The 72,089-nt window shown below is 43.5% G+C and overlaps 1 protein-coding gene across 1 annotated transcript; it reads left to right on the top strand.

Moving 5' to 3' along the window:
- The first annotated feature begins 7,424 nt into the window (after positions 1–7,424).
- On the top strand, positions 7,425–53,852 carry SMO (smoothened, frizzled class receptor). Its single transcript, XM_077264401.1, has 12 exons — positions 7,425–8,031; positions 21,643–21,848; positions 23,898–24,107; positions 24,362–24,534; positions 26,568–26,787; positions 30,193–30,316; positions 32,610–32,702; positions 45,228–45,336; positions 45,456–45,641; positions 49,225–49,373; positions 52,000–52,134; positions 52,778–53,852. Exons 1-12 carry the CDS (start codon positions 7,782–7,784, stop codon positions 53,368–53,370), a joined length of 2,448 nt encoding a protein of 815 aa, XP_077120516.1. The 5' UTR covers positions 7,425–7,781; the 3' UTR covers positions 53,371–53,852.
- Positions 53,853–72,089: the final 18,237 nt, after the last annotated feature.

Genomic DNA, 72,089 nt, shown 5'->3' on the forward strand with positions numbered 1-72,089 from the left:
TGCCTGAACCTGTCTTGTCTAAACCCTGAGTCTGTTCCGTCTGATCATCCTGTTCTATACATAGAAAGCAACTGACAGCACTCACTATATTGGGGCACCCGTTCCAAGTCCAAGGAACCCTCCTGGACTGTCCAAGTAATCAAGCAAATAGATGAATATCGCTCCATCTAGGTGTATTGGTTAAAAAGAGAAATTTATTCTGCCGTAGTGAAGCAACGTTTCGACCACCAATAGGTCTTTGTCAAGCATACAATACAGTGTATAGGGCCAGCTTTAAATAGTGTGAATTGTTGTGAACTCTATTTTTGGGCTCCCTCTAGTGGTCACAAGCAGTACTGTGTAGTGTTGTCTTTCTGCAGGTTGGCTTCATCACCTGGTTCGTTATCCTTGGTTGGTTTCCTATTTAGCTCACCTGGATACTCAGTTCCTTTCCTGCTATCAATGTATTCAGTGCTCTTCAGATTCCTGGTGACTACCTTGCTCCCAGTCTCTCCAAGACAAGCTAAGTTTTTGTTTGTTCAGTTTCTGATTATCAGCGTTCATCATGTTTTTTGTCCAGCTTGTTAAAATGTGATTTCTTACTTGCTGGTTGCTCTAGGGGACTGAGTTTCTCCCCTCACACCGTTAGTTGGTGTGGGGGTTCTTGAAATCTCAGTGTGGATATTTTGTAAGGGTTTTTTACTGACCGCATAGACCCCTTTTCTATTTTCTGCTATCTAGAATTAGTGGGCCTCTTTTGCTGAATCTGCTTTCACCCCTGTGTATGTGCCTTCCTCTTACCTCACCGTTATTATCTGTTGGGGGCTTCTATATCTTTTGGGGATTATTTCTCTGGAGGCAAGAGAGGTCTTTCTTTCTCTCTAGGGGTAGTTAGTTCCTCAGGCTGGCTCGAGACGTCTAGGATTTTAGACACGTTCACCGGCTGCCTCTAGTGTGGTTGGATAGGTTCAGTTTTGCGGTCAGTCCAGTTTTCCACCTCCCTAGAGCTTGTCCTATGTTTAGTCACCTTGCTGGAGTAATTTGTGATCCTCAACCACTAAGGATCATAACAGTATAGCAGGCTAAAAAGTGTTTTATGCATCGCAGAAGTGGGATTAAAAGAAGACCTGAGTACATTTTTTTTTTTTTGTGCTGCAGTCTGTCTAGCTTCTTTCATCCCCTTGAACTCTGAGTGGTTTTGAGCTCAGCTGCAGACATGGATGTTCAGACTCTGACTTCTAGTGTGGATCATCTTGCTGCACGGGTACAAAGTATTCAGGATTTTGTTATTCATAGCCCTATGTCAGAACCAAAGATACCCATTCCTGAGTTGTTTTCTGGAGATAGATCTAGGTTTCAGAATTTTAAGAATAATTGTAAGTTATTTCTATCTCTGAGACCTCGTTCCTCTGGTGATTCCGCTCAGCAAGTAAAAATTGTTATCTCCTTGTTGCGTGGCGACCCGCAGGATTGGGCTTTCTCTCTGGCGCCAGGAGATCCTGCATTGCTTAATGTGGATGCGTTTTTTCTGGCTCTTGGATTGCTTTATGAGGAGCCTAATCTTGAGAATCAGGCAGAAAAAGCGTTGCTGGCCCTCTCTCAAGGGCAGGATGAAGCAGAGGTGTATTGTCAAAAATTTCGGAAATGGTCAGTGCTTACTCAATGGAATGAGTGTGCCCTGGCTGCAAATTTCAGAGAAGGTCTTTCTGAAGCCATTAAGGATGTTATGGTGGGGTTCCCCACCCCTACAAGTCTCAGTGATTCTATGGCTTTAGCCAATCAGGTTGATCGGCGTTTGCGGGAGCGCAAATCTGCTCATCCTTTGGCGGTATTTTCTGAACAGGGACCTGAGTCTATGCAATGTGATCGAACTCTGACCAGAATTGAGCGACAAAGTCAGACGTCAAAATGGGTTGTGCTTTTACTGTGGTGATTCTGCTCATGTTATCTCAGCATGCTCTAAACGCTTAAAAAAGGTTGCTAAACCTGTCACCATTGGTACTTTACAGCCTAAATTTATTTTGTCTGTTACTTTGATTTGTTCTTTGTCTTCCTACTCGGTTATGGCCTTTGTGGATTCGGGTGCTGCCCTGAATCTGATGGATTTGTCATTTGCCAGGCGCTGTGGTTTTGTCCTGGAGCCTTTGGAATTTCCTATTCCTCTGAGGGGAATTGATGCTACGCCATTGGCTGAGAATAAACCTCAGTATTGGAGTACGTGGTGGAGAAGATTTTGGATTCTCGTATCTCTAGACGGAGACTTCAGTATCTGGTTAAGTGGAAGGGCTATGGTCAGGAGGATAATTCCTGGGTTGTTGCCTCTGATGTTCATGCGGCCGATTTGGTTCGTGCCTTCCACGCAGCTCGTCCTGATCGCCCTGGGGGTCTTGATGAGGGTTCGGTGACTCCTCCTCAAGGGGGGGGGGTACTGTTGTGAACTCTATTTTTGGGCTCCCTCTAGTGGTCACAAGCGGTACTGTGTAGTGTTGTCTTTCTGCAGGTTGGCTTCATCACCTGGTTCGTTATCCTTGGTTGGTTTCCTATTTAGCTCACCTGGATACTCAGTTCCTTTCCTGCTATCAATGTATTCAGTGCTCTTCAGATTCCTGGTGACTACCTTGCTCCCAGTCTCTCCAAGACAAGCTAAGTTTTTGTTTGTTCAGTTTCTGATTATCAGCGTTCATCATGTTTTTTGTCCAGCTTGTTAAAATGTGATTTCTTACTTGCTGGTTGCTCTAGGGGACTGAGTTTCTCCCCTCACACCGTTAGTTGGTGTGGGGGTTCTTGAAATCTCAGTGTGGATATTTTGTAAGGGTTTTTTACTGACCGCATAGACCCCTTTTCTATTTTCTGCTATCTAGAATTAGTGGGCCTCTTTTGCTGAATCTGCTTTCACCCCTGTGTATGTGCCTTCCTCTTACCTCACCGTTATTATCTGTTGGGGGCTTCTATATCTTTTGGGGATTATTTCTCTGGAGGCAAGAGAGGTCTTTCTTTCTCTCTAGGGGTAGTTAGTTCCTCAGGCTGGCTCGAGACGTCTAGGATTTTAGACACGTTCACCGGCTGCCTCTAGTGTGGTTGGATAGGTTCAGTTTTGCGGTCAGTCCAGTTTTCCACCTCCCTAGAGCTTGTCCTATGTTTAGTCACATTGCTGGAGTAATTTGTGATCCTCAACCACTAAGGATCATAACAGTGAATGCAACACAATGCACCAATCACCACCAAGCCACAGCCCACAATAAAATACTCACAAATCGTAACATATAACAAACATCAGATGCATATACAATCAATGTCTTCCAACATATGTATATTTATCATATATATAACTCAAAAAATCCAACACATATCAAAAATCCACATTCTGTTTACTATTTGACAAATCAATTCAGTGCATCTTGGTTCCCATGGAGATCTTCAACCAATCTTCAGAGTCACATGTTAATTATTCTAAGGCGTCATATTGATAGAGCCAATAGGGTTTATTCCAGATAAAAGAGCCAAAAAATCAAAATACCTATCCATAGTCTTTTCTCAATAGGGCGCATACAAATTTACCAATAGAATTAGCCCTATCATATTATGATCATGCATACGTCACCTGAACGCGCCCTCCATTAAGGCACACAGTCGGGTCACAAGCCACGCTGGAGTCGCATCTCAAGTGTACAGGCGCACCGCATCCCGGAAGCGCCCCCGTCACATGATCAGGGCAGGGGCACGACCAGCGATACTACACGCCCACTCCACTCATCAGCAGCATCACGTGACCGCAGCCCGGCTGGATCACCTAGGAGACGCGACCAAGACACGCAGTCGGGAAAACCTCACAAAGAGAAATTAGTCATCGAAATGAAAATCCATCATCAATCGTCCTAAGGGTGAAAATGTTAGGCAAAGAAGAGATCACATTTCTTTGAATTTTGATCATCCTGTTCTGTCCAAACCTGATTCAGTACTGTCTGAACCGACTCCGATATCCATTGTACCCGTGATTCCAAATCCTGTTCAGCCAGGGACTTGGAGACTGTGCCTGCATTCCTGACCCTTGGGGTGAGCTTCTGCAGTACCAGGGACTGCCCTTGAGTGGTCCCTGGCTGTTAACTGCAGCTCAAGCCTAACCCCACCATCAGGGGCTCAAGTGAATACCAGTTAGCCGCTCAGCCACGCCAATCCAGAGTAAGCCCGGCTTGTAGTGCAGTGGGTCCACGATCCATCAGCATGACATTTCGTATTAAAACCTCAACTTGTGTCAAATGAGCTCAATGTAGATGGGGCTGAGCAGTACCAGGGTCTGACTGGTCAGGCATGAGAAGCTATGTAAATGAAATGCCTAGCTCAAAATAGGGGGCCACACCTCGGTTTGTAGAAAGTACAAGAAACTACAGCACAACCAAAGAAATGAGCCGCAGCACAAGGTGGTTTACATGCAATGTGTAAAAGCATGTTCTCTCTGTGACAATTTAACAAAATAAGCATATATCCTGCTGTAAGTAAATAGTAATATAATCATGGGCGGACATACCGCCCAGAGTCTCCGGGGGGGCCCTGCAGGGCGGCTATTAATGAGGGCAATCTGGCTAGTTTATCTGGCACCTGGCCATATTGCCCTCATGTGCGGCGGGCAGGGAGCAATCCGTGCGCAAAGATGAGGTGATGTGTGTGTGTAGAGAGGTGAATGGTGCTGTGTGTGTGTATGTGGAGGAGAGGGCAATGATGGGGGTGATGGGGCAGAAGGCAATGATTGGGTTGACAGAGAGGGCAATGATGGGGGAGAAATGAATGATGGGGTTGTGGAAAGGGCAATAATGGGGGTGGTGGGGGAGGAGGAAATTATGGAGGTGGTAAATGGGCAATAATGGGGGTGGTGAGGAGGAGGAAATGATGGAGGTGGTATAATGGGCAATGATGAGGGTGGTGGGAGGAAAGACAATGATGGTGGAAAGGGCAATGATGGGGATGGTGTGGGAGGAGGAAATGGCGGTCATGGAAAGGACAATTATGGGTTGGGGAGGAGGCAATGATGGAGGTGGTGGAATAGGTAATGATGGGGGTGGTGGGGAAGAAGACAATGATGATGGCGGTGGAAAGGGCAATGATGGGGTGGTGGGGGGGAGGAAATTATGGAGGTGGTGGAATGGGTAATGGGGTGGTGGGGGAGAAGGCAATGATGGTGGCAGTGGAAAGGACAATTATGGGGGTGGTAGGGAGGAGGCAATGATGGAGGTGGTGGAATGGGGTGGTGGGGAGAAAGCAATGATGGAGGTGGTGAAGAGGGCAATCATGGTGATGGGGAGAGCAATAATGGGATGCGGGGGGGGGATTGGGATGGGAGGAAGGGGGACTTAAAATGTATTTAGGAACGGGGAGGTGGAGGAAGACGTATCGATTATTATGTCTAACACAGTCCCTTAGTATAAAGTGTACTCGCTTATTATGTATAGCACAGTCCCTTAGTATATAGTGTACTTATGTATAGCACAGTCCCTTAGTGTATAGCGTACTCACTTATTATGTATAACACCATCCTTAGCTACATAGTTTCCTCTTTTGTTATGTATAACACCGTCCCTTATTACATACCATCCTCTCTAGTTATATATGGTGCAGTCCCTTATCATATAGCTTCCTCTGCTGTTATGTACAGCACTATCTCTTACATAGTGTATTCTTGTTGTTTTTGTTATTCACAGCTCGCTCTTTTATTACATAGTCCCCTCTCTTGTTAGATGTAAAATGACGGTTGATGGAGGAGCCGATGGCCAGATGACCAGTCCAGCAGCTCCTCCTTTAGAAAAGAAGCTTTCCCATGCTCCATCAGCCATCATTGCATTATACAGCTAACAAGAGAGGACGGTATGTAATAAAGAACATGGCTCTATAAAATCCAATATGTAAGGGACAATATTATTATTATTTATATTGGGGCAATATACATAATAAAGGAGACTGTGTAATATATACATGTATATGTGTGTGGCTATATATATATATAGCTTTGTCGCCTTAAAAGGAGGGGGGCTCAGACACATTTCCTGCACAGGGTCCCCAAGCTGTCTGTGTCTGCCCCTGAATATAATATGGACATAACATAGGATACTTAGTAAACACTGTTTATAATCAATTACGCGTGAATGCCATCTCACCACGACAAGGTGTACCCCAGTTGGGATGGTCTTATCCTCTAGTATTAAAACCTCACCTTGTGCCAGACGACCTTAATGTAGATGGGGGCAGAGCAGTAGCAGGATCCGACTGGTTAGATACCTAGCAATGGGAAACTAAATAAATGAAATGCCTACTTCAAAAAAGGGAGTTTGTACAAAGTACTCCTGGAAATACAACGGACCTTTCTCCGTGTGTTTTGCACCGACACACAGTCTATGAAAAAACAGACATGTGAATAGCGCCATAGGTTATAATGGGTACGTTTTGTATCTGTGAAAAATAGTGCACAAATACATTCAACATGGACGTCTGATTGAGGCGAAGGCTAAGTTCATACAGCTGTATTTTTGGTCCAAGTGCTGTTATTAAAAATGGACCTGTGATTCGATGGGGCAGTGCCGATGATCGATTTTTTTTTTTATTTTTTTTTTGTATGGAATAAATCTGCTCGTGAAAAAAAAAATCAGAGCATGCACTAATTTCCCCTGTGTCGGATAAGACTCACTCATTCAAGTCTATGGGGGCGCCAAAAAAATCGGATGTCTTATGGAGCCACAGTATAACATCCAATTATTACAGACAGATTGCAATTATTTCACACAGGATACTATACATGATTTTGTAAATTTTTAAATAATTGCTGCTGTATAAAAAGCGGATTGCGAACGAATGACAAAAAAAATCGTCTGGAATTTCTGGATGCCACTCGGGAGATTGTTTTTATACACTTGTGGGGCTAACTGCGTGTGCTGAACCTTCTCGGTGCATTTCAGCATGTTATTACTTGGGCATTGCACTACACCCCTTTGTGACTGAGAAGCTGATGTGAAGTAGTGTGGATGCAAACTTTGGAGGCAGAGACTGAAGGAGGAGAAATCCACAGCACAGCAATAGCCAGGATCAGATTACATTCTACTTCTTTCCCTACAAATCCCTTTCTTGCCCCAGAAATTTGTGTTAAGTATGCTAGATCTATGAATAATGACTATCTAGCCTTCAGAAGATTGGGGTAACTGAATCTTCAGGGTGATTGCTAACAAATGTATGCAGAAGACAATACTTGTAGAAGGGGCTGAGTACAGGAGAGTTCTAGCTTTAATCTAATCTAATCTAAATTGATGTTAATTGGAATGAGTGCAGATATCCTTCAAGATGAGACACAAAGCTGGAACATTCTTGCTGCCTTGGGTACTAGATCCTTTGTGGCATAGAAGACACTTTCCTAAAATGTGAGGCAGCCTGAGATGCAAAACTCAGAAGGCAGAGAGTGGAGGAGGAGGAGGAGGAGGAGGAATAGCTGGGATCAGATTACATTCTTTCACTCCTATCCTGCCCTTTCCTGCAAGTTTTCTGGATCAGGACTGGAGTGGGTTGTAGGATCTAAACAAGCCTCATGTTTCAGTGATTTGTGGGTCATTTTAGCTGGATGGAAGTTGTACTTCTAAAAGTTGTGCTTCGGGATTGTCTCCATTAAATGGGAGGAAAATGGAGGAGGGTAGGCTACAGGAGAGGGGGATAGAAGTGCACCCTTCCTGCTGAAGAGGAGACAAAGCCAGGCTGTACTGAATGCAACAGCCACACAGTCTGGAGAGTCTTAGAGTTTCCCATCCTCCCCCTTCTTCTCTCTTGTAAAGATGTCCTCCATGGTGCTCTGGATGTACTACATGATGGGGCTTTGGCTTTTCGGTTACATTTCTGGAACCCGAGAGGTTCAGTTCAATGAGTCTTTTTATATGGATAGATGCAAGAAGACCACCACTTGTGAATCCCTCAAGTATAATGTGTGTCTTGGATCTACTTTACCCTATGCATTGACGTCCACAATCCTGGCAGAAGACTCCTTGTCTCAAGAAGAAGTTCATGATAAACTTCTGCTTTGGTCTGGTAAGTACCATCATTTCCATACATTATCACCATAAACCTGCAGTACACTCGTTGACCATGGCCAGATGTTTGCTAAGTTAATTCTCAAGAAGAATTTCATGCTAAACTTCTATGCTCATCTAGTAAGTACCACAATTTCCATACGTTATTATCGTCACTACCATACATTGCACTGGTTGACCATGGCCAGATGTTTGTTAAATTAATTCTCAAGAAGAAGTTCATACTAAACTTCTACTCTCATCTAGTAAGTACTACCATTTCCATACATTAGTGATCGCCACTAAAGTACATTGCACTGGTTGACCATGGCCACATGTTTGCTAAGTTAATTGGCTGTAAGTTGTTAATTACTTGTGAGAATGGTTGAAGTCTCTCTATCCTTTTTTAATATACACTTGTAAGAGTAGACTGACTGATTTGGTGTTTATGTATAGGCTGATCCTGTTATGTCTGTGATTTTTGTTCTTTTTCTTTTGTGTGTGAGTGTATAATGATATAGTGAGTGAGGTACACTTATGCAATGACTGAGTAATTGTGCTTATCTTCTTCTTGTAAAATAGGATGATTCTCCACTTCCGGTGGTGGTGAAGGGGGCACTTTTGTTTACTATGCTGACATGCAGCAGTGCCTTAAAACCAGTGGCATAAGCGTAACTTGAAGCTCGTAGGCCCCAATGCAAAATCCTCAACAAAGTCCTTCAGCTATAATGAGTCTTTAATATTATTACATCTAAACCAAGATACATGAAACTGTTTTCTTCAATCACAATTATTATTTGAACGTAGCTCAGACCTACAATCCAATAAAGTGATATGTATACAAAACCGATTTCACGTAGGTGCGCACTGCTACCTTAATCCAACATTGCTGTAGGTCAATAGGAATAAATCCTGTGCATGCTGAGATGGTGCAGAGGAGGAATAAGATGCCCACACACCTGTGCAACATTTTGGGGTATCCTCTCTCTTCTTCAAACAAGGTTACACCCAAAACGTCACGCAGGCGTCTTATTCTTCCGCCGTAGCATCTTAGCATGCAGGATTTATTCCTATTGACCTTCAGCAATGTCGGTTTATAGGGAAAGCCCACTACTCAGGCAACTCCTTCTCAATCCATGTTTCCCCCTAGTAAAATAATACCTATAGTCCTGTTCCCTCGCCATTCCAGTGGTGTTGGCACTGTCTCTCCCAGGGCTGGCATGCCATTGTTATGTCACGCTACCTCTGCCACCAGTCAGCACTGGCTTCACTCTCCCTCTCCAGCGCCGACACTGCAGGAATGGCGCCGACATCGTAAGTGAGTATTAGGGTATGTGTCCACGTGTAGGAAACGCTGCGTGTTTGACGCTGCGCAGAGCCGCAGCGTCAAACACGCAGCGTCCAGATGTTACAGCATAGTGGAGGGGATTTTATCAAATCCCATCTCCACTATGCGTGGTAACACACACCCGGCGGCCCTGCGATTCCGGACATGCTGCGTGTCTTTTTAGATCGCAGCATGTCCGTATACCTTGCAGCGACGCTGCGCCACCGCGAGGTATAACACAGGGCCCTATGAGTGGAGTGCGATGATGCCGGATGTGTGCAATGAACACATCCAGCATCATCGCGTCACAGAAGGGGGCGGAGCGGGTTTGCCGCTCCGTCCAATCCTCCGGCCATCCTGAAGGTGGACACATACCCTAAGGCCATTTTCACTTACTGAATATTTCGTAAGTATTTTACCTCAGTATTTGTAAGCCAAAATCATGAGTGGGACAATCAGAGGAAAAGTATAATAGAAACACGTCACCTCTTCTGTATTTTTCACCCACTCCTGGTTTTGGCTTAGAAATACTGATGTAAAATACTGACCAAATACTGAGCGTGTGAACGTTTCCTAAGTGTTATTATATTACTAGGGGCAAACATAGGGGTTGTCCGAGCAGTGGACCCCTTTACTGCTCGCTTACACTGGCGTATAACTTGGACGAGTGCAATCTGATAACAAAAATCGGATTGCACTCAGCCCAATGTTATTCAATGAGGCAGTGCAGATCTGCGTATTTTTTTCTCAGCTGTGTTTGGCATGAGAAAAAAAATTGCAGCATGCTACGATTTGACTCCAAAATCGGTACAGTGTGAGGAAAATAAGGGATACCATACGGACCATCAGAGTGGCTTCTGATTTTTACTGTTGCTAGAATTCTTTAATAGTATTGTCATTATTTATTATTAGCCTTCTGATATGGGCCAAAGGACATTTTGGGCCCCCCAAGATCCAGGGCCCATATGTAACCTTTGCATCCGCTGTAATTACTCCCTTCCGGGTATACATTTTATTTTTAATTGCAATAAAAAAAATTGCCATTTTAAGCTGCTCTACCTTTTCGTTCATTCTGCCCATTGTTTGTAGATAATTAAAGGCTTTTCCTAATGTTCTATTTGATTTTGGCATTGTATGAAACTGGATTGGTGTTGGTGTTAGTTCTGTCTGCTGGGGGAGGTACAGGGGAGCAGGCCACACATGAACTTTCTCCATAGAATGAGTGGTTTATGGAAACTGCTGATCACAAGCACTTGGCAGTCTCTTTAGTATCTCCTCATCATAGCCAGCACGTCACTATGAAATGCTTATGACCATGTGTTTCCAGGGAGAAGAATTTTTAAGGCTCTGTTCACACTTGCATTGTGATTTATATGTATAATTGAAATGATTCCTAATTGCTGGATCTTTGTCAACACAGATGCCATTGCAACCCAACAAACAATATTCAGTCTTGATACACATCTGTGTTGGAAGGCTTCTTAAGGAACCTTTATCGCAAGTTTAATAAAAAAAGACCATCAGTATGATAGAACATATAGCTATTACTGATGAGTGAACATGCTCAGATAAGGTGTCATCTGAGCATGCTCGTGTGCCAACAGTGTCCTCATCGTGCTTGAAAAATATGTATGAGTCTCAGCTCCTGCATGTCTTGTGGTTGTTCAACAGCCGCAATACATGCAGGGATTGCCTATCAAACATGCAATCCCTGCATGTATTGCGGCTGTTGAATAGCTGCGAGACATGCAGGCATGGAGACTCAAGCATATTTTTCGAGTACGCCAAAGTCACTTGGTTAGCTCACGAGCATGCTCATACAATGCCTTATCTGAGCATGTTCACTCATCAGTAATAGCTATGCATTCCATTCTTCCGAACTATGAACATAAAAGCAATTTAAAAAACAAATGTGAACCAAAAAAAGACAATCAGGTTCAGCAGGGTCGGCTCCAGGTTTTCGTGGGTCCTGGTTGAAAGAGTCTTAGTGGGTCCCTTTAACACATACCACGATTCTTGATGCACAGATACGGCAGAGAAATATAAGTATATTACAATGCCAAAGATTTCACTAACTTCTTACATTATATGAGTGATATCATTAGCTCAAAAATTAGACAGTAAAGTCCTCCATACAGTATTATGGGCACCACATAGTGCTCCATACAGAATAATGAGCCCCATATATTGCTCCATACAGTATTATTGGCACCACAAAGTGTGCCACACAAAATAATGAGCCCCATATATTGCTCCATACAGAATAATGGACCCTATATAATGCTCTATACAGAATAATGAGCTCCACGTAATGCTCCATGCAGTATATTTAATGCTCCATACAGTATATGATGGGCACCATATAATGCTCCAGAATACGATTAGCCCCATAAACTGCTCCATATGTAATTCACCCCATAAGATGCGCCATACATAATTGGCCCTATAAGATGCTCCATATATAATGGGCCCCATATACTGCTCCATGTGTAATTGGCCCCATAAGATGCTCAAAACATAAAAAAACAAAGGAAATATTCCCCTCACTTCGCTGGCCGCTTGCTCTACTCCTCAGCGTCGTCGTCATCTGGCTTTCTGCACTGTGACTGTTCAGGCAGATGGCATACACTTGTGATGTCATCGTGCCCTCTGACCTGAACGTCACAGTCAGAGGACGCGGAAGACACCGCAGCATTGGAGCTGGATAGGCAAGTATCGCAAGTGCCGGGGCCCTGAGCACTGTCCTTGACGGTGAGTAGGCCCCCCCACCTGCTCAGGATCCCGGCACTTGCCCGGGTGCGCTGGGTGCTGACAATGGACCTGCGGTTCAGTGATGGTCTCGATCATGAATCATGCTAGTTACACGCCTCAACAATAAAATTGCAACCAAGAAGGAAATGTCGTAGAATTATGGAAATCACAATATTGATAAACATGTTAATAATATGCAAATTCCCCAAAAAATGGAAACAAAATCTTAAAAACAACTCAATTTATTCAGTGTTGAGTATGGTAGCACAGTTAAAGGGAACCTGTCATCAAGTCATATAAAGTATGGCCACCATCTTTAATAGAGAACCTATCAGGTCCCCCGTAGCCCCAGAACCACCTGCAGTTGTGTCTACCTATCTAAATACCCTGCCTAACATTCCTTTCACTACACTGGACACAAATAGATCTTTAGAAAAGTATTTCTAAAGTCCGTTTACGATATGTAAATTAACCCTTTTATTAGTTGATGGGCGTTAGTGTCGCCAGACTAGTTGGCCCACTTAGCATGTTATCACGCCCCTGTGGGCATGGCAACATGGCTTACAAGGGCCGGCGTTATCAGCAGTGCTATACTAATCTCGCACATGTGCGTGGCTTTGTCACATCATTGCGCCTCTGAAGCGCTGGACCGCTCCGTATGGAGGTATAATAAAAGGCCTTTTTTGTGCTTTGACACCTTATGCTTGCAATTTCATTTGCAATACAGAATGGATCAATTGTGGAATCAGTGGTCAACCTTTTCTTCAGGCTGCATGTTGCTCATTCTACTGAGCAGCCTGTGGGGCGTAAATGTGCTACCATGTCCTGCAGCTTCTCCAGACTTGTCTACCATCAAACACTTCTAGGATGCCATTGGTCAGCAATTGTAAAGGGAGCTGCCATTAGCGGATCTTCAGAATTTGCGTGCCCAAGTGTATTCAGCATGGCAGAACATTTCTCAGACACCATTAATAATCTCATTGATAGCATGACAAGGTGTGTACGTGCACATATTTCTGTATGTGGCACCTATGCTTAATACTGAATAAATTAAGATGTTTTCAAATTTTGTTTCTAATTTTTGTCATAGTTTGCATGTTCATTGATCGACTTTTCCCTTATGGTGTTGTAATATAAATGGTAAAGGGGTTGACAAGGTTTTTCACAAAACTTCGCAGTCAATGTATGTGACTGCAGACTTGTGAATTTCCACATCACGCACAGGACGTGCTGTAAAGATTCTCTGGTGGCGAGACTGAGCGGTCATGTGACTGTAAGTATGTGATACTCATATTCTTTCTAGACATGGGCAGCCTTGATCAACACAAGTGAATTGAGCGATGCCACGCATATCTAATTGGAATGTGACAGGGTGTATGCATATACAGATACTTACGGTCACATGACCACTCTGTCTCCGCTGGCACCCGACAATCCTCCCAGCCCTCAATGTGAGGATCTACAAGTATGCAGTCGCATAAGGTGACTGCAGACTTTTGTGAAAAACCTAGACAACTCCTTTAAGGAGTGTATTTACTATACGGTACTTATTTTTCTACAGGGTGGGCAATCTATATGGATACACCTGGGTGGGCCATTTATAATGTTGCATTAAAAAATGGCCAACTTCCAAATGGCCACCATGGTCACCACCCATCTTAAAAAGATTACCCCCTCCCATATACTAATGTGCCACAAACAGGAAGTTGATATCACCAACCATTCCCATTTTATTTAGGTGTATCCATATACGTGTATCCATATAAATGGCCCACCCTGTATTTGCATGGGGTTAAAATCCCTAGTTTGTTATGTCCATACTTTCAAATGGCGGTGTCATTGATTACTTTCTACAGGGTGGGCCATACGGTGAGACTCAGGAGGAGCAGTGCGTTATTTTTGCTCCTGGATTTTGACAATTTTGACTCCATGGGTGTTTTCCAGAAACAAGCAGCAGTGGATGTTGCTGAATGAACATTGCCATTGTAGCGCCCAGCACACCCTGGTCCTGATTGGACGGCTAGACTATCGCTTCAGATACTGACAGCTCAGCACACCTCAGCACCAGATTGGATACCTAGATTGGACAGCAGAACTGTCATTCACTGCACCCAGACACTCAGATAGGAGGAGTGGTGACAATTTAGATCGGACTCATTACTGGCCCTTCAGAACTCTTTAGTGCTTTGTTTCCATTTCTGGGACCTTGGGATTGGTTCAGTATGCCAACGTGGCCCTCTGACCAAACAATGTTGTGCATCCCTGAATTAAACTATAGGTAAAACGAAAAGCTGAACAGTAAGAGTTGGTGAAAGTTAAAAAAAATAAATTGCATATTACAATAAATGTATTTTTGTAATAAACCTTTTTAAATAAACATAACATACTGGTAATAGCGTAGACATATTTTGTATCCCTGGTATTGTGACAACTCGTACAATACAAACATGGTAAATGGCTTAAATGAAAACTGTAACAGGTTTTTTTTATACATTTAACACATAATAAAGGTTAATATAAATTTAAGGTTTAATTTTTCAAAAAGCAAGACATCACATACCGATGCTTAAGTGAAAATAAAAAAGGTATGGCTGTTATGGCTATGAGTGAGGGACGATGAAAACAAAAAAATTCTTATGGCTGTCTGAACAAGTGTATCACCAAAATTCCCATCAACAAAGAAGGATTCCATTACACGTTATGTGGCATATAGCTTGAGAAGAACGGCTGTACAGTATCGGCCGACTTCTATTGGGCACACACTTGTCCATCTTTCATATGTGTATCAGATTTAGATCAGGAAATTCCTTTTTTTGGAGGGGAGACAGGCAGACAAAAAATATTGATAGCTAGCTACTTTTTGCCACAAAAAGTTGTTGGTAAGGAAAAGTCCAACTTTGATTGATCATAAATCAGCTTAATAGATCATTGCAGATAAGAGAGAAAGTGGAGATCCCAGCCCACAAATGAGCTATGGCACTGTAATGGCATTACATATTATGAACATAGGAGGTTCAGACGCCAAACGAAACCTCATTATTGAAAAGATTCTTTTTATTCTCTCATTTTTTGAGAGTATGTGTAATGCAGCATGTATTACTTATTTATCTTAACCCCTTCACAACCTTGCCCTTTTCCGTTTTTCCGTTCTCGTTTTTCACTCCCCTCCTTCCCAGAGCCATAACTTTTTTATTTTTCCATCAATATGGCCATGTGACGGCTTGTTTTTTGTGGGACAAGTTGCACTTTTGAACGACATCATTGGTTTTAGCATGTCGTGTACTAGAAAATGGGAAAAAAATTTCAAGTGCGGTGAAATTGCAAAAAAAGTGCAATCCCACACTTGTTTTTTGTTTGTCTTTTTTGCTAGGTTCACTAAATGCTAAAACTGACCTGCCATTATGATTCTCCAGGTCATTTCGAGTTTATAGACACCAAACATGTCTAGGTGACGTTTTATCTAAGTCGTCAAAAAAAATTCCACACTTTGCTAAAGAAAAAAAATTGTGCCATTTTCCGATACCCGTAGCGTCTCCATTTTTCGTGATCTGGGGTCAAGTGAGGGCTTATTTTTTGTGTGCCGAGCTGACGTTTTTAATGATACCATTTTGGTCGCCCGTTATTGCATTTTAATGCAATGTCGCGGCGACCAAAAAAGCATAATTCTTGCGATTCTAATTTTTTTATCGCTACGCTGTTTAGCGATCAGGTTAATCCTTTGTTTTTATTGATAGATCGGGCGATTCTGAACGCGGCGATACAAAATATGTGTAGGTTTGATTTTTTTTATTGTTTTATTTTGAATGAGGCGAAAGGGGGGCGATTTAAACTTTTATTTATTCTTTTTTTTTTTTCATATTTTTTTTTACTTTTTTTTTTTTTACTTTTGCCATGCTTCAATAGCCTCCATGGGAGGCTAGAAGCAGGCACAGCCCGATCGGCTCAGCTACATGGGAGAGATCATCAGATCGCTGCTATGTAGCTGAATTGCAGGCTTGCTATGAGCGCTGACCACAGGGTGGCACTCATAGCAATCCGGCATCAGCAGCCATAGAGGTCTCAAGGACCTCTATGGTGACTATGAAGACGCATCGCTGACCACCGATCATGTGACGGGGGTCGGTGATGCGCTCATTTCCGGCCCGATGGCCGGAAGCGCCGGTTAAATGCCGCTGTCAGCATTTGACAACGGCATTTAACTAGTTAATAGTGTCGGGTGAATAGCAATTTCACCCGCTGCTATTGCGGGCACATGTCAGCTGTTCAAAACAGCTGACATGTCCCGGCTTTGAGGTGGGCTCAGCGCCAGAGCCCACATCAAAGCAGGGGATCCGACCTCCGCAGTAATAGTACTGATTCATTATTGGGTAAGGTGATACTATGGTGACCCCTTGATCTTTACTAGGCTTTTAATTCTAGCAAAGTGTCATGGCAAGGCTCATTAAGGGGTCAATAATAACTTTTAGGATTGCTACTTCCAGTAGGTGGCACTGGAGTTCAAGTTCTCTTCCTCACTAAAGAGGCAATTACTTAGAGGTAAGGCGAAACATTACCACTTAGATTCCTCTCACAATGTAACCCACGGCCATCTCCTGCAGTGAAGATCCCTGCTTAGCGCTCAATATGAACTCATCACCAGTGCACTGCTGCTGTTGTCCGTATGATACAGTGGCCAGAACCTACACTCAACCACCTTTCTTGACTGTCTACAGACAGACATTTTGTCCCAATGAAAGCCAACGCAGAGAATACCTGTCTCTGGGACTTCTTCCCTTTGAGAACACCTTTAGGTCAACTTAGGGTATGTTTCCACGGTCTGGAAGCTCTGCGCTTCAGATGCAGCGGATACCTCGCTCCGCCCAAAGCGGCACCCCCTGTTGTACGCGTGGTGATTCCGGATGTGTTCATTGAGCACATGCGGAATCACCGCATCATATTCATTGACTGTGGTATTTATCTTGCTGAGACAAAGCGTCTCCATAAGATAAATAGACATGCTGCGGTCTATAAAGACGTGCCACATGTCTGGTTACGAAGGGCCGCCGGATGCGGCCCTGAGCTTATAATGGAGATGAGATTTCATAATCTCCTCCTCTACGCTGTAACATCTGGACGTTGGGGATAGGACGATGCGGCTGTAAGCAGTGTCCAATCCCCAGCAAATCCTGATGTAATCCAGCACGTGGAAACATACCCTTAGAGAGCCACCTTGAAGGAGTTGTAGCTTCCTCTCCTGCTGTTGATTACCATGCGATTAGCGCTGTGGTCGTTGACCTTTGACTAGAAGCTTTCAGGCTTACTGCCGAGCAGGGAAGACTTTGTTTTGTATCACTGGCTGAATTGGTACCAGTCTTACTCCAAGTCATGATGAGGCTCATGGAATTTGTCATTTATTGAGCATACAATTCTTGAATACCATAAACACACAAGTATACCATAATTTGTTGATCCTTATAAATACATATAAAGTAATAATTCAACCAATTAGTTCAGTCTAATCTGGGAACAGTGCTGCACTTTCCTCTAGGTGGCATCATTGAATCAACAGTTGTTTCGTTCCCTGACGGTTCGGAGCTTTGGCTCCCTCAGGTCCTGCAGTGAACATTATTCACAACCCACAGGTGTGCTCCTCGGGGGAAGGACCATTGTTCTTCCAACTGTTGTTGCCTTTTCAAAGATCAGAGTTGATTCAGTATCTGAGTCAACTGTAAAGACAAATTCTTGAATTAATCTGTAAAATGTTGGGCTTTCTGTACAGTCTCTATACAGTAAATATGTATGATAAAATACAAATTCCACACAGAAGAAAAAAAATCCTGTTATCAAAAAAGGATTTGACCCCACCCCGGACACGCCTGTTCTATTCCTTGTTAAATAATATTCTTGCCAACAGTTAACCAGCAAGAACGCCCAGTTTTTAGTATAGTTTTACTGAGCCCCATACCTTTAGTGGTTTGATTTAACCCTAGAATGTGTGACGTGACAAATCTAAACTTTTACGTAACGGGGGCCTTTTAGGCCCCCATGCAAATCATATGGAGAAACTCACATAAGTAACTTTTACAAGTTTATTTCAAAATTGCAAAATAAGATAGGAATAATGCACAACATTTTAATTACAATTTTTTGCAGAAAACACCAAGAAAACATTTTATTTCCAAATTTCAAAAAAATATATGAAAACCGTATATAACTCTAGAGTAAACTAGCTGCAGCTACATTTCTTGTACTGCTGAGTACATGATAAAAATAGCAGGGGCCCAAAAGGCCCCCGTTCCGTACAGATGTGGTTTTCTCCAAAAAAGCATTGTTACACCAAAATGCCTATCAAAAAAATTATATGAACAACTGGATATTACCAACAATGACATACTTGAGGAATACCTAGAGTTTCAAAATTCTAACTAAAGTGATTTTGCAGATAATAGCAAAAAAGTAAGCATGGGGGCCTAAACGGCCCCGATACGCATTCTAGGGGGGACTGACTGGCAAAATCAGGACTCTTGGCAAATATGAAAATACATTTTTGGAGCATCTTAAAACTTTTTTCTTTGAACCATTTTTCTGTTATTCTTCATAGAAATGTATACATAAATTTACAACTGAATGTTAATATTCCTCTTTACAAAGGATTATATTCCTACATAGTCTTAGCTCTCAGTGACCTAATAACATTAATCAGCATTTGTAAGCCAAAACAAGCAGTGGTTCTTAAATGAAGAAAAAAGGTATCATGGAAAAATGTGCAGCTTTTTTGTGTTTTGGACTTATTCCTGCTATAGTAAAACATGGACTTCATCATGAACATATGTTTACTTAGGAAAATTGCATATAACGGCTCATATTTATAATATTTGTGAAGGTGTAGTTTGCACTAGTTCCCTTGAATTAAACGGTCATGTACAACAACCAGGCAGTGTTCACAACCTACAGTACTAGGTCACTATGGGATGTTAGGCTTCACGATAACTTCTTGGAACCCTTGATAAAACACTAAAAACCAAAATTCAAGATATGATAGGATAAATCTAGAAAATGAATGAAGTTCACATGCTTATTTATTGCAGTATCTGTCCCTTTTTCATGTTTACTGGCTTCATTTATCTGGGGTCTTTCATACCACAAATCAACTATTTTAAATTTAGGTTGTTAAATGACCTGCGCCCTTATACAGAATTCCTCTTGGCTAGCTATATAGGCCCTAGCACATTGTGGTTTGTGTGGAAATTGGCAATTTTATAATCCAGTAAAATATAATGATCCATAAACAATGTGCCCAAGTTTTTAAGTGGGCTAAGATGATTTCTCACTACAGCTATATCGTTGCTGATATGCCTCTTTGGTAGAACCCGGTTCCCACCCCTCCCACATCGGATCCATCCCTTCCTCATGTCACTGTATCCTCAGACTGGGGAATTATACATAATTATCTTTTGACTTTTGGAACATATATAATCCACCTGATGATCTGGTGCACCACACCCAAGGTTATTACAGATATATTTCTGGCATATATTCACACTTAATGCATACATAATCTCCATTACTTCTTTTCCTCGGAGTTGCAAGGCATTAAAGATGGCACAAATCAGGCTAGAATTCTGGGCACTCAGACCTGTTTTGATTACTAGTATTAATGAAGAGACCCCTGGAGTAAGATGCACATAATTCATTAAGAGGCACACACCATTATTGATCTACGGTAACTGCTTCTTACAACATGAATTTGCCTCTGTCAGAGCTGGAATAAATATCTCTGACTGGCATAAAAACACCGAAAGTCACAAAATTTTTATTTATTAATTTGTGGCATTTCAAAATGCTTATGTCAGAATCCTGGGAAATTAACTTTGATAAATTGGGCCCAATGTGTCACTAAATCAAGATGTTTTGTCCGTGGATGTATGCATGTATATATATAATATACTAGATGGAGGCCCAATGCGAGGGTGGTAATGTCACGATGAGGGCAGACATGCGGCGCTGTTGTTGCCTAATGGCATCTTGTGCTAATCTAATGACTTTTGCATCAGGTGACTCATGTGCTTGACGCCTATGCTTTTATGCATTGTTTTTGTCCCAGCGATGCTGCTGTTCTTCAAGAGTCTCATTTGCAATTTGTTGTCTTCGACGTTGTGCCTTTGCTGCTTTCCTTTCATTGTCATTGGCATACTTTTTATGAGGAGCCATGTTGGCATTGATATTGGCTTTTTAAAGGGGTTTTCCCACAAACAAAAGTTAAATTTTAAAATTGTCTGTGTCTGACTGTGTACAGAACATACCACACCTCCTGGGCAGGGGAGTAAGCAAAAGACAATACTGACATTACAGCAGGAGATCACGGAGGATACATTTTGTAAGGTAAAATATTTTTAAAAACAGCCAGTCAAATATTTTACCTCACAACATGAATCCACTGTGATCCCCTGCTGTAATGTCAGTATTGTCTTTTGCTTCCTCCCCTGCCCAGGAGCTGTGGTATGCTCCGTACACGGTCAGACACAGTCAATTTTTAAAATGAACTTTCGTTCGTGGGAAAACCCCTTTAATGTGACTGGCTTCCTCTGCCTGTAGACACGTCGCGCATCTGCCACCGGGATCAGCTGGATGATTTACAGCACCTGCGCTTAATTCGCGCAGGTGCAGTAAATCAGACCGCCGCCATCTTTGTGCACACAGATAGCGGCGGTCACATTAAAACTGCGCATGCACTCCTCCTGTACAAAGATTGCGGCAGTCAGTGAATCATTTGGCTGATCCCGGCGGCATGTTCGCAACGGTGTTCCACTGGTGGTACCGCGCAAGAGGCTGCGTGAGTGTGAATGTGTGAGTGTGTGAATGTGTGAGTGTGTGTGTATGTGTGGTGCGTACGGCGTATAGAGTGTGTGTGTGTGTGGTGCAACAGTGTTCCGCTGGTGGTACTGCACAATTGGTTGCCACCAGCAGCAGTTTTCATATTGAGACACCCATCACTTGGGTGTCCCAATATGGTGGTCGGTGAACTTCCTCAGCTTGGAATTCTGGGATACGGTGACATCTGGACAGAACAGGAAATGAAAACATTTCAAGCCAATTTACGTATACATACTGTATACATATGTATTTTTTTTTTCCATATATCACACCTTATATAACCCGTATTCTTATGTGTGTTACTATCCACAACTCTGCATCAGGTTTTGTTTGAGTGCTACTCCGTGCGTGGACATGAAGTCAGGATAATGCCTGTGTATGAAAGGTATATGCAATTCTTTGGTGGTACTGAGCTTTATATAAATGTGTATTACTTGTATACAGGAAAGGAGGTGTCGTCCAGCACTCAGATGAGTAAAACATAAGTGTTATTTTTAAATTAAAAGTATGTACAGAACTCACATGGACAGGAGCGATCCCAGTCTGACGCGTTTCAGACATACGTGGTACCCTTAGTTGTGGCCACCTGAGTGCTGGACACCTCCTCCTCTGCTGCAGACTCACGATGCTGTGGCGAGTCCGTGCAGAGGTCTTCAGTTGAAGCTTGCGAACCCCCTTCTTCCTATTACTTGTTTACAGGGTTACGGAATGCGCCTCGCTGCTGGGAGGCGATACAACCCCTGCTATGTGCTGTGTACATGCCGAAGTGTGAAGCGGGCAAAGTGGAGCTGCCAAGTCAAGGTCTGTGTCTTGCCACACGTGGACCTTGCGCTATTGTGGAACGTGAGAGAGGCTGGCCTGATTTTCTAAAGTGCTTCACTGATCGATTTCCTGAGGGATGTCCGGTAAGCAAATACTTATAAGCTGTTTAAAGGGAATCTGCCAGCAGATCTGAAAGCATCATGATGTAGGGGCTGAGACCCTGATTCCGGTGATGTGTCACTTACTAGGATGTGATGCTTGTCACAGATTACCTTTTATATTTGTTATGTATGTTTCCAAAAATCTTTCATTGCAGGAAAGCAATTTTAATAAAGTGCAAAGTGGAAAGAAAAATGAATGAAATATGTTTAAAGAGGACCTGTCATTTTCCATAAATGTAATTTTTTTACCTGGAGGAATTGGCACCTGAATCTGGCATTGTTTTCTTTTGTTCCTGAGCCTCTCCATTCCTGGAATATGGCCTCCTCTTACCTATATGTAAATCTCGTCTTGTTAAACAAGGGGCTGTGATCCTTGAAACGTCTTTGTGAGAATCTATTTGATGATCATGCCCTGTTGGCTAACTAGACACGATTTACATACAGAAAAGATGGAGCCATATCTCTGAGATGAGGCAAGAAAAATAAAAACAACAATGTCATATTCAGGAGAATCATGACATTTAGACTAGGTAAAGAAATGATATATTTCTGGCAAATGAAAGGTCCTCTCTACTGGCCAAATACAGAGTAATATAATCAGACTACAATGATAAATCTCCCAGGTGTCCACATCTCCCCCTGCATTTTGTGAAAACAATAGCATGTAGCACTGCTCCGGAAGGATGACCACTGTCTCCTAGAAGTGACCACTGCCACCCAGAAGTGACACCATGTAGGTTTATATCTGACCTGAAAAATTCATCAAATTCACACAACTGTGTCAATAGCGTTCTATTAAAGCCAAATACCAGAAAGTATTACAAGCAAAGCAGCTTCTTTTAAAAGATGGCAAACCAACAACAGACAGCAAAAAAGTTATAAAAACGCAATGAAAAAACCCATGTAACACAGCTTAGCTAATAGGTGCAAAGAACCTGCAACATCGAAAACTCGCCAAATACGCATTGTTGGAATGTAGCCTAAGGTTAAGTTCCAGGTCCCACGATGAAGTTTTGGGTGAGTTTTTGCCATGGTATATTTTTGATGCACAAAACTACATCTCCTTAGGGTGTGTGCTGACGATCAGGAACTGGCAGCGCTTTGGATGCAGAACATGTTCGCTGTGTCCAAAGTGCTACCATCTATTAAATGCAGGTGAATCTGCTTGTGTTCACTGAACCGTGTGGAATCACCGCGCCCAATACATTGTATGGGTGACTCGCGTCTCCGCAAGACAAATAGATGTTGCAGTCTGGAAAGACGTGCTGCATGTCTGTCTCTGCGGGTGTGCCGCGGACGTCTCTGGATGCATATTGGGCATGGGATTTCTTATAATCCTATCCAATCCACTATGCTGTAACATCTGGACACTGCAGAATTACGCAGCTTCCAACCCGCATGGTTTACTGATCGTCTGCACATACCCTCAGAGTTCCAGCGAAGTGGATGAGATTTATAGAAATCTAGTGCCCACTGTGTGAAAACATGACCATTTTCAGGATTAGGGTCTGCGTACACAGGCTGACCGCACTTCCCATGCACACAGAATGATTGGTATTAGATGTGCACAAAGACTGTCAGTGTTCTCCTCAACACTGGACGATGGTTACACAAGATGATGCACTGCCCAGGAGCATAAAAATCATTTCACCCAACAAACAAGTGTTTTGTTCATTTGTCAGGTGATTGATTATTGGGAAACAGCTATTCCTAGGAAAACTCATTCATGAAAATTGGCCAGTGTAAATTCAGCCTTCAACCAAAGTCATCAGTGTTTTGGATCACATTTTCATCAGCGTTTGGTCAGTGTTTGGTCAGTGTGTCAGTTTTTAGCATCAGTGTTTCATCAGTGATTTTCATTGATGAAAAAATAAATAAAATTACGAAAAATATGAAATAAAAAAAATAATTGTGATCCAAAACTTGGATCGCAGAGATGTTACTGTGACTTTTTGACTTTGTGACTCGTTCTGCAGAAAAACATGTATGTGCATCTGCTTGTTTTTAATGCCTTTGCTCCTTTGTTTGTAGAATGAGGTGCAGAACATCAAGTTCAACAGCTCAGGTCGTTGTGAGGCCCCACTGGTCCGCACAGACAACCCTAAAAGTTGGTACGAGGATGTGGAAGGCTGTGGCATTCAGTGTGAGAACCCACTGTTTACTCAGAAGGAGCATCGGGAGATGCACGTCTACATCGCCATATTCAGCTCCGTCACTATATTTTTCACCTTTTTCACTCTGGTAAGCTGATAGTCAGTAGAATTATAGCCACAAGACCTGAACCGACTGAAGTAAACTCCTACTGAACCAAGCTAGGTCAGCAAAAATGTGTGGACGGGAAGGGTGTTGTTTGCGGCCATAACGCAGATGCTAAACTATGGCCATATGACAGTTGTGTGAAATAGGCTTTATTCATACTTCAAATTAACAGTTTTCTGCAGTACTCATAATCGATTGAGAATAACAGTCCTAATGAATTTCTCTTATTTTGGCAGGCTACATTTCTGTCAGATTGGAAAAATTCCAACAGATATCCCGCCGTTATCTTATTTTATGTCAATGCCTGCTTCTTCATGGGCAGTATTGGATGGCTAGCACAATTCATGGATGGTGCCCGGAAAGAAATAGTTTGTCGTGGAGATGGAACCATGAGACTTGGAGAACCCACGTAAGATTGTTTTTTTTCTTTTTCTAAATTTTATAATTTAGCATACTTGTGATTGGAAAAGATAAATTGAAAACTGATTAAAGCAGTGTCCAGAACTTTGTATGGATGGCTTATCCTTAGCATAGATCATCAATATTAGATCGGTGTGGGTGTGAGACCTGGAACCCACCGATCAGCTATTATCAGTGCTGGCGGCTGGAGGTGATCAGTTAAAGATTGGAACAGCATAGGTCCATCAGTTGTATAGCGGCCGGGGACTGAACATCCAACCTTATTCGAATGAATAGTGGAGGATCTATAGCACCCTACTGCAGCCACTATACAGTCGACGGATCTATGCTGCTCTGCTTCACAACTGATCACACCTGGTCGCTACCGGCATCATGAACATTTGAGAATAATCTATCAATATAAAGTACTGGACATCGTTTGCACTTCAGTTTTGGATCAGTATTTTATAAGAAATATTGTATGCCATTACTGCGAGTAAAATATATAATGGAAACATTTATACCTGCATCTTTTTTTTTAATCCATTCCTTATTTTGTGTTCTGATCCATAAAATTAGGTGATAAATCGTTGATTCCCTGTGGCTTCACTGTTGGGTTCCAAATTAATCAGTATAGTCACAGAGTGACTGAAGAAGAATTAGTTGTTCTGTATCCTGCTGCTCCACTCAATGTCTTTTGGACTGAGACAGACATTTAGAACAGTGCTCGGAAGTCCCATAGACGTTTAATAGAGTGGCAGTGCCACTGCAGACCGTTTCCTTCAACTTCAACTGTTCTCTGACTGTACAAGGACTGGGGGCTCAGACCAGCCTGTCGTAGTGATTGGAGGGGCTGTCATCATTGGGGACCTCAGAAATCAGATTACGCTCTAACACGATCAAGTGATGGTTCACATATGTTCAAACTGAGAAGAAAATTCTTTCAAATGATAAATGCATATGTTTGGATAAAAAATAGCATTATAAATTTGGTACAATCCACTAAAAGTATTAGGTAAAGTGTTCAAAAGTATATACATCAAAGGTGTGTATAAGGCTCAATTTACCTAATGAAAGCAAAAAGTTGTAATTTGGCCTCTTTCAGGGTGGCATGTGACGGCCTAGTTTTATTTTCACCTTTTTAGATAGTGAGGGACAGATATCTCAGGACTCTATGGACGATGTATGCCCATGGTGTCATAATTTAGGTTGTAGTCCTAAAAAAACAGCTGGAGAGCAATATAATATTTTCTGGGTTAATGACCTTGTTTCTGTCACGGGGAGACTAGGTGGGCAAGAGCTAATAACCTGGGCCCCTGCAATTTCCCTCAGACTAGAGAAATCCTGACTGACCCTCTACCTAGAATTTACACTGATGGTGTGCATGTCTAGGCCTCGACCCTCGCCCTGTCTCCTGTTTCAACCCTAGGCTGAAACCACCGCCCACCACTCAGTGAAAAGATCATACACCAATACCCACAGTTAGAACAGACAAGGATAATGGAAAATATACACCACGCCGCAGTCACTCAGGAATACACTATAAATGCGCAGGGCAAAATAAATACAAATATAGGAAGGAGTAAATAAGACAAAGGGAAATACACCACCAGCAACGATACTCCAACTTCTAGCTCACCACTCCAGACCGAGATAACAAAGCACAAGACAGAAGCTATAATCGGCAACGCCCAATGTTCAGGAGAACCATTTAAAGGAAATGGGCATGGCCCAGCTTCCAATCCGAGCATCAGGTAAACTAACCCCGGACAAGCTAGATAAAATCTAGCCGACGCCAATGAGCACATAGTGGTCAAAAGCGGAATTACCGCTGTCTGTCGAACGACCTGGTCTGAACAGCGTCCGACATGACAGTTTCTTGGAGAACAAAAGTCACTGATGTTCGCATTGTCTATGTGGGTGTGTGTGATGCCATATTACTGTTCTAAAACTTAATCTTGCTGTGATATATTACATGAATGTGACTACAAAATGGAACAAGTGTAAAAATGTCACTCTTTGTCGTTTGTTTGTTTTTTTTAGATCGAATGAAACTCTGTCCTGTGTGATCATATTTGTCATTGTTTATTACTCCATGATGTCCGGGGTGATCTGGTTTGTCATGTTGACATACGCCTGGCATACATCTTTCAAAGCCCTGGGCACCACTCAGCAGCCACTCTCTGGCAGGACCTCATACTTCCATTTGATCACTTGGTCCATTCCCTTTGTGCTGACTGTGGCTATTCTAGCAGTAGCTCAGGTAAGAAGGCTAAATAATTAGCGCTGGGTTGTTCACGAACAACAACCCAGAACAAAGAACTCTCTCTGGGTCCCTGCACCCCAGTGACAGCCATTGCAGTTTCTAAATATTTTTTCTTAAATACATGCAATTGGGGCTAAAAATCATTTTAGCAATTGGGTTTCAGTAAACATTTTGCACCATTTGCCTCCTCTAGCCTCTGTATTACACTGCCTATTGCTGGCTGCAGAGTGAGATATCGGGGTCAGCCACATTATCTTCCCTTTATCAGATGCATTGGGGACATGATTTTGGGACATTACTGCTATACAGGTATAACAGGTTCTTCTGCTCTTGTTAGTCCTACTTTCCTCACAGAATGGCTGCTGGTGGAGGAACGTATGACCAGACCTGTGCGTCAGTCTCTTTCAATAGGAAAGCAGTTTTCTCTTGTGAGGATTTCAGTTGGACAAGACCGATGGACAGGTCTGGTCACATGGGAACAGCGGCACCAACATCGCTAGAATAGTGACACCGACATTGCTAAAACAGCAGCATCGAAATTGCTAGAACAGCGGCACCGACATCGCTAGAACAGCGGCACCGACATCGCTAGAACAGCGGCACCGACATCGCTAGAACAGCGGCACCGACATCGCTAGAACAGCGGCACCGACATCGCTAGAACAGCGGCACCGACATCGCTAGAACAGCGGCACCGACATCGCTAGAACAGCGGCACCGACATCGCTAGAACAGCGGCACCGACATCGCTAGAACAGCGGCACCGACATTGCTAGAACAGCGGCACCGACATTGCTAGAACAGCGGCACCGACATTGCTAGAACAGCGGCACCGACATCGCTAGAACAGCGGCACCGACATTGCTAGAACAGCGGCACCGACATTGCTAGAACAGCGGCACCGACATTGCTAGAACAGCGGCACCGACATCGCTAGAACAGCAGCACCGACATTGCTAGAACAGCGGCACCGACATCGCTAGAACAGCACCGCTGCAGGAGGTAAGTATCAGCTTTTCTCTTATGCAATAAACACCGCTGGTGGTTTCTCAAGCTTCTCCTAGCAAATCATGATAAAACAGACAGTACCCAGATGTATAAGAATGAAAAATAAATACATTCCCAAACGTCTCTCATCAATTAAACTGTAAAAAAATAAAAATTCCTTGGATGACACACAGAAAGAAGGTATCTGTGTGTTGTCGATTTCTTCACTCATTGACTTGAAAGGGCAAGTTTAATCAGTGACTTGGATCAAAAACAAACATGTCTCTGTTTTTGCTGATGCTCAGTCTCCAAACCAAAATACAACCCCATAGACTATGAAAGGTACATGTTCTATCCCTAAATGCCAAGTATAAAACACGGATGTCTGAATGGGGCCTGACATAGATTAAGTATACTCCAGTGGTCAGTGCAGGTTTCCAGTATGTTAGGGTACAGTCAAGGAAATGTTGCGTTCTAGTGGCTATGGTGCTTTGGGTTTTACTATTTTGGTGACCACTAATGTATTTCACAAAGTGTGAGATGACAATTTAAGGGAAATGCAAATTTTACAAGCATAAAAAATGTAGTGCAAACAAATAATACAAATTAATCAAATTATACTTTTCTCCGACATAAGACTGAAGCAAAATGCTTTATTCTTTTATAAGGACAACTCCATCCATTTTGGGTGCACTAGCTTTCTTAAAGGGAACCTGTCACCCCCCCAGGCATTTGTAACTAAAAGAGCCACCTTGTGCAGCACTAATGCTGCATTCTGACAAGGTGGCTCGTTTAGTTCTTGGTGCTGTAACTGCAGAAATAATCGATTTTGCAATTTGTCCAAAATACCTTGAAATAGTCCTGGGGGCAGGTCTTTCCCCCCCTAACGCAGACGCAGCACTGCCATCACTCATGCCCTCTTGTCGCCTGGCGCCGCCGCCTTAGCGTTATTTTCAACTGTCCCGACGCCTGCGCTGTTATCTTATGCCTTGGGCATGTGCAGTTAGCGCTGCCCGTCTTCTGACATCATTTGATGTCTTGCTGACTGCGCCTGTGCGGCCGCGCTGCCCGAGATCCCGCCCCGCAGTGTCTTCTGATTTATTCATACTGCTGGGCAGCTGACATGTGCCCGCAATAGCCGCGGGTGCAATCGTGATCCACCCGCTGCTATTAGCCTGTTAAATGCTGCTGTCAAACTCTGACAGCGGCATTTAACAAGCGCTTCCGTCAATTGCACAGGAAATACGCACACCGGTGACCTGCGTCACATGATCACGGGCCACTGGTGTGTTGGCATGACAACCTGAGGTTTCCTGGAGCAACCCAGTGGTCGGTGATAATAGCAAGTGAGTATTTCTGCTATATAGAAGCGATCTGAACTTCACCTCTATGTAGCAGAGCCGATCGGGTTGTGGCAGCTTATAGTCTCCTATGGAGACTACTGAAGCATGCCAAAAGTAAAATAAAACTGTTTTTAAAAATATAAAAAATATATAAAAGTTCAAATCACCCCCCTTTTGCCCCATTCAAAATAAAGCAATAAAAATAAGATCAAACCTACACATATTTGGTATCGCCATGTTCAGAATCGCCCGATCTATTAATAAAAAAAAGGATTAACCTGATCGCTAAACAGTGTAGTGAGAAAAAAAGTCAAAACATTGCATTAAAATACAATAACGGGCGATCAAAAGATCGTATCTATACCAAAATGGTATAATTAAAAATGTCAGCTCGGCATGCAAAAAATAAGCCCTCACCCAACCCCAGATCACAAAAAAATGGAGATGCTATGGGTATCGGAAAATGGTACAATTTTATTTTTTTATTTAACAAAGTTTGGAATTTTCTTTCACCACTTAGATAAAAAAAGAACCTAGACATGTTCAGTGTCTATGAACTCGTACTGACCTGGAGAATCATTGTGTCTGGCCAGTATTAGCATTTAGTGAACCTAGTAAAAAAGCCAAACAAAAAAGAAGTGTGGGATTGCATTATTTTTGCAATTTCACCGCACCTGGAATTTTTTTCCCATTTTCTAGTAAAAGACATGGTAAAACCAATGGTGTCGTTCAAAACTACAACTCGTCCCACAAAAAAATAAGCCCTCACATGGCCATATTGACAGAAAAATAAAAGAGTTATGGCTCTGGGAAGGAGGGGAGTGAAAAACGAAAACGCAAAACTGAAAAAATCTCCAGGGGTTAATTATGTGTGTGTATATAATATATATATATATATATATATATATATATATATATATATATATATATATATATATATATATATATATATATATATATATTATTTTTATACTAATATATATTATTTTTATACTATAGTAATAAAATGCTATAATTAAATAAAAAGTATCTGATGAAGACTCTTGGGATATTTGTGCTTGTGCCTTAACAGGTGGATGGTGACTCTGTGAGCGGTATTTGCTTTGTGGGATACAAAAACTATAGATATAGAGCTGGCTTTGTTTTGGCTCCAATTGGGATTGTCTTAATTGTCGGAGGTTACTTCCTTATCAGAGGTGAGAATACATGAAACAAAACACATGAAGCTGCAAGAAATCAATAATATGAACAATGAATAAGCAATAAAAAAAAATAAGGAAAAATAAGGAAACTAGTAGCAATATTGGTGGTTGATCATATTTAATGACTTGAGGACTTACATTTTCTGCTGATTTTTAAATGGAAATTGTGTATGTGTGTGTATACACACAGAGGGTATGGAAACTATTCAGACCCCCTTAAATTTTTCACTCTTTGTTTCATTGCAACCACTTGGTAAATTCAAAAAAGTTAATTTTTTTGTCATTAATGTACACTATCCACCCCAATGTGATATTTCAGTTTTTCTTTTACAATAAATTTGCAGAAATATCTACATTTCTGGGTTTTGTTCAGTGAAGATGGGGTGAAGAGTGTACATTAATGAGGAAAAAAATGAACTTTTTTGAATTTACCAAATGGCTGCAATGAAACAAAGCATGAAAAAATTAAAGGGGTATGAATACTTTCCGTACCCACGGTGTACATACACATACATACATACATACAGAGAGATATCTATATTTATACATAAAATATTTTATGTATACTTTCATATACCGTACTTATATACAGTGGAATGTAAAGGTTTGGGCACCCTTGGTGAAAAGTTACTGTGAGCAGTTAGGCAAGTTGAGGATGAAATGATCTCTAAAAGGCCTAAAGTTAAAGATGACACATTTCCTTTGTATTTTAGGCAAAATATATATATTTTCACCTTTTACATTTAAAAAATGACAAATAAGAAAAATGGGCCAATGCAAAAGTTTGGGCACCCTGCATGGCTAGTACTTAGTAGCACCCCATATCAAGTATCACAATTTCTAAACACTTTTGTAGCCAGCCAAGAGTCTTTCAATTCTTTGACAGATTTTCATCCATTCTTCCTTGGAAAATTCGTCCAGTTCTGTGAGATTCCTGGGTCATCTTGCATGCACTGCTATTTAGAGGGCTAGTCACAGATTTTCAATGATGTTCACATCAGGGAACTGTGAGAGCCATTGTAAAATCTTCAACTTGTAACTTTTGAGGTAGTCTATTGTGGATTTTGACGTGTGTTTAGGATCATTATCCATTTGTAGAAGCCATCCTATTTTCAACTTTGTTTTTTTTTTTACAGATGATGTTATGTTTGCATCCTAGAATTTGTTGAAATTTCATTTAATCCATTCTTCCCTCTATCCGTCAAATGTTCACCATGCCATTGGCTGCAACACAACCCCAAAGCTTGATTGATCCACCCCCCATACTTAATGGTTGGCGAGATGTTCATTTCCTGAAATTCTGTGCCCTTTTTTCTCCACATATACCTTTGATCATTGCGGCCAAAGAGTTCTATTTTAAACTCATCGGTCCACAGTACTTGTTTCCAAAATGCATCAGGCTTGTTTAGATGTTATTTTGCATACTTCTGATGCCGAATTTTATGATGAGGACGCAGGAGAGGTTTTCCTCTTATGACTCTTCCATGAAGGCCATATTTGTGGAGGTGTCTCTGAACAGTAGAACAATGCAGCACAACTCTGGAGTCTGCTAAATCTTTCTGAAGGTCTTTTACAGTTAAGCAGGGGTTCTGACTTGCCTCTCTAGCAATCCTACGAGCAGCTCACTGAAATTTTGCTTGCTCCGGACCTCATCTTGACCTCCACTGTTCCTGTTAACTGCCTTTTCTTAATTACATTAGAAATGTAGGGCAATTTGAAAATGCTTTGCTATCTTCTTATAGCCTTCTCCTGCTTTGTGGGCCTTCACTATTTTAGTTTTCAGAGTGCTAGGCAGCTGCATAGAAGAACCCATGGCTGCTGGTTTTTGGCACAAGGTTAGAGGAGGCTGGGTTTTTTATAAAGCTGGTAAATTTGCATCACCTGGCCTGGATGATAGTGAACAAGCCATAACCCTAACAGGCTAATTAAGGTCTGAAATCCTGGTCAAAGTTATCTGAGCACACACATCTCCAAGGGTGACCAAACTTTTGCATCGGCACATTTTCCTCTTTGCAATTTTTAAAATGTAAAAGTGACTATATAGAATTTTAATTTTTTTCCCCTAAAATACATAGGGAATGTGTCATCTTTAACTTTAGCTTTTTTAGAGATAATTTCATCTTCAACTTGCTAAACTGTTCACAATAATAGTAATTTTGACCAGGGGGTGCCCAAACTTTTACATCCCACTGTATGATATGTAATATAGCTTGTCTCTTAATAGACTGTAGAGATATACGTGTGATAATGGAGATTTTCTGTTTACTGGACATCCATTCTCTTATAGGTGTGATGACACTGTTTTCCATTAAGAGTAATCACCCTGGACTACTTAGTGAGAAAGCTGCCAGTAAAATCAATGAAACCATGTTGCGGCTAGGTAATGCTTTTCCTTTTAAATTCAATTAATATAAGGTCTGTTACAGTAAATTTTCATGTAGAGATGTGGTGTTGTGCAGAAAGTATGTGTTATGAGCACCCCATAATAAAAGGAACCTGTCCGCAAAAAAAAGTATGTACTTGTAGCCACAGTGGTAATCAGTAGGTAAATACAACTTAAAGAGGACCTGATAGGACCTGTTGCCAGGTGAAATGTGACCTGTTTTTGGTGATTATTCTTGCTGCACCCCTAAGGTCGGCGTTACACTTGCGAGTGCAATGCGAGAAACTCGCGCTAGTCTCTCACATCAATACCCGGCACTCGGGATTGGTTCGTTCAGCTGCATAGAAATACATGCAGCCGCACACTCCGGTCCCGAGTGCCGGCGGCAGTGCCGGGTATTGCTGCGAGAGACTCACGTGAGGCAGCAGAGACAGTGAGCTGCACACGTTAGCGCAGCTCAGTGCCTTGTGCTGACGTGAGAAAGTTGAGTGGAGTTTATACCCAATGAACTCTGTTCATCTCACTGACGTCAGCGCGAGCGTGAGAACTTTCCCACGGCTTTCGGTTCCAACACCACACCCATGCATACCTAGTAACTGTGATTTGGAGGTCCCTGACATATAGATGATTTATGATGCTATAAGTACAAGCACAGGAATGTTATCAAGGTTCCCCAGTTAATTCTTTACAAGGATTTTTTATACACAGTTGAAACTAGAAGCTTACATACACTATATAAAAAGACAAATGTGTGTTTTTCTCAATATCTGACATGAAATCAGAATAAACCTTTCCCGTTTTAGATAATTTAGTATGATGATTTAGTAATTAGGATTACCATAATTATTAATATTTGGCAAATGCCAGAATAATGACAGAGATAATGTTTTAAGACATTTTTATTACTTACTGCAAAGTTCAAAGTTTACATACACTAAGATTACTATAATTCTATGTGTCCACAAGGATAATTAATCGTTAGACACTTGGAATAATAAATATCAACAAAATGTCTGTTGTGGTACCATCGCCACCAGCCTAGAAGTGATTCCAGCAAAATAAATTGGTTTAAAAATCCAATATTTATTAATAATTAAAATAATGAAAGCAATTAAAGCAGACAGGGCCAAAAACTTCCATGAAGAGGGAGGGTTATAGATCAATATCAAAATGCAGCAGAATAGGGTATGCAGGACAATAACAAACATATAATAAAAGCAAAAATATACTGCTGTACTGATTGAAACAATTGTCATAGAACATAATACTAGAATATAGTGATAGAGATAATAAACAAACTGACCAAGAAATTACTGGAGAATCAACGTAATAAAAGTTATGTTAATGTATATATTAGTGATGAGCGAGTGTACTCGTTGCTCGGGTTTTCCCGAGCACGCTCTGATGACCTCTCCGAGTATTTGTTAGTGTTCAGAGATTAACCCCTTCATGACCCAGCCTATTTTGACCTTAATGACCTGGCCGTTTTTGCAATTCTGACCAGTGTCCTTTTATGAGGTAATAACTCAGGAACGCTTCAACGGATCCTAGCGGTTCTGAGATTGTTTTTTCGTGACATATTGGGCTTCATGTTAGTGGTAAATTTAGTCGATAATTTGTGTTTATTTGTGAAAAAAATTGAAATTTGGCAAAATTTTGAAAATTTCGCAATTTTCAAATTTTTTATTTTTATTCTGTTAAACGAGAGAGTTATGTGACACAGTTACATAGTTAATAAATAACATTACCCACATGTCTACCGTATTTTCCGGCGTATAAGACGACTGGGCGTATAAGACGACCCCTCAACTTTTCCAGTTAAAATATAAAATCTTCTTAAAAGTCGGGGGTCTTCTTATACGCCGTATGTCGTCTTATAGGGCCGGTGACTAATGTGCCTTTTGGGTGGGAGTGGTCCCGATGACGACGAGGGGGCGTCTCACAGGAAAGTGTGAGTGGACTATCCCCCATTACCTCATCGTAGCGCTGAAGCGTGGGGTCTCTGCTGGGAGCGGCGGCTGCTCTTTGTGCCGCGTGGGTGCTGTGGGGCGGCGGCTCCTCTTCTGCAGTGTGGGGCATCTGTGCTGTGGGGCGGCGGCGGCGTATTTTCATGCAGTCAGTCGGGGCTCCTCCGGCATCTTCTTAAAGCCCGGAGGCCCCGCCGGCAGCTCCATTGCTACGATGCGGTGGCCTCCGGGAAAATGGCCGCTGGGCGCGGTGCATGCTCAGATTCAGATCTCGTCCCGAGATCTCGGGAGACGAGATCTGAATCTGAGCAGCGGCCATTTTCCCGGAGGCCATCGCATCATAGCAATGGAGCTGCCAGTGAGGCTTTAAGGAGATGCCGGAGGAGCCCCGACTGACTGCATGAAAATACGCTGCCCCACAGCACAGAGGCCCCACACTGCAGAAGAGGAGCCGCCGCCCAACAGCACAGCACCCACGCGGCACAAAGAGGAGCATCAGCCGCCGCTCCCAGCACAGAGACCCCACGCTGCAGCGCTACGATGAGGTAATGGGGGATAGTCCACTCACACTTTCCTGTGAGACGCCCCCTCGTCGTCATCGGGACCACTCCCCCCCACCCACCCTATACACCCGGCGTACAAGACGGTACCCGGCGTATAAGAAGGGTTAAAAAGTCGTCTTATACGCCGGAAAATACGGTACTTTACATCAGCACAATTTTGGAAACAAAATTTTTTTTTGCTAGGAAGTTATAAGGGTTAAAATTTGACCAGCGATTTCTCATTTTTACAACAAAATTTACAAAACCATTTTTTTTAGGGACCACCTCACATTTGAAGTCAGTTTGAGGGGTCTATATGGCTGAAAATACCCAAAAGTGACACCATTCTAAAAACTGCACCCCTCAAGGTACTCAAAACCACATTCAAGAAGTTTATTAACCCTTCAGGTGCTTCACAGCAGCAGAAGCAACATGGAAGGAAAAAATGAACATTTAACTTTTTAGTCACAAAAATGATCTTTTAGCAACAATTTTATTATTTTCCCAAGGGTAAAAAGAGAAACTGGACCCCAAAAGTTATTGTACAATTTGTCCTGAGTACCAGGGCCGGCGTCAGCACCTGGCGCACCTGGGCAAGTGCCGGGGCCCTGGCGAGACAGGGGGGCCCACTCATGCTGTCTGGGATACAGTCAGGGCCGGCGTTAGGGGCCCCCCAGCCACTACAGCAGAAGCTCCACTGATAATCATAATCAGTGAAGCTTCCGATGTAGAGACTGGTTGAGGACCTGTAGTGACATCACGATCATGTGACCTGCCATGTGACCGTGATGTCACCACAGGCCATGTATTCATAGGCCAGTGCACTGTCCTCCTGTCCTCCTGCACGGAGCTTCTGAGGGGAGGGAGAGCTAAGACCCGCCGGGCCGGCACCTACATACCTGAGCTGTGATGTGAGGTACCATAAGTCTGCTGCAGCACCCTGTGTGTGTGCTGCTCCTGTGATGGCTCCTGTCAGCTCCTCCTGCTCTTGTCGGCAGTCCCAGCAGAGGAGAGGGCAGGGAGGTGTCTGCTGGGAGCAGGAGGGCTGCAGCTGATACTGTGCAACATCTCATTCCCTCCAGCATAAAGCAGTGTATGTGAGGTGTGTGTAATTGATGTGTGTATAGTGTGTGGTATGTGTAGTGTGTGCTGTCTGTGAGCTATGTGTATGTGTTTATATGAATCACATGTATCAAATGAGCATTTGTTGTGCAGCATGTGTCTGCCATGTATGTATGTGTGTGTGCCATGTATGTATGTGTGTCTGCCATGTATGTATGTATGTATGTGTGTCTGCCTGCCATGTATGTATGTATGTATGTGTCGTATGTGCCATGTATGTATGTGTCGTGTGTGCCATGTATGTGTGTGTCGTGTGTGCCATGTATGTGTGTGTGCCATGTATGTATGTGTATGCCATGTATGTGTGTGTGCCATGTACATGTGTGTTCCATATACGTATGTTCCATGTACTGTATGTACGTGTGTGCCATGTACATGTACTGTATGTATGTGTGTGTCATGTACATGTACTGTATGTATGTGTGTACCATGTACGTGTGTGTGCCATGTACATGTACTGTATGTATGTACCATGTATATGTGTGTACCATGTACGTGTGTGCGATATGTACATGTACTGTATGTATGTGTGTGCGCCGTGTATATGTACTGTATGTATGTGTGTGCCATGTACGTGTGTGTGCCATGTACATGTACTGTATGTATACATTTTTGCACATGTCACTTATTGGGGTCAGTCATCAGCACTACAAATCGACAGTGAATTCAAAACAATGGTACAACGAATACTGATGTGTTGTGATGCTGCAGCCTGCAACCCATTTTGCCCTTTTACAAATGTTCTACGTTAATACTTTCTAATGTTTACTTTAAGGCTGTGTGCACACATTCAGGATTTTTTGCTTTTTTTCCCGCGTTTTTTCTCTATAAAAACGCAAAAAAACGCATACATTAAGCATCCTATTATTAGAATGCAACCTGCAATTTTTGTGCACATACTGCGGTTTTTTTCCGCGGCGGAATCGCATTCTGGAAAAAAACGCAGCATGTTCATCCCTGCGATTCCGCACACATAGGAAAGCATTGATCCGCTTACTTTCCGCATGTGGCTATGCCCACCATGCGGGAAGAAAGCGGATCATGTGCGGTTGGTACCCAGGGTGGAGGAGAGGAGACTTTCCTCCAGGCCCTGGGAACCATATAATTGTTAGAAAAAAAAGAATTAAAATAAAAAATCATGATATTCTCACCTTCCGGCGTCCGCGACAGCCTTCCCGCTCCTCGCGATGCTTCCATTCCCAATAATGCATTGCGAAAATGACCGGTGATGACGTCGGTCTCGCGAGACTGCTACTTCATCTGGGGTCATTGCCGCAATGCATTATTGGGACCGGAGCATCGTGAGGAGCAGGAAGGCTGTCGGGGATAGGCAGCATAGGCAGCATCAATAGTAAAAAGTTGGTCACACTTGTCAAACAATGTTTGACAAGTGTGACCAACCTGTCAATCAGTTTACCAAGCGATGCTACAGATCGCTTGGAAAACGCTAGTGTTTAGCGGGAAAACGCATGCCCATTCCGCATACGATATACCCGCAGCAGGAGTTACGGAATTACCGTGGAAATTTCCACAGCAATTCTGCAACATGTACACATAGCCTAAAAAGTTTTCCACAAAAATTGGCATATAAGGGGTTGACTTATATAAAGCCCCTCTGCTGTATGGTATTGTAGAATTTACAATAGCCATCACGAATGTAAGAAGTGAATTCTGGCATTGGACTATACCTATATTTCTCTGCTGTATCTGTGATTCATGAATTGTGGTATGTGTTAAAGGGGGGGCCCAGTGAGACTCTTTCGCCCGGGGCCCTCAAACACCTGGAGCCGGCCCTGCTGAGTACGACGATACCCCATATGTGAGGGGGGACCACTGTTTGGGCGCACGACAGGGCTTGGAAGGGAAGGAGCGCCATTTGACTTTTTCAATGAAAATCTTTAGCGGACACCATGTCGCGTTTGGAGAGCCCCTGTGTGCCTAAACATTGGAGCTCCCCCACAAGTGACCCCATTTTGGAAACTAGACCCCCAAAGGAGCTTATCTAGATGCATAGTGAGCACTTTGAACCCCCAGGTGCTTCACAAATTGATCCGTAAAAATGAAAAAGTACTTTTTTTCACAAAAAATTTCTTTTATCCTCAATTTTTTCATTTTGACATGGGCAACAGGATAAAATGGATCCTAAAATTTGTTGGGCAATTTCTCCTGAGTACACCGATACCTCATATGTGGTCACAAACCACTGTTTGTGCACACGGCAAGGCTCGGAAGGGAAGGAGCGCCATTTGACTTTTGAATGAAAAATTAGCTCCAATCGTTAGTGGACACCATGTCGCGTTTGGAGAGCCCCTGTGTGCCTAAACATTGGAGCTCCCCCACATGTGGCCCCATTTTGGAAACTAGACCTCCCATGGAACTAATATAGATGTGCGGTGACCACTTTAAACCCCCAAGTGCTTCACAGAAGTTTACAACGCAGAGCCGTGAAAATAAAAAATCATTTTTCTTTCCTCAAAAATGAAGTTTTAGCAAGCAATTTTTTATTTTCACAAGGGTAACAGGAGAAATTGGACCCCAATAGTTGTTGCCCAGTTTGTCCTGAGTACACGGATACCCCATATGTGGGGGTAAACCACTGTTTGGGCACACGTCGGGGCTCGGAAGGGAAGTAGTGACTTTTGAAATGCAGACTTTGATGGAACGGTCTGCGGGCGTCATGTTGCGTTTGCAGAGCCCCTGATGTGCCTAAACAGTAGAAACCCCCCACAAGTGACCCCATTTTGAAAACTAGACCCCCATGGAACTTATCTAGATGTGTGGTGAGCACTTTGAACCCCCAAGTGCTTCACAGAAGTTTATAACGCAGAGCCATGAAAATAAAAAATAATTTTTGAGGAATGAAAAATTATGTTTTAGCAAACAATTTTTTATTTTCACAAGGGTAACAGGAAAAATTGGACCCCAATAATTGTTGCCCAGTTTGTCCGGAGTATGCTGGTACCCCATATGTGGGGGTAAACCACTGTTTGGGCGCACGTCGGGGCTCGGAAGGGAGGGAGCACCATTTGACTTTTTGAATGCAAGATTGGCTGGAATCAATGGTAGCGCCATGTTGCGTTTGGAGACCCCTGATGTGCCTAAACAGTGGAAACCCCTCAATTCTAACTCCAACACTAACCCCAACACACCTGTTCTGTCTTCATACACGTTGATACGGTGTGTGATCCGACATACGGCATAAACCACTTCTGTCTCCCAAATAAGCAGACTGTTCTCTGTAGTCTAACTTGTTTATTGGTAAACATGAGCGCGGTAAAACTATAAGAATACAAATGATATGGGTAAGTATTGGGCAAATAATAACACGACTGCAACTAACAGGGAAAGCATACAGTATGGTGCAACTTCTACATAACTACATACAGCAGGTCCCTGGTAATCACATTTCCTGTGTACTGGCTGCTATACAGTTAATCACACTCTGTACAACACTACATTGCAAGAACAGGGATAATGATCTTACCGGATAAACTTAACCAGGATGGCAACTAAGTGAGGTAGTTCCAGCATAGCAGAAGAACACGTGTGTCCAGGAACAACACAGAGGGAAAATGGAGGTTCTTCATCCCAAAATGCCTTGGTGCAACCCACAATGCAACACTCAAATTATTGCTAAAAAACACAGGTTATAAATTTAACCACCACTGGGTGGTGCTATAACACAACAAAACCAAAACACTAATGGTACTAAAACTTTAATGCATGATATGAACACCCTGTCCTTCATTAGAATGGGCAGAACAACACCCCTAACCCTAATCACAACCCTAACCCCAACACACCCCTAACCACAACCCTAATCCCAACCCTAATCCCAACCCTAACCACAACACACCCCTAACCCTAACCACAAGCCTAATCTTAACCCTATTTCCAACTCTAGCCCTAATTCCAACCCTAACCCTAAGGCTATGTGCCCACGTTGCGGATTCGTGTGAGATTTTTCCCCACCATTTTTGAAAAATCCGCAAGTAAAAGGCACTGCATTTTACCTGCGGAATAACCACGGATTTCCAGTGTTTTTTGTGTGGATTTCACCTGCGGATTTCTATTGAGGAACAGGTGTAAAACGCTGCGGAATCCGCACAAAGAATTGACATGCTGCGGAAAATACAACACAGCGTTTCCGCGTGGTATTTTCCGCACCATGAGCACAGCGGATTTGGTTTTCCATAGGTTTACATGGTACTGTAAACTGATGGAAAACTGCTGCGAATCCGCAGGGGCCAATCCGCTGCAGATCAGCAGCCAAATCCGCACCGTGTGCACATAGCCTAATTCTAACCCTAACCCTAGTTCTAACCCTAATTCTAACCCTAGCCCTTACCCTAATCCTAGCCCTAACCCTAGCCCTAACCCTAACCCTAGTGGGAAAAAAAATATTTTATTATTGTCCCTACCTATGGGGGTGATAAAGGGGGGGGGGGGGTCATTTACTAGATAGGTTTTATCACAGTGATCAAAATGTACCTGGAAGGAATCTGCCAGGCGGCAGATTCGGCGGGCGCACTGCGCATGCGCCCGCCATTTTGGAAGATGGCGGTGCCCATGGAGAAGACAGACAGACACCGGGAGGCTCGGTAAGTATGAGGGGGTGGGATCGGAGCACGGGGGGTGGATCAGAGCACGGGGGGTGGATCGGAGCACGGGGGGAGCGGACAGGAGATCGGGGGAGCGGACAGGAGGACGGAGGGGAGTACGGGACAGAACGGAGGACTGGGGAGGAGATCGGTGGTGGGGGTCATATCAGGGTTTCCAGCCATGGCCGATGATATTGCAGCATTGGCCATGGCTGGATTGTAATATTTCACCACTTTTCATAGGTGAAATATTACAAATTGCTCTGATTGGCTGTTTCACTTTCAACAGCCAATCAGAGCGATCGTAGCCACGGGGGGCGAAGCCACGTCCCCTGGGCTGAAGTACCACTCCCCTTGTCCCTGTAGGTCGGGTGAAGTTGGAGTTAACCCTTTCACCCGATCTGCAGGGACGCGATCATTCTGTGACACAGCATATGCGTCACAGGTCGGATTGGCACCGACTTTCATGACGCATACGCTGTGTCACAGGTCGGGAAGGGGTTAAGTTTTCATCGTGGCAGCTGAATGATTTACAGCTACTGGACAGCTTGATTACATGTGGGGATTCCCTAGCAACCAGGCAACCCCCACATGTACTCAGCCTGGCTAATAGCTGTAAATCATTCAGCTGAGGCGATGAAAACTTAATCTCCGAACACTAACAAATACTCGGAGGTCACCCGAGCGTGCTCGGGAAAACCCGAGCAACGAGTACGCTCGCTCATCACTAGTATACGGTATATATCCATGTGGTGTTTATCAGCATGAAGTCCAGTACATAAAGAAGATATTAAATAATCATAAGTATTGTGATAGTGAAGTGATAAGTTCGTGGAAAAATACTCATATAGAATTTCAGTCAGCATAATTGCAATGATATACCCCTATACTGCTCCATAAGTACAAACAAACAATCCGGAAGATACTGCAAGCTATAGCCAAGGATTACACTATCTATCTGCCTGTAAATAACCAAGAGTGCCGTTAAGGCTAAGCCTATTATAGGCTGTTTATTACCTTTTACGTTCATCCTATACCTGTAACCGTTTGTATCCTTGTTTGTTGCCTTCCCTACTCAGCTGTGTGTATCCTTGTGTCCACTCCTTCTGCTCTGCTCACCGCATCCTGCGGCTCTGTTCTGCTCGCCGCAAACTGCAGTTCTGCTCTGCTCGCCGCATCCTGCGGCTCGGCTCTGTTCTGGCCTGCTCTGCTCCTGTCCTGCAACCTGCGGCTCTGCTCTGCTTGCCGCAACCTGCGGCTCTGCTCACCGCATCTTGCAGCTCTGTTCTAGTCTGCTCACCACATCCTGCGGCTCTGCTCTGCTTTGCTCGCTGCAACCTGCAGCTCTGCTCTGCTCGCTGCATCCTGCGGCTCTGCTCAGCCCCCGGCATCCTGCGGTTCTGCTTTGCTCTGCTTACCGCAAGCTGCGGCTCTGCTCTACTCGCCGCATTCTGCGGCTCTGCTCTGCTCCTGTCCCGCCTCCTGCGGCTCTGCCCGGCTCTCCACATCCTGCAGCTTTGCTACGCTCCCACACCGCACCCTGTGTCCCTTATTCCTCTAGTCTGAACTTATTCCTACAGTCCCTGTCCTTCCAGTCTGTACTGGTTCATACCTGCTTGTGTACCTTCCTGTGTTCCTGCCCTACTTGCTACGGTCCCGATTCTTGCCAGCCGTGCTCACCTGCCTACCAAAGTGCCAGCCGTGCCCGCCAGAGTGCCAGCCGTGCCCACCAGAGTGTCAGCCGTGCCCACCAGAATGCCAGCTGCGCCCGCCTGCCTGACAGTGTCAGTCATGCCAGCCGTGCCCGCCCGCCTGAGTGCCAGCCGTGCCCACCAGAGTACCAGTTGTGCTCATCCGTACTTGCTCGCACCTGTCACTAGTGTTTTGTCCCTCAGTGGGATCCGCTGCTACAGCCAGACACCGCCCTGGAGGGGTACCTGGAAGCTACCTGCCGCACAAGCCTGACCTCACCACTAGAGGCTCGAGTGAACACCTAAGTAGCTGCTTAGTCACGCCCTCCAGGGTAGTCTGGTTCGTTGCACAGTGGGTCCACAATCCTCAGGCCTCTCCCTATGGGTGGAGATGCCTTAAGTACCTGATGCCTCTTGGCAATTGGCTGGGGACACCTTAGGAAGGTGCACACTGTCTCTATTAGAATTAGGGCGTGTTGGGGTCGCCGCCCTAAGCACACAGTCAGGAAGTATGCAGCAGGCAAGGACATGAGGCCCACAGCAAGGAGCCGCAGAGGACAGAACTCACAGCATGGCCCGGAGTGGTGAGTAAGATGGGAGATGGGAAGCCATGCATTGATGTTACAAACGTTAACCCCTTTCTGACCTCGGACGGGATAGTACGTCCGAGGTCAGAAGCCCCTCTTTGATGCGGGCTCCGGCGGTGAGCCCGCATCAAAGCCGGGACATGTCAGCTGTTTTGAACAGCTGACATGTGCCCGTAATAGGCGCGGGCAGAATCACGATCTGCCCGCACCTATTAACTAGTTAAATGCCGCTGTCTACGCAGACAGCGGCATTTAACTACCGCATCTGGCCGGGCGGCAGAAAATGACGGCATCGCCGACCCCCGTCACATGATCGGAGGTCGGCGATGCTTCAGTATTGTAACCATAGAGGTCCTTGAGACCTCTATGGTTACAGATCCCCGGCAGCTGTGAGCGCCACCCTGTGGTCGGCGCTCACAGCACACCTGATTTTCTGCTACATAGCAGCGAACAGCAGATCGCTGCTATGTAGCAGAGCCGATCGTGCTGTGCCTGCTTCTAGCCTCCCATGGAGGCTATTGAAGCATGGCAAAAGTAAAAAAAGATTAAAAAAAATGTGAAAAAAAAAATATATAAAAGTTTAAATCACCCCCCTTTCGCCCCAATCAAAATAAATCAATAAAAAAAAAATCAAACCTACACATATTTGGTATCGCCACGTTCAGAATCGCCCGATCTATCAATAAAAAAAAAGCTAAACAGCGTAGCGAGAAAAAAATTTGAAACGCCAGAATTACGTTTTTTTGGTCGCCGCGACATTGCATTAAAATGCAATAACGGGCGATCAAAAGAACGTATCTGCACCAAAATGCTATCATTAAAAACGCCAGCTCGGCATGCAAAAAATAAGCCCTCAACCGACCCCAGATCATGAAAAATGGAGACGCTACGAGTATCGGAAAATGGCGCAATTTATTTATTTATTTTTTTTTCAAAGTTTGGAATTTTTTTTCACCACTTAGGTAAAAAATAACCTAGTCATGTTAGGTATCTATGAACTCATAATGACCTGGAGAATCATAATGTCAGGTCAGTTTTAGCATTTAGTGAACCTAGCAAAAAAGCCAAACAAAAAACAAGTGTGGGACTGCACTTTTTTTGCAATTTCACTGCACTTGGGAATTTTTTTCCCATTTTCTAGTACACGACATGCTAAAACCAATGATGTCATTCAAAAGTACAACTCGTCCCGCAAAAAATAAGCCCTCACATGGCCAAATTGACGGAAAAATAAAAAAGTTATGGCTCTGGGAAGGAGGGGAGTGAAAGACGAACACGGAAAAACGAAAAATCCCAAGGTCATGAAGGGGTTAAAGCTTGAGCGGAAATGGGTCTTCCAAATGGACAATGACCCGAAGAATACTGCCAAAATGGTAACAAAGTGGCATAAAAATAACAAAGTCAATTATTTGGAGGGACCATCACAAAGCCCTGATCTCAATCCAATTGAAAATTTATGGGAAAAGCTGAAAATCCAGGTGCGAACAAGGCGACCTACAAGCCTGGATCAGTTACACCAGTTTTGTCAGGAGGAATGGGTCCAAATTCTGACCAACTATTGTGAGAAGCTTGTGGAAGGATATCCCAAATTTGTGACCCAAGTCATTCAGTTTAAGGGCAATGATACCAAATATGAAATGTATGTAAACTTTTGACTTTGCAGTAAGTAATAAAAATTCCTTAAATCATTCTCTCTCTCATTATTCTGGCATTAGGCAAATATTAATAATTATGGTAATGCTATTTGACCTAAAACAGGAAAGGTTTATTCTGATTTCATGTCAGATATTGAGAAAAACTTGCATATGTGTCTTTTTATATAATGTATGTAAACTTCTAGTTTCAACTGTATATAGAAGATCATGTAGTTCATAGACACCAATCTGAGCAGGAGCTAATAATGTCATGCGTGGGAATGCTATTTAGCAGCTCGGGATAATTGTGGTGGCATGACTGGATATATCCCAGCATTGTCACATGCCTAATGCACTTCCTTATCTCTTTTAATATAGGAATATTTGGATTTCTGGCATTTGGTTTTGTGCTCATTACATTTAGCTGTCATTTCTATGACTTTTTCAATCAAGCCGAGTGGGAACGGAGCTTCCGTGAATATGTCCTGTAAGTACCGAAATTGGCTAGTTAATTCATAATATATTTGAGTTTTTGCCTCTTTATAGGTGACATCATATGACATCCGTTAACGCAACTTTTCACATGCTTATATGTATATTTGTCAGATGTGAAGCCAATGTGACTATTGCTGCTCAGACCAACAAGCCAATTCCAGAGTGTGAAATAAAGAACAGGCCCAGCCTCCTTGTAGAGAAGATTAACCTCTTTGCCATGTTTGGAACTGGCATATCTATGAGTACATGGGTGTGGACCAAAGCCACAATAATTATTTGGAAGAGAGCCTGGTGCAGGTGAGATTAGAAGTTTACTGAAACACGTTCAGATTTCAATTTCTCATATTTTCAAAATGATGTAAATGTAAGATTAGCCACATGGGCTCTGAAACAGATTCTAAAGCACCACTCCAGCAGGGTTTTTTATTATTTCAGTGCTGGAGTGGTGCCACTAATGTAAGGTCTCTTACCTTAGTAATATTCTCAACAGCCCCCTGTCTTCAGTTGTTCCCGACGCCACTCCAATATACTCAACAGCCCCGTCTTCAGTTCTTCCCGACTTCACTCCAGTCCCGATCCACCATCTTGTGACAGCAACTTCTGATGGGAAGTCAGAGGTAATGGTCACAAGCTCTCAATGTAAGTCTATGACAGCCTAGTTCTGGATTCATTCTAGGTTTCATAGACTTACATTATTATTATTATTATTATTATTATTTATTTATATAGCACCATTAATTCCATGGTGCTGTACATGAGAAGGGGTTACATCAAAATACAAATATCACTTACAGTAAGCAAAACTAACAATGACAGACTGATACAGAGGGAAGAGGACCCTGCCCTTGCGGGCTTACATTCTACAGAAGGGCTTACATTCTACAGGCGGGCTTACATTCTACAGGCGGGCTTACATTCTACATTGAGTTGTGACTTCCAGATCGTCCAGCAAACACAGGAGTGATCCAGCAGGTCACAACCTGCTGTAGACTGACCGGAACTGTAAGGCGGCCAGGGTGGTAGTCGTGGCAACTGGCATTACGGTTCCCACACCCTGACGCCTCACAGATAAAATAACAAGTTTTCTCTGTGGTGTGTGTGACAAAAAACGTACGGTCACTGCCAGATTCTTTTCAGGTCCCATCACTCCGACTGAGAAGATTTGTGACTCGGAGATATTTTATTCAAACAATATAACTTTCCTGCGCAACAGCATTTTCAACTCATAGGCAGCACTTTTCACACAGAGTTTCACATCCTGCACTCTCCCTGTCGTCCTGACAGAACCCATTTTCTTTTATCAGTAGCTTCTCCTACCCGACAATCCCAGCCATACCCTTGTGGACAATCTGTGTCCCTCCTTTTCCTTCCTGTCACCAGCTCTTTATCAGCCCCTCGTCCAGCTCCAATGGGATGAGGTGCCAGGAACGTTTTCACTGTGGCCCATGCCCCGGTCTTAGACCCCGGATCCTGCTTAAGGATAATCCTACTAACTGGTGCCCGTCCACACCGTCCTCAGCTTGGGGTCCCTTAATGATACGTCAGCTTTATCCCCACAGCCTCAATCCTGTCACTGTGCACATGTCCTGCCCATGGGCAAGCCTCCCGGGCTTCTAACAGAACTAGGAAGTATCCTGACTAAAAAGTACTCTGCTCTGTGCTGCCCCTCCCATCAGGTTAACCCCTGTGTTGCATGTGTCCTTCTCTATTCTACACTATACTCTATCACTTATGTGCCCCCTCTATTCTAACCCCTATAGTTCCATATTTTCTAAGATCCTATTCTAACCCTAATCCTATGCACATCATATGACAGATACATTATATAAACATTACATGACAGTTACAAGACATCACAGTACACTACACACGCCAGTACTCCTCTGACTAGTTCCATGGGTGTCCTGCACTGCTGTATCACAGTCTCTTTACTCACACAGCTTTTACTCACAACTGCATTGGTTTGAGGCCTCTAAACACGCTGGCCCTCCTCTGACCAGTTCCCGAAGGTGCCGGCAGCGCTGTGTTAACTGTGGATGCCAGGCATCTCGGCTCCCCTGGCTGCTTGGCTCCGCTCTGTCCTGTGTCACTGCACACCGACAAAGCTCCGTAGAGCCTCTTGCTCTGTCCTCATCCAAACACCAGCCGGACACTGACTCTGACCCTGACACCTGACACACCTATACCCTTTGCTGCAGGGTTTTTAACAAACAAACCTGTGGCTTCCTGCCACATGGAAAACCCGGACCGGAAATGAAACAGACTGCACCATTAACATACTGCAGTCAGTTTCGTAACACAAAACCCAGAGCAGGTTTTCCCTAAATCTGTTTTGGACAAACAGTATGTCCAAGAGTAACCTTATTTATTATTATATTTAACCTGCATTGCAGTCACTGCTACGCTCATGACTGTCATGCACACTTATGGACTTCATACGTCTCCATGCACAACCTGGGGAGAGCACACAGTGACCCCTACCTGTGACATTGGTCACTGCTTCACCATTGCAATCACAGCTACACCTGCGACTGCAATACCGCCACATATCCTCACCACGCCTCCATGCACATTCTAGGGAGCACAAACAGCGCCCCCTAGCTGTAACAGGTGTCACTGCCTCACAGAGGGTAGGAGCAGGGAACTTAGCTTAGTGACACCGCTCCACTGCAGGAAAAGATAAAAAACACTGGAGTGGTACTTTAAGTGTATCTGTCACGGGCGACTTAGGTAGGAAAGAGCTAATAACCCGGGCCCCTGCGATTTCCCTCAGACTAGGGAAACCCTGACTGACCCTCTCCCAGAGTTTACACTGATGGTGTGCATGTCTGGGCCTCCACCCTCGCCCTATCTCCTGTTTCAACCCTAGGCTGAAACCACCCCCCCCCCCACCAGTGAAGAGACCACACTCCAATACCCACAGTTAGCACAGACAAGGATAACGGAAAAATAAGCACCTCGCCGCAGTCACTCAGGAATACACTATAAATGCAAAGGGCAAAACAAATACAAATATGGGAAGGAGAAAATAAGACAAAGAGAAATACACCACCAGCAACGATACTCCAACTACTTAGCTCACCACTCCAGACCGAGATAACCACGCACAAGACAGAAGCTATAATCAGCGACGCCCAATGTTCAGGAGAACTATTTAAAGGCAATGGGCATGGCCCAGCTTCCAATCCGAGCACCAGGTAAATTAACCCCGGACCAGCTAGATAAAATCTAGCCGACGCCAATGAGCGCATAGTGGACAAAAGCGGAATTACCGCTGTCTGTCGGATGACCTGGTCTGAACAGCGTCCGACATGACAGTATCTTCACCAGTATGCACAATGAAGGTTGCCCTTGATGCCTACTAACAACTTCAGGTAAAGCTATGGGGTGTTCCCGTTTTATTACAATATTACATGGTCTGATTCACACTCTGTTGCCAATAGGTCTGTACTTGGGTCATATGGCAATTACTAAATGGGTAAATGTAGTGCTGAACATAATGTTTTGTCAGATATCATTCATCTTTGTTTTTACAAATGTACAAGTTTTGGGGGTCGGTTTGCATGCCTCAGTTATGTACCTACTATTTTATTTAATCTTTGAAACATACACATATGTTTATACTCAAATAGCCTGAATGCATTATGTAGTCCTTCATTTCACCGGTGGTGCTGCTGCTGAACACACAGAAGATCCTTGTTATTGGCTTTTTGCATTAGTGGTCTCATCTAATAAAAAGGAGTTGTTCAAAGCAAACATTAATGCATATCAGCATGTCTGTGGACATTGCATAAAGCTGTTTATGAAGCAGTATAACCACATGTAGCGTGTATAGGCTTTTGATTGGAATACTTTTGATTTTTATGACAATGTTTGACAGGATTTTGGGACGTAGTGATGATGAACCCAAGCGAATCAAGAAAAGTAAGATGATTGCAAAAGCGTTTTCAAAGCGTAAGGAGTTACTTAACAACCCTGAGAAGGAGCTCTCCTTTAGTCTGCATACAGTATCCCATGAAGGACCAGTTGGTAAGTATACCATTTACATGGTTTTATGTAAGTCAGTCAAAAGATCTCAACCTCACCCATTGATTAAACGGATTGTCCACTACTAGGACAACTCCTTCGCCCTCTGAGTGTTTGCCCTGGTTAAAATAAAAACACCTTGGTCGGGGTCACACGAGGGATGTTTCTCAGACCGATCATCATAATGACACACTGAACAGAGTTTGAGCCGAGTGTTAGTTTTCTGTGATCTGATTCCCTCACATGAGAGAATTGCAGCACAGGTGTGGAGAAGACGGAGACCTTAATTTCTCCATTGTCTGAGTTTGCGGATGTCAGACTGCACTGTAGTCTGGTGTTGTGCATTCTCCCATAGACCTGAATGTGTGCCCTTGCTGAGGTTTGCCTAGCCACTTGCAGCATGCTGTGATTTTTTTTCTCATGCTAAATTGGCATAGCACTCATCCGAGTCATATGTTTGTGTGCGCATACCTTTATATTTGACTCCAGTGATGGTGCCGTTTTAGCGGTGTCGACACTCACGTTCCTGGGGCTCACATGAGCTTCCTATGTCCCACGAGCCCTGCGCCCAATCAGAGCTTGCGTCACTGGGCCTGCCTTCAGACATATAAGTAATCAAGAGGAACTGAGCAACCAGCCACAGCTCTGACTTCCTCTTGATTACTTATTTGTCTGAAGGTGGGAACAGTGACACCAGCGGTGATTGAGCGCAGAGCTAACGTGATGTAACAACCTCATGTGTACCCGGGTACGTGAGCATCACAACTCTGGAGCGTCACCAGAGGTGAGTATAAGTGTTTTTAGTTTAACTGGGGCAAAGATTCAGATTGAGAAGGGGGTGTCCTAGTAGTGGACAACCCTTTTAAAGATTACAAGGAGAGAGAGTAAATTATGTTATGTTAGTATTTAACTCCTTCATCCCCCAAGCCTGTTTTCACTTTCACCTTCATGACAAGGGAAATTTTTACAATTCTGACCAGTGTCACGTTATGTGGTAATAACTCTGGAACGCTTCAACGGATCCCAGTGATTCTTAGATGGTATTTTTGTGACATTTTGTACTTCATAATATTGTTGAAATGTGTTCAATAACCCCTTCAAGTGCTTCACAGGAATTAATGGAATGTGGAAAGAAAGAAAAAAAAATGAACATTTTTATTTTTTTACAAAAATGTTTAATTTAGACCCACAATTTTGTATGTTCATAAGAGTAACAGGATAAAATGGATCCCAACCTTTGTTGTGCAATTTCTCCTGAGCACGCTTATACCCCATATGTGGGGGAAATCTACTGTTTGAGCGCACGGCAGGGCTCGGAAGCGAAGGAGCACCCTTTGACTTTTTGAACTTGGCTGGAATCAAGAGCTGACTACACGTCGTGTTTGGGGAGCCATTGATGTGCCTAAACAGTGGAAACCCTCCACAAGTGACCCAATTTTGGAAACTAGACCCCCCATGAGACTTATCTAGATGTGTGGTGAGCACCTTGAACCCCCAGGTGCTTTACAGAAATTTATAACGTTGAGCTGTGAAAATAAAAAATCTATTTTTTTTGCCAAAAATTTTCATTTAGCTCCAAGTTTTTTATTTTCACAAGGGTAACAGGAGAAAATGGACCCCAAAAATTGTTTGCAAATTTATTACTGTAGTATAATTGTACTATCCATTATCTAGTCCTATCAACTTAACTAAATTAATATGTTTTATTTTTTCACGCACAAAAAAACCCCTACAACCTGAGGCCGATCAATGATTTGTGTCACCAACCAGCATTCGATGAATGTAGGATGCACTCACGGATGTGGTGCAAAAAGGGGATAAAACAATAGACAGGAACAAAAAAATGTCCTTGCCAAAAGCAAACACTGACTGCCCTGTACATGTCCAAAGCTAAAATGAGAATGTGCAGGGCGGTCATATTAAGGTCATATTGCCTCTGTGCACTCTGATTGGTGCGATCGGTGTCATTGTCTGATCACACCAACCAGAGCAATCAAAGCTGGTCCTGGTGACACTGCCATCCCTAGGCTGCAGCCTATGATCGGCACTGTTACAGCACCAATCATAGCCTGGACATCATTGTTTCAATCAATTTTATTGCTTGAAACACTGAAAACGCTGCGATTGGTTGTTCAGAATTGAACAGCTAATCACAGCGATCGTAGCTGTGGGGGACTTCGAAAGCCCAGCCAGCCCCCCCCCCCCCCCCCCCCCCCCCGTGACGACGAAACAGCAGGGCACCTTAATACGATGACGGTGCGCACTTTAGCCATGACGTACCCAGTATGTCCAAGGTCGGTAGGAATTTAACAAATATGTTGTACTGGGTACGTCCAAGGTCCGGAATGGGGTTAGAAAAAGAGAAAAAAATGGCATATGGCCCCAAAAATGTTCTTCAGTTTAGAAAATGGGAAATGTGTAGCCATTACCAGCATAAAAATTGGTTAACTGTCTGGTCTTGAAGGGAAGCCATTATCTGAAAATAATCTGTTTAAATCAAATATCAAATTTTTTAGTTAAATGTATATATATATATCTTTTTTTTTTGCCATGCAATGAAAAGTTGAAATCTTGCAACCTTGGGGCTTTTTTTTAAACTAACATCCTGCTTTTTTTCTTTATGCCTCAGCTGGTTTAAACTTTGATATCAATGAGCCATCAGCTGACATGTCTTCTGCATGGGCACAGCATGTCACAAAGATGGTGGCTAGAAGGGGAGCCATTTTACCACAGGACGTGTCTGTAACTCCAGTGGCAACGCCAGGTAACAAACAACTCTCCCTTGTTCTAGATTATTTTTCATTATCGCTATTTTGAATCTCCTACATGTGCCAGAAACATTGATATCTTTCCAGAATTATTATTGTCTAGATTTTGGGGGCCTATTTTAAATCATTGCTCACTTTTAATCTTGGCCTTCAGTCTTCCATAAAGAAAGTGATTGCAATCACTTTCTTGTAATGCTGCAAGTGCAGATTTAGATGACAACTTAAAGTGAACCTGTCAGCAGGATTTTGCTAAGTAAACTACAGACACTGTTAGGATGGCACTGTTATACTGATTAAATTGATACCTAGCTTGAATAAATCGGTCTTGTGGTTCTTATGTAATCAGTGTTAGAAGTTTTCATGTAATGATATACTTGTGCTTCGGGGTGGGACTGCAGGCAAAGTCTTATACTCCTGCTCTAAGCCAGAGAAACCAAGGAAAGACCAGCCCACAGGCCACCATGAAGCACAAACCGTCTGTCTCTCTCTGTCTCTATGATGACGGACATGTTTTTGCTTTGGGGTGGCCTGTGGGAAGGTATTTCCTTGGTTTCTCTGGCTTAGAACAAGAAGTATTATTTCCATCCATAAAAGTTTTTTCATCCTTCTTAAGGTGATTTAAAACATTTGTTTTTTTAGTACCTCCTGAAGAGAGAGAAAACATGTGGCTGGTAGAAGGAGATAATCCTTATGGCCTAGAAAAGAAGACTAAGAAGAAGAAAAGAAGAAGGAAGAAGGAGATCAGACCAGTAGAGGAAACAAGGGGCATGGACATCTATCCACCGCGGACATCAACTGCTGTGCCACGTCTTCCAAAGCTTCCTGCTAAACCTGGTCTAGTGACTAGGTCTAGAGAACCTCAAGAAATTGAAGATGTTCTTCCAGGATCATACAGAGAGTTCAGGAGATGGCCTCCTCTACAGGGTAGTCTATATCATGTTGAGAATCTAGATGACCACCATGGATATAGAAGATATGCTCACACTAATTTAATATCTCATCCCTATTCTGTTGATGAGTTTCCCCTTCCTGAGCGGAGCAATGTTCATTTCATCCCTCAACCAAAGCGTGATGGAACATTTCAGTATTCAAATGGGAATCCCCACCCATATAATATGGGGAACGGGCACCATACTGACAGAACTCAAACTAAAAAAGCAGGGATTCCCCCAATGCATTCCAGGGCAAACCTGATGGATGCAGAGCTAATGGATACAGACTCTGATTTCTAGGCGCTAGTAGACATGTTACAAAAACTTTTGCCGAAGTACAATAATTTAGACTGCATATTAGTTGCAGGCTGGATCCTTTATATCCTTTTGTGCTGATTGACAATTGATGGAGATGTCATGAGCGTTGGACCGGAATATTTTTTAAAGGCTTTTTATCTAAGGCTATGAACATGAGATGATCTGGGATGAGAGGGATTAGACATCAGGACAATGTGGACAGAATCCTTTTTACTGTTCATTCACAAAGCAGCTATGCAGTGCACTCTTCTACTTACTTTTATGGGTTATCTGATGGAAGATGTTCTGCAGGACAATTATTTATTATGTACAGTGCAACTATGGTATATTGTTTCCCCAAGTGGAATGGAATTTCTTGAGAAATATACAAAAAGGGCAAACTGAAATCTGATACTAGTGTGATGGTACCCACTAGACTTCTACTAAGCTTCGTATCTGGAAGTAGCCTCTGGAATACAGAATATGTGCCACGGTACTATACATTTTATAGACCACCATAAAATATGAAAAGCCTAAAAGGACTTTCTTTTATAATACTTTAGAATTAAGTCCCAACGTGACTACTCGATTACGGGAGGTGTCCTTTATTCATTCCATAAGGCCCAGTAGGCAATATGAAGAAGACTCGTCCAAAGCAGATGACTCACAAGGAGCAGGAGCTATGGTGGGCTTTGAGAGCAGAATTACTTGCCTCTTTATTTATGTCTCGGTAATGCCATTCTTCTTTTGTAAATTAATAAGATAAATACTTAGGCATTTTTGTAAATCGAGTAATACTATCATACGTTAACCCTTCAACATCACCAATTGACAAGTTACTCGCCATGGTACAGTACTGTGACTGCTCCATTATCTTTATTGGTTTGGTTAGTTTACTTTCCTATGGAAAATAAATATTGACCACCAAAATTCACTTATATTCCTTTCTATTATAAAAGCATGATATTGTTCTGCTGTAAAATATTTTTATCTGCTTGCTTTTTTAGTTTTTATATATTTTGCTACATACAGATATTATCCCTGTAAAAAAAAATACAATAAGTCATGTAAAATCACAGAAAATCATTGTTACAGTGTGATTACTTAATTTATATCAGTTTGTTTAATTTTTTTTAGAATGCAATTATTTCTTTAAGGCAAAAGTCTGAAGAAGGAAGATATGCAAGGCCGCATAAGGAATGCTATATGTAGTTAAATTAGTGACAAAATGTACAGTTGGTGGAGAAAGGTTGAACTTGATGGACCTAGGTGATTTGTAAACCTATATAACTATGTAACTGTGCTTGTGATAAAATTTATGCCTCCATACATAAGGGCAGCTGCCAGACTCTTCTGGCGGCGACTTAATTCAGGAAGAACTAAAGGATCCTTCTCTTCCCTGGCATCATCTGTCTGGGAAATCTCAGGAAGCCCCATACATAATAGACTGGTGGACAATTTCACCAGAATTGCTGAGTTCAGTCTACATTAGTCTAATGTGTATGGGGGCCTTTAGAAGCCTTTCAGAGCCAGTGACACTTTGCTCCACTAGTAATAATGAGACTCGTTTTACATCTTCATTTGCACTTTTGATGGAAAATACCTTCTGTATTTGTACAAAATAAACCACAAGTATCCAGGTAAATGTATGTAAAAAAAATATATCAAAGGTTTCATGTAAAATTCTATCTAATATATATATTTTAGAAGTTTCCCTTTTGTCTACAAAACTCTAGCCTTTTCGTGTCATCTAACACCCCCTTGCCTACTGGAATTCTCCATGTGTGCCACATAGGTTGGATTTAAGTATTTTGATCAGGTTGTTAGTAGGCCTAATGAACATTCAGACACTACATTCAACCTGAAGAAGAAAATGATCCTAAAAAGAGTTTAGAGTCACAAAAATAAAAGTAGAAGAATGTGACTATACAGAAAGTGTTAGGGCCGATTCATCAAAGCTTTTATGCTGCAAAAGTGGCATAAAAGTTTTAAAAAGTCCCAAAATTGTTTGCACAACACGGAGTTGCACAAAAATGTTGCTACTTTTAGACGTTTTCACGTCACTTTGGATCGGCTTTGCTGGGGAGTAGATGTAGAGTAGAGTAGTGGCCACCCCCAGCCAAATTCATTAAATGTGCCAGTGTTTTTGATGCCAGAAATGCTACAGAAGAGAATTTTTGAACAGTGCATGGAGGCATGTGCCACTTTTGAAGATGCACCAAATTTATTAAGTGGCATAAGTCCTCTTTAATGAGTTTGGCACCCTGTATTTTGTAGCGCTACACCAGTCTTGATGAATCGGTCTCTCTATATTTAATCGTAGCACAGAACAAATATGCTTATACCATGATAGTTTTGAATGGTACAAATCAAGGCAAACCTTTGTCCAAACTTTATACAAAAGTCAAAGACACATGAAACTTAAAGTACTCCCTGTTGGGTGTAGATGATTGTCGCGGTTCTAGTAATTGACAAGTGACTTTTTTCCTTTAGAAAAAAATCAGACACATAACGGAAACTAGATAGAACTCCTTCTGCTTCCATGTGCATCCGAATTAAAAATAAATGCAGTATTTTAGTCTCCCTTTTTTATGTCTTGAAAATCTTTTGTAAGATTACAATATTTTTACATGTGGAACACAATAAGCTGTTACCAAAATATTTTTTTGTATCTTTTTACTTGTAAATATAAATAATTAAAATATGCAAAGTTTTTGTATTTTGGACTGTTTATGGGCTGGATATATCTCTTTTAAGAATTGTGTCCGTACTACTATGCTGTAACTAATTAAAAAGTTACTCCCTCTAAAATACCAAAAACAAACAAAAACCCACCTGTTTAAAATTCTGCTCAGCTGTTTTAGAAAATGTGTTGTAGGTGAGAACAACTATGTCCACACCTTTAGGTTCTGCTTTCCAGATTCCTAAATAAATGTTACCTCTAGTTCTGTAGTAAAAGGGGAACGTTTGATTTGTCACTGCACAAGGAGCCATTACACTTACATTATTATATTAGAGAACAGTGTTAATTGTTTTTCTTTTTTTATTGAAAAAGCTGATAATTTATAAATAGCTTTCTTAAAATTTCCATTTTTTTATCCAGATGCTTTCTTTTTTTTTAATATGCAAAGCATTCTAACTGATCCCATGGGTACAATTTTGAGCTTGTAAAAGTCAGCGGTTGGAAATTAAAAATGCATGTGCCAGGTTTGCATAGTCTACATATATGTTTTTGTTATGTTTTATCTGGATCTCGCCAAGATTGCAAAAAATAGTCAAATCAGAAAACAGATAAAATACAGATGAGAAATAGACAATTCAGAACACAACATGGTGTAACGTCCATGTCTTTGCATGCCTCCACTCCCTCCACCTCGGAAAGGACACTCGACTTACCTCCCCTCCACATCTACTGCTCCCACTCCCCAGGGTCTGCGCATGTCTGGCAGATCCCCCAGCAGCGTGCTTAGGGCGTAAAGAGACAGCCAGCACTCTCCTAAAATGTCCCCAACCAATAGCTGGGAGACACTACTTAAGGCACCTCCACCTGTTGGGAGGTGCCTGAGTAACGTTAGTGCAAAGTTAGTTAATACTTGCTAGCATGCTGTTAGGTCCCCTTGTCCACTTTGTCTGATCCTGATCCTGTTTCTGACTAACCTGTGTCCCACCACTATACCTGTCCTGTGTACTATCCTGAGGCCGCACAGTCTGAACCAATGCCAGTGGCCACCCTGTCTGCTATTCAGAAGACGCACAATCTGTACCATTACCACTTTGTAAGACACGGAACCACAGTCTGTGTGTACATTAATGGGGGCCACGGGATAGTTCTTGGCATCTCCATGGATGCACCTTACCCCCAACCCCTTCCCAGGGACTAGAATATGTGGAAATATTGTAAGGTAGAAATCCGGATTGCAGTGGAATTTAATAAAATCTTCAATGCTTTATTCCATATTGATTAAAAGAATATTTAAAAAATATCCATGATGGTGAATGTGAAAGTCTGCTTTGACGTGTTTCTGGCGTTGCCGCCCTTAGTCACAGAGTGTAACCCTGTCCTACCTGGCTTTGTTATACTTGATTGACAGAACTCATGCAAATGCTGCCTGAACTCTACATGTCCGCAGTTATATTGCAGGGGCCCAGCCATGTTCGGTGTCAATGTGTGCTCTCATCAAAAGCTCCAGTCAACAGTACAGTACCAAGTGGCGACCATGGAGGAGAACGGACACTGACACTTGGGATAGCTGGCATTCTGCGGTGTCACTGTAGACGTATAGAGTAACTTATTGAGTTCAGGCAGCGCTTGGTCGAGTGCTGTCAAGACATGACAAAGTGCTCATTATGTAGATTGAGGGGAAGTACTGTAAACGTGCACTGAACTCTTGGCCATGTCAAGCATGCATCAAGATCCCATCATTTGTTTGATTTTTTTTTTTTCTGGTATCTAAAGTACTTAAATCTATACAACATGTATGATTTTTATAGGAGACAAGAACCTTACATAACTGTATGAATAGTTTAATTAGTGAGTTGAGGGTGACAGACTCCTTTATAATTCCGCATTCACTCCAGCCATGAGGGTCCAGTGTTCCACCAGTCAATTTTCTATCCTTGCAGCCATTTCACGTACATCCATATCACCACATGATGGGTGCATTTGTTATATTTTATTACCTGGATCTGTGCAAAATTGCAAAATATAGTCAATCCTCAAAAGATTAGCTGTAACTGTTGTGTGGATGTATGGCATATTGATGCAATTGCAAGCAGCACAAATGGACCCCTTATTTTCCTTGGAATGCAGTAGAGAGTTCCTCCTGATTAAGCAAATGTTTCCCAATGTCATTGTACGTGGTTGATCCTGTGGCTGTCTAGCACGGTCTTATCCTTTCCCAGCCAGGCAGACTGAGAGTGGAATTTTGCATATTCGCATCTCCTTTCCTTTAATGGGATTGCATCGGGGGTTACACAAATTGGGCCTTCCTGGTCCTGCTGTGCCAACTGCGTTCCAGGGGAGCTATAGGTTGCACGGTATGAAGACTACTTGGTGGTGATTGCCAACTCCATGGCAGTGTATCCTTGTGTTCCTTGGCTCCATAGTGAAAGTGAGGGAGAGGCGCAGAGGATCAAATGTTCAGCAGCCGGGCCTCATCACCCTGTGACTTCCAGGTCTTAAATCTAGAAAAAGAAAATTTCGGCCTCTGTCAAAACAATGGAGCCAGAAGGAGTCTACATCAAGAGAGAATCATCATAATACGAGCCTACTGGGGATCTACTTTTTAAGCTAGGAGACTGCTGCATCAGCGGATTGGCGAACAAGATGGATTCTTCTATACCCACTCTGAGTCAAGTGACTATCTACTCTTTGGGTACACTGTATATCTTGGTATCTGCTGCCAAATTAACAATGTTTTGTTAGTGTAACTGTTAGTTTATCTTGGTACATTTGTTTGCAGGGGTAAGGATTGTCTGTTCAAAAAACTAGGCCCAAAGTTAGAAAGTGTGCCATTTGCTTCAAGAAACTGGCTGAATTTGACAAAAAGCCTCTGTGTAAACCACGTACAAGGAAAGTCATTCAGGAGGAAGAGGTGGCTGTGTTGGAGGAGCTTAGATCTATAATAAAAGAAGAAATCCAAGCATCTCTTCAAGCGTTAAACTGTGAAGCGGGACCAAATTCTTATCTTCCAACTTAAAGAGCTAGAACCTGTGTACCTTCAGATTCAGACTTTGTCTTCAAATCTGTGTTCTAACTTAAATCTTCTTCAGAGCAAGAAGAAGGAATGATACAGGTGCCAGCTGATGATTATAGGAAATCTTACTGCTTTGCAGAAAATACTAAGATTCCTCTTAAAACTGTTCGAAGTGCCATGAACATTCAAGAAAAAGAGGAACCCAGAATCGTACAGGCTGAGATGTTCAGGAGTATTAGATCACACAAAAGTCCTTACCATACATGAAAATATAAGAACGTTAAAAAAGGCAGGCACATGGCATGAATTTTCATTCTTTAGAGTCTTGAATTCTGAATGGCTCATACTGTCTAATGTTAAGTGAACATACTATGACTGTATTATTTTGGCATTATATGGTACTTCTTAAAAAGACTATGGCAAAAGAAAATAATGCACAGACCAGGAAGGTTTTCAGTATTTGAAGAGGTGGTAAAATAATTTACTAGTAAAACAAGAAATTGCAATTTTTTTAATAGTGATTTTCAGTGCAAAGATTGCTGCTTTAAAGCAACATTAATCAAATTTAGAAAAATTCTTAGTAAATCAATGAGGCAACTTTAATGTAATAATAAAGAATAAACACTAGGTGGTGCTGAACTATTTAACAAAACAGAGATCCTGATCAACATTTGAGTTGTTTTTTTTTTAATTATTCTTTGTCTTGTCTTTCTTTCCCTTTGCACCAAGTTTTCCATCAAAGCTTATGCAAAATTTTTGATGAATTGGCACAAATTCAAGGATTCTTACATTTTTAGCTATTACCATTCTGAAAAAGCGCTAAATAAATACTAAGGGAATGTATATATTCAGTCTTTTCAGCTTCTTTTAACCACTTGATGTTTGTAAAGCTGTGAAGCAGTTATACGTTTTTTCTTGAAAACCATTCTCTAGTTTAATCAACACAAATAAAAAAAAAGTTGTTGAGCAAAGATGAAAGAACATCCAAAAAGACGACAAAAAAAGATGTCAAGGGCACTTACCATTGAAGAGAGATTTTTTCCTGAAAAGGTTTTTGAAAAATTGTGGGAAGAAAAAGTACTTGTCTGTTCTGTTAGGCAGACTGATGGAATAAGCTCTAAAACAAGGCACACAAAAAATGTTTCTGGAAATAAACCTTCTCTTAAAACTTCCATAGGGGTGGATCGCATATTCATCACCTTAATGCAGACCTCCCAACCGTCCCGGATCCAGCGGGACAGTCCTGATTTTGAGACTCTGTCCCGCTGTCACGGCCAGCATCTTACTTTTCCAGCACTGTATTTTGTCCATTATTCACAGACTGGTTGCTAAAAGATGTCTGGAAACTTCCTCTGCAGCTGTTGTACACCATCCGGATTGCTGGTCTGTGCACACAGGACCTGTAATGAGGTCACAGGAGGGGAGGAGTCAGGGGTCACATGATCAGGGGTCTCCGTGTATGCAGGACTCTGCTGTGCTGGTTGTCATTGTGCTGGATGAGGGTAAGTTTAACTGTGGGGTCAGGAGGGGTTTACAGTGTGGATGTAGCAGAGCCGTGTGTGTACGAGGTGTACGGAACGGAGCTGCACGTGTAAGGTGTATGGAGCGGAGCCGCGTATGTACGAGGTATACGGAGCGGAGCCACGTGTGTACGAGGTGTACGGAGCAGAGCTGCGCGTGTGCGCGGTGTACGGAGCGGAGCCGCGTGTGTGTGAGGTGTACGGAGCGGAACTGCCTGTGTACGAGGTGTATCAAGCGGAGCCGCGTGTGTACGAGGTATACCGAGCGGAGCCGCGTGGGTACAAGGTGTACCGAGCAGAGTCGTGTGTGTGTACGGAGCGGAGTCGCGTGTGCATAACTCCCATCCGTTCTGGATCCAGGGGGACAGTCCCGATTTTGAGACTCTGTCCCGCTGTCCCAGCCGGGATCCTCCTTTTCCCGCATGGCCTCAGACCAAATGTACCGCCGCTTTAAACTGCAGGGGAAGTTTGGTGCTCCACCCTCTGAGCACCGTGACAGCACAGGTCCACGCTATATTGTCCCTGCTGCCACTTACAAAGACTGTGACCGGAGAACTGTATTTTGCCCGTTTACTCCTGCTGCTCAAGGTACCCAATGCAACGGGGCAGTAAATAACGCACGCGTGCCGCCTAAGAAACACTAGGTGGCTTACCGAGAACTGTTCCCTCTTTCAACCGCCTACTTCTGCCGAGCCTTGTCAAGCCCCGGCAGTGTCAAGATTGGTCTTCGCTCTGCAACCCAAATCCTGGACCCAGGACCTCGTGCAAAACGTCAAGGACTCATCATCACAGCCAGGAACCGGATCATCAACGCCTGCAGGACGACATCAGATTCATCACATGCTGACCGTGTTGGCACCAACGGTAGAACCTAAGACTCTGCAGTCAGGAAGACGTCAGACTGATAAGTTAGTGCAGCGCCCCAGAGTCCTGGTCGTTGCAGTAATGTCATTCTTCCACCATCTGGGGGAGTGATATTACGTCTGAAGGTAATAAAGGAGTTAACCTTTCCAGGTATCACAAACCATACACCACACTTCACACTCCAATCCAACAGGGGGAGCTATGCTCCTATCTAGTAGGGCACTCCTCACAGAAGGGTAAAACTGGTGGTTTGGATAGAAAGTCAGGGAGATGCTGGCTGGGTTTTGCCCAGGCAACACCTGTCAGGCAGACAGGGGGAAAGGAGGAACATCGGAGCTGCAGACAGAGGGTCCCTGTCAGGGGTGGGATCCTGACAGAGGCCTAGCGGGATAGAAAGCTACGGAGCTGCGCCTGCCCCACGTGCGGCAGCATCCTAAGAAAGCACATGAAGAGAACTATATTGTAGAGAGTGAGAAACGAAGTCACAGCACAAGGAGATAACACCGGGAGGAGTTCTGCCCTGCAAAGGCTGCCTCCTTCTGAGGCGCGTAGCCGGTGGCCGGAACACCGAGGGAGTAATTGACTCTACGCATTACTTCAGAGACCGGCAGGACAGTCAATTCCAAGTTGGCTGCCCGACCTTAATACCTAAGAAGACACAGTGGCAAATTGTGGGGGTCGGGGCATCTCTAGGGTCCCTATAAACAAACCTCAAGCCATCAGTCATACGGGTTTGTCCTATCCACACCATCTGGGGGACAGAGAGGAAGACATCTAGAACATCCACGAAAGTTGTGAGGACCTTACCGAGTTGCTTAGCAGGGAGGTACTACAACACACAGGCGCTAGTAGGAAGGCTACTTTCCACCTGGATAAGGGGACTCTGGATTTGCCTTCAGACCGGCTGGACTCTGCCTACCCTGTGATTCGATGCCCTGGGCTGTGGATGCTCAAGCTTCCAGTAAAAGGTAAAGAGACTGCAACCTTGTGTCCTCGTTATTTTCTGCGCCTTGCAACCTCCACCATCACCATCTACACTTCTGGGAAGCCCTGGGGATACACTTCACCTGTGGGAAGGTACACCATCTAGCTGCCATAACAACACCCCAGTGGACCCCTAAGCAGCGTCGGCCACCCTGACCGAGCACCACAGGTGGCGTCACGAACATCATACAAGCTCTCACTTTTATTGGACACCCCTCAAAGGGCCACGGACCAGGTCAGGCCACCGTTACATCCCCCGAACCGAAGGACCCGGTACTGAGTACCCCATTGCCCTTATGTGGGGGCACTCCAAATCTTGGCATCACGAACAGGATCTACTTAAGCCTGAAAATCGGATCATGTGCACCTAAGAACTGTGCCAGAATTGTGATTGGAACTGTGATTTGCTTAAAGACTGTGTATTGCCATTTGCCACCAAAATTCCTGCCAAAACCGCCGCCATTGCAGCGCCACGAGGAGCGCAGGAGAAGAAGGGAGTGGAGTTGTGGGCGTGAACTAACTGAGAAGCGCGAAAAATAATGGCCACCCAGTCTAAATATCTTTGTGTCCTGAGGACGTGTCCATCAGCAGCTGAGGTCCGCCTCCTGATTCTCCATGGCGGGCAGAGACAACCAAAACGAAACCGCTCTCCAAAGGGGGAAGGAATGGAGCTGGGGACCCTCAAAAAAGAATGGCCCCGCATCGACCCCCGTCACCGGAGGATTACACTGGCATGCCGCCGCTGGAGAGCATGGACCCCTGGGAGCTGTCTATGGAAGCTCCGCTGCCAGCACCGTCGCCAGCCCTGGCGCCTTCCCCGAAGGAGTGAAGTGGCGCCAAAAGAGTCACCTCACGCGCAGGTACTCGGTGCCGTGGCCTTCCGGGAGTCCGCCTTTCCTCCGCACTTGCTCTGTTCACCACCACGACTGCTGGAGCCCCGGCGTCCCCATCACCAGACCACCGGGAGTGCATGACCTTGGGCCCTTTCCCTGGGGAGAATACCGGCGGCATCTGATCGCAGAGTATAAGCAGGAAGTGGAGCGGGAGGCCCGAGGCGAATTGCTGGACGACTCTCCACCGAAGTGGGGTGTTGTGGTGGTATACCAACCTCAAAAAGAAAAGGGATTCATACAAGAGATCGGGTCATCGGTGAGAGTCCATGTTACCCGGGATGAGGTGGAGTCCTGCCTGTGCGGAGACAACGCGGATCTAGCCTTGAACCCTGGGGATGCTGTGACTTATCGCCAGTACCAGAAAGGAAACAGCTGGTGGGCCCGGGATGTGCAGAGATGCACAGCCCTCTTGGCGGTATCCAGGACCCTGGAGAAAGAACTCACCGCTGACGCAGCTGCGGCGACACCAGCTGTAACTTGCATCCTCCATCAAGCCACTCAGACTTTCATTGCCGCGTACGACCTGACCGTGCATGAAAAACGAACCAACGGAGTATACCTGGCGCCGGGAGTGATCCTAGACCCGGACTATCCTAAGCCACAGCGGGCTACGTGTCAGGTAAAGCCCTGGTGGAGGCCTCCAGAATAAACCTCGGAAACCTGAAAATGTAAATAGTTAACTGTTTGTTTCCTGCTGCTTAAACCCGTCTAGGGTTAACTCTTAAAGGGATCCCTTTGTTTACCCGGGATCCCTGTTGTTTCAAGTTTTGCACAAGTTTTCTACTTTTTCAAAAGAACTGCCAAATCATGGACGGTGAATGATTCACAAACTGTTGCTGTATATAGTCTGCACCTTCTTAAAGGTGCTCTCTACTGGTTTTACAAGAGAAGAACTTTGCGAAGAGACTGTTCCTGATGACAGCGTGAGAGTTCTTGCTGCTTCACCGTTGATAACTGACTTGCAAATAGATTGTTTGCACTACCTCAGAAAAGACTCGAGATTTCCTCTTAAAGGGAATGTTAGTTTGATGCACTTTGCCTAAGAGAAACAGTGTTGCCTTAAGTAGTTAGATAGTAATAATGTTTTTACATAGTGATAGTATGTAGGCAAGAGTAAAATGTTTAATGATGTACTTTGAATAAAATTGAGGTTCTATGAAGAAAAATGCAGTGAGCCCGTAGGGGTAGATAGATAGTCCTGCATATGTAGAAGAAGTGAGAATAAAAAAAATGTTAATTTGCACTTGAATAAAGGAAAATACTGTTTTGTACTTGCACTTAATAGATAGTATACCCGTATGGGTAATGGTCGTTCATAGTTAGTTAGTTAATAATTGTTATTTAAAATCGTACCCACATGTAAATATGTTCTTGTTTTGCAACAGTCAAGTGTCCTCACCTCCCATAAAGGGAAGCATTGTTATATTAACTTGTTTTACAGCATTCCAAAAATTTGCATGTCTTTTTGCTTATGTATTGTTGTTTTCTTTTCCCAGCCCAGGAGTGCTGGATTTAACGGGGGGGGGGGGGGGGGGGGGGGGGGGGGGGGAGTGCAGCGCCCCAGAGTCCTGGTCGTTGCAGTAATGTCATTTTTCTACCATCTGGGGGAGTGATATTACGCCTGAAGGTAATAAAGGAGTTCATCTTTCCAGGTATCACAAACCATACACCACACTTCACCCTCCAATCCACCAGGGGGAGCTATGCTATCCTATCTAGTAGGGCACTCCTCACAGAAGGGTAAAACTGGTGGTTTGGATAGAAAGTCAGGGAGATGCTGGCTGGGCTTTGCCCAGGCAACACCTGTCAGGCAGACAGAGGGAAAGGAGGAACATCGGAGCTGCAGACAGAGGGTCCCTGTCGGGTGGGATCCTGACAGAGGCCTAGCGGGATAGAAAGCTACGGAGCTGCGCCTGCCCCACGTGCGGCAGCATCCTAAGAAAGCACACGAAGAGAACTGTGTTGTAGAGCGTGAGAAACGAAGTCACAGCACAAGGAGATAACACCGGGAGGAGTTCTGCCCTGCAAAGGCTGCATCCTTCTGAGGCGCGTAGCCGGTGGCCGGAACACCGAGGGAGTAATTGACTCTACGCATTACTTCAAAGACCAGCAGGACAGTCAATTCCAACTTGGCTGCCCGACCTTAATACCTAAGAAGACACAGTGGCAAATTGTGGGGGTCGGGGCGTCTCTAGGGTCCCTATAAACAAGCCTCAAGCCATCAGTCATACGGGTTTGTCCTATCCACACCATCTGGGGGACAGAGAGGAAGACATCTAGAACATCCACGAAAGTTGTGAGGACCTTACCGAGTTGCTCAGCAGGGAGGGACTACAACACACAGGCGCTAGTAGGAAGGCTACTGATTTCCACCTGGATAAGGGGACTCTGGATTTGCCTTCAGACCGGCTGGACTCTGCCTACCCTGTGATTCGGTGCCCTGGGCTGTGGATGCTGAAGCTTCCAGTAAAAGGTAAAGAGACTGCAACCTTGTGTCCTCGTTATTTTCTGCGCCTTGCAACCTCCACCATCACCATCTACACTTCTGGGAAGCCCTGGGGATACACTTCACCTGTGGGAAGGTATACCATCTAGCTGCCATAACAACACCCCAGTGGACCCCTAAGCAGCATCGGTTACCCTGACCGAGCACCACAGGTGGCGTCATGAACATGATACAAACTCTCACATTTCTTGGACACCCCTCAAAGGGCCACGGACCGGGTCAGGCCACCGTGACATCCCCGAACCGAAGGACCCGGTACCGAGTACCCCATTGCCCTTACGTGGGGGCGCTCCAAATCTTGGCGTCACGAACAGGATCTACTTAAGCCTGAAAATCGGGGGGGGGCGCTCCATTTACCCTTAATGAACAGTTGTTATACCTTTTGCCCTCAATACCTCCTTCAGCACACTAATTGTGCTCATATCACCTCTACTTTCCCCTCCCTGCGTGGAATATACCCCTGTTTTAGGAAAATTAACTTTGACCCTTGCTCTGCCTCCTGTCCGTTACTGCATCCCCTACCTGCTCACACGTGCATCTACAGCCCCTATGCTCCTGAGACAAACCTTTGCCAGATGTATTAGTAGGAAACAGAGGGCCAGTTGGCCTGTATCTGCTGCTGATAGCTTGTTAAACCATGGATGTGGGTATCAGATGTTATACAGAGGCAAATCTCATAGGTAACGGACAATAAGGGTATATGTGTCAAAGCGACAGAGAAAAAGAGCAGACACACTTTCATGCATACTGTGTAAATGGTGAGCGCACAGTAGAATATAGCATAACTGTTATGTACAGAATATTATTAGGCACAGAATATTATGTAGGTCTAATCCCTGGTAAAAAAAACAAAGGACATGATACATTGATAAACAATCTGCTAGTAAATATCAGTATAAACATTAGACACACCAACAGTAGGCAAATACGCATGAGTCAATTGGCTTAGGGTACCGTCACACATTGAAATTTCCATCGCTGCGACGGCACGATCCGTGACGTCGCAGCGATCGTATGATTATCGCTCCAGCGTCGTAGACTGCGGTCACACGTTGCAATCACGGCGCTGGAGCGATGCCGAAGTCCCCGGGTAACCAGGGTAAACATCGGGTAACTAAGTGCAGGGCCGCGCTTAGTAACCCGATGTTTACCCTGGTTACCAGCGTAAACGTAAAAAAACAAACCGTACATACTCACCCGTCGGTGTCCTTCAGGTCCCTTGCCGTCTGCTTCCTGCTCTGAGTGCAGCCGTACAGTGAGAGCAGAGCGCAGCACCGCTGTGATCTGCTCTCACTTTCCGGCCGGCACTTAGAGCAGGAAGCAGACGGCAAGGGACCTGAAGGACACCGACGGGTGAGTATGTACGGTTTGTTTTTTTACGTTTACGCTGGTAACCAGGGTAAACATCGGGTTACTAAGCGCGGCCCTGCGCTTAGTTACCCGATGTTTACCCTGGTTACAAGCGAACACATCGCTGGATCGCTGTCACATACAACGATCCAGCGATGTCAGCGGGTGATCAAGCGACGAAAGAAAGTTCCAAACGATCTGCTACGACGTACGATTCTCAGCAGGGTGTCTGATCGCAGTAGCGTGTCAGACACTGCGATATCGTAACGATATCGCTAGAACGTCACGAATCGTAACGTCGTAGCGATGGAAATTTCAATGTGTGACGGTACCTTTACACTAGAAAAAATAATACTGATATCAGGGATAAAAGATTACAATTGATTGCTTATCTGTTTAGATGTGGTGCTGCAGGTAGACGAAATAATGCCAGGTTCAATCTCAATGCGTTTCCCCCATACCAGTTTCATCAGGAGATATCAAGATGACGGCACATGGCAGAGGATCAGTGTCCTGTAGATGAGGCTATTTTCATCAAAGAATATACATACACATACATTTTTATGTAAAAATGACTCGCTGTTCATATATTCAATCTTTTGAGCATTTTTTAACCAATTCAGATTTCCAAAAATGCTAAGCTGTTAAAAGAATTGAGCTGACCATTCATCAGGTGTATTTTGCTGGAAAGATGCTCCATACTTACAATTCTATGAGGAGGCTAAAAAGCCGCACACGTGTCTTTTTGAGCATTTTGTTAACATTTTCACTTAAAAACGCTAGCGTCTTCTTCATTGTTTTATAAAATTTAAAGGGAACTTGTCACCAGAAAAAAACGCTATTAACCTGCAGATATGGGGTTAATCTGCAGGTTAACGAGAGAAAAAAATGTAAGCACTGCTGTAGTGGGTGCCGAAGTTGGTTCCCAAACCATCAATAAGTAATAAATACACTTGACACTCAACTGATGAAATAGACGAAAATATTTTAAATACAGTCCAAATATATGGTAGTAAACAAGACGTTTCGGTCTACAGTTACTACAAATAAAGAAAATAAAAAATACATAAATGAAAACAAAACAAAATAAGGTACCATATTTACATCCAAGTAGGTGGTCAAGATACAGAATGGCATGAACAAATGCATAAGTGTAACCAACATTATCAGTCAACATATACCATTCTCAAAGAACGATGCTTTAAGGCTACGTTCACATTTGCGGTCAGCGCCGCAGCGTCGGGCGCCGCAGCGGCGCCGCATGCGTCATGCGCCCCTATACTTAACATGGGGGCGCATGGACATGCGTTGTGCTGCGTTTTGCGCCGCATGGCCGCAAGCGTTGGACGCAAGAAACGCTTCAAGTTGCATTTTTTTTGCGTCCAACTTGCGGGCAAAAACGACGCATGCGGCGCAAAACGCAGCGTTTTAGCGTGCGTTTTGCCGCGTTTTTGTTTGCGTTGTGCGCTGCGGCGCCGACGCTGCGGCGCACAACGCAAATGTGAACGTAGCCTAACAAAGAATATAAGCATTCTAGTACGGATAAGAATGAGGGATGAAGTAAAAAAGGAAAAGGAGGGGAGGAAGAAAGAAAACCTACTTGACTGCTGTGTGGATGCAGACTTATAGAGCAGTATTGCACACAGTGCTTAATACGTGTATGCCCTGTCAGGGAAAGATATGTTGGTAAGGTAGCTTAATATAGTGCTCTTCAATGATGTACATAAAAAATGTGCCTACCCGTGAGTCTATGCCTTGAACTGCTCACATTGGTCCTTACTAAAACCTTTTTTATATTCCAAGACAATTTTTTTCTACAGTTTCGTGGGACAGCCATGGGCTCCAATGTTGCTCCCTCATGCTAACTGCTATATGGCAGAATACGAGGAAACAATCATTTATACTGTACCAATCATCTCTTCCAAGCCAATGTCATACTACGAAAGAGGTACATAGATGATATTTTCTGCATTTGGGGGAGCTCTTTGGAGTCCTTGGATCAGGTCTTTGAATTTCTTTATTCATCCTGGCCGGGCATTAACATCACCATGACACGTGACCCTTATAAGGTAATTTTTTTTAGATACAATGGTCGTCAAAGACACACAAGGAGTTATAACAACAGACTTAAAGTGGGGGAAATAAGTACTTGACCCCTTACTGATTTCGTACGTTTGCCCACTGACAAAGACATAAACAGTCTATAATTTTAAGGGTAGGCTAATTTTAACATTGAGAGTTAAAATATCAAAAATAAAATCCAGAAAATCACATTGTATAAATTTTATATAGATGTATTTGCATTTTGCAGTGAGAAATAAGTATTTGATCCTTCTGGTAAACAAGACTTAATACTTGGTGGCAAAACCCTTGTCGGCAAGCACAGCAGTCAGACGTTTTTGTAGTTGATAATGAGGTTTGCGTACATGTCAGGAGGAATTTTGGTCCACTCCTCTTTGCAGACCATCTCTAAATCATTAAGATTTTGAGACTGTCACTTGGCAACTCAGAGCTTCAACTCCTTCCATAAGTTTTCTATGGGATTAAGGTCTAGAGACTGGCTAGGCCACTCCATGATATTAATGTGCTTCTTTTGAGCCACTCCTTTGTTGCCTTGGCTTATTGTTTTGGGTCATTGTCTTGCTAGAAGACCCAGCCCTGACCCATTCTTAATGTCCTGGCGGAGGGAAGGAGGGTGTCGCTCAGGATATTACGGTACATGGCTCCATCCATTCTCTCATTGATGCAGTGAAGTAGTCCTGTGCCCTTAGCAGAGAAACACCCCCAAATCATAATGTTTCTACCTCCATTCTTAACAGTGGGGATGGTGTTCTTTGGGTTATAGGCAGCATTTCTCTTCCTCCAAACACGGTAAGTTGAGTTAATGCCAAAGACCTCGATTGTTGTCTCATCTGACCACAGCACCTTCTTCAGATCACTCACAGAATCATCCAGGTGTTTATTGGCAAACTTCAGATGGGCCTGCACATGTACCTTCTTGAGCAGGAGGACCTTGCGGGCACTGCAGGATTTTAAACCTTTACGGCGTAATGTGTTACCAGTGGTTTTCTTGGTGACTTTGGTCCCAGCTGCCTTGAGATCATTAACAAGTTCACCCCATGTAGTTTTAGGCTGATCTGTCAGTTTCCTCCTGATCAAGGATACCCCACGAGGTGAGATTTTGCATGGTGCCCCAGATCGATGTTGATTGACAGTCATTTTGTATTTCTGCCATTTTCTTACTATTGCACCTACAGTTGTCTCCTTCTCACCCAGCATCTTACTTATGGTTTTGTAGCCCATCTCAGCTTTGTGCAGGTCTATGATCTTGTCCCTGACATCCTTATAGCCAGATGACCTGGCCTCCACAGTCACCAGACCTGAACCCAATCGAGATGGTTTGGGGTGAGCTAGACGGCAGAGTGAAGTCAAAAGGGCCAACAAGTGCTAAGCATCTCTGGGAACAAGATTGTTGGAAGACCATTCCCGGTGACTACCTGTTGAAGCGCATCAAGAGAATGCCAAGAGTGTGCAAAGCAGTCATCAAAGCAAAAGGTGGCTACTTTGAAGAACCTAGAAGAGACATATTTTCAGTTGTTTCACGCTTTTTTGTTAAGTATATAATTCCACGTGTTAATTCATAGTTTTGATGCCTTCAGTGTGAATTTACAATTTTCATAGTCATGAAAATACAGAAAAATCTTTAAATGAGAAGGTGTGTCCAAACTTTTGGTCTGTACTGTATGTTTCCCTGACAAGGTATACATGTTTTGAGCACTGTGTGAAAAAACTGCTCAATAAGTCTACCATCCACACAGCAGTCGGGTAGGTTTCCTTTGTTCCTCCCCTCCTTTTCCTTTTTTACTTCATCCCTCATCCTTATCCGTATTAGGATGCTTATTTTCTTTGTTAAAGCACCATTCTTTGAGAATTGTATATGTTGACTGATAATGTTGACTACACTTTTGCATTTGTTCATGCCATTCTGTATCTTGACCACCTACTTGGACATAAATACCTTATTTTCTTTTGTTTTAATTTATGTATTTTTTTATTTTATCTATTTGTAGTAACTGAGGAAGGTCAACTAGACCAAAACGTCTTGCTTACTGCTGTATATTTGGACTGCATTAAAAATATTTTTGTCTATTTCATCAGTTGAGTGCCAAGTGTATTAACTACTAATCTGCAGGTTAATAGTGTTATTAACCTCCTGGCCGGCGCCTGTACTTAGCCAAACGCTGTGGGGAGAAAATGAACTGTATTCCTTTTGGTAGCACTCGGATTTCAGTTTCAGGGCTGGCGCGGGTTCAGTCACTGCTCTGACTACACAGAGCAACAGAGCATCGGCTGTAACTGCCTTCCCCCCCCCCCCCCAGCACTGACTGACACTCCCTCTGCATTAGGGCTGGCTGTCAGTCAGGGCCGGGGCGAGGTTACATCTGCCACTCTGTATAGTCAGAGTGGTGACTGAACCTGCGCAGGCACCGCCCCTGTGACTAAAATCCAAACGCTGCCAGGGGGAATAAAGTTAATTTTCTCCACGCAACGTCCGCAAAGTGTGGGCGCTAGGCAGGTTAGTAACCCCTTATCTGCAGGTTAATAGTATGTTTCTGATGACCGGTTCCCTTTAAAAAAATCCAATCCAGAAAATGACTGTTAAAAGACACAAAAAACGCTGAAAGAATGCTAAAAAAAAGCAGCAGAAAAATATAACAAAAAAGCGCACAGGAAGCCAAAAAATTCTGAAGGTTTACAAAATGCAGAAACGAGCGATTCCTGAAGCATCTTCAGCTTGAAAAACAGATGTCTGAGGCTATGTACACACGCTGCGGATTTTGCTGCGGATCCGCAGCGGATTTGACGCTGCGAATCCGCAGCAGTTTTCCATGAGGTGTACAGTACCATG

The sequence above is a fragment of the Ranitomeya variabilis genome, chromosome 5, assembly GCF_051348905.1.
Source record: "Ranitomeya variabilis isolate aRanVar5 chromosome 5, aRanVar5.hap1, whole genome shotgun sequence".
Lineage (NCBI taxonomy): Eukaryota > Metazoa > Chordata > Amphibia > Anura > Dendrobatidae > Ranitomeya > Ranitomeya variabilis.

Bases quoted from the DNA above. Each gene is read 5' to 3' on its own strand.
- SMO (XM_077264401.1), top strand. From the start codon at position 7,782: ATGTCCTCCATGGTGCTCTGGATGTACTACATGATGGGGCTTTGGCTT. The intron at 30,317-32,609 runs GTGAGAATACAT...ATTCTCTTATAG, and splicing joins AGGTTACTTCCTTATCAGAG to GTGTGATGACACTGTTTTCC. The intron at 32,703-45,227 runs GTAATGCTTTTC...CTTTTAATATAG, and splicing joins TGAAACCATGTTGCGGCTAG to GAATATTTGGATTTCTGGCA.